This window comes from Sus scrofa, chromosome 5, assembly GCF_054392235.1.
Source record: "Sus scrofa isolate SSC_HxYL_T2T_F1_AM1 chromosome 5, Sscrofa_HxYL_maternal_Yorkshire_Landrace_v2.0, whole genome shotgun sequence".
NCBI classification, from domain to species: Eukaryota; Metazoa; Chordata; class Mammalia; order Artiodactyla; family Suidae; genus Sus; species Sus scrofa.
The window spans coordinates 86,410,353-86,480,273 of record NC_139387.1 but is presented as its reverse complement, the minus strand read 5'-3'; the positions used below and the strand labels follow the sequence as shown (position 1 = coordinate 86,480,273).

Below are 69,921 nucleotides of genomic sequence, written 5' to 3'. Positions count from 1 at the left end.
CAACCAAATTAAAGGCAAGCAGCCTTGACTTGACAGGAATTGTAAGAAAGCCCTTGTGATTCCTGATATCCTGGCTCACCATCTTATTCTATCACAGGTACTTAGTCCACAGCCTAGGGAAGGAGACATTTTACCCCAGAATCCACTATTGGCAAGACTAATTCTTAGGATTAGCTTTTCTTATCTGTCCCTCTTACACATAGGTCAAGGTCATCTTCTCACTTCCAGCCATATTTTCAGCCCTACTTCTTATTGTGATGGAATTCCTATTCCTGTCCTTCATCTACTCCTACAATGCCTCTGGGTGAAATGGAAAAGAAATGCAGGGGCAGCACTTTTGCTATTTTTCTTTTTTCTTTTTTTTTTGCTGTGTTTCTGAACTTGTACCTCTTTGCTATCAGGACTTTCCGCTCATCTCTCTTGGCACATCAATATCCTCTACGCTCGTTTCACACATGGTACTTCATATACTGGTAGTCTGCATTACAGAAGATAGGATAAAATAGAGAGGAACTTACCATGATTCTGAAGAGTGGTAGGATATAGTAGTTTGGAATACCTTCAGTTTGGGAAGTCTTAAATTATTTTATTGGGATGGGTACCCACTGCAATAAAAGAAATCAGGTTTAGAGACTGGAGTAGAGAGAATGAGTCCTAGCATGAAGGCAACTAACAGCTGTTGGCACCATGGCAGGAAGTCTGATACCAGCAATTTGAAGGAATCATTCAGAACTATTATCCTCAACTCTACTTGATCAAGGAATCTGAATCTTAAAGCTCGATCCAAAATCTTGTTTCATAGGCTCTAGATATATGTTAATTCAAAATCAAAGTGCTCGAAGTCCAACCTTCTCAATGACTTGGGTTACTCTCTTGTTAACCTTCTGTGGCCAAACATGAGGCTGTCTACAAGTTTATATTTTTATGAACAAATCTGTTATGAGCTATTAGTTTTAGATTTACAATGTAGTATCTGGCTATTTATTTATTTATGGCCATACCTGCAGCATATGGAAGTTCCTAGGCCAGAGAGTGAATCTGAGGTACAGCTGCAACCTATTCCACAGCTGTGGCAATGCCAGATCCTTTAACTCACTGCACCTGGCCTGGGATCAAACCTGCTTCCTCCAAAGTGACCTTCAGCAGGTTTGATTTCTAACCCACTGTGCCACAGTAGAAACTCAATATCTGGCCATTTAGTGGTCGTGGTGGTTGGAGGTGAGTAGCCTGATAATAGCTTAGAGGGTAGCTCGATACCATCATGCACACTTTTCAAGTTTTCCATTTTCTCAGAAGATAGGTTGGGGCGTGGTTCCTGGAGAAAGAGAACCAAGAATGGCTTTCTTGACATAAGAGAACCCATTTTGGCCCAAGCCACTTGTGACATAAGCCTGGATGCAATGCTTGACCTTGAAGAGGTGTCAGTAATTAATGATCTTAAGGGAGGGACTGCAGAATCAAGGGGCTAGTCAAGAAACAATAGAGTAGCCTTGGGGAAGGGTCCTGGTTCCTCAAAGGCATATCTTTGAGTTCTGTAGGAACTAAGGCCCCCACCCAGGTGGAGGAAGGAATGATGATCTTGATCCTTCTGACTTCACTCAACTAAAACTTGAGCTCTGTTGGTCTTTGCCCCAATTCTACGCTGAATTCTCCTCTGCTTGAGCTCCCTTGTTGCTGGCTGCTGTCCATTGGTGCCGAATAGAAATGCTGGGACAGAGTTTTGGGTGAGGGAGAAAAAAATTATTTTTATTGCTTTGCCAAGCAAAAGAGGCCATGGAAAGCTAATGCCTTAAAGACTATGTCCTTCTTTGAGAGAGAATAGGAAGTGGTTTTATACTTTTGGGAGTGGAAAATAAGGCCACAGATAAGGATCATGGTATATACAACCTAGTATTCTTTTTCAAAGCTGGTTTTTAGTGGCCTTGTGACTGGTTCTGGTGGTCCTGGAATGAAAAATACTTCTTTATTTCTTTGGTTTTTTTATGGCTGCACCCATAGCATATGGAGGTTCCCAAGCTAGGGGTCAAATAGGAGCTACAGCTGCCAGCCTACACCACAGCCACAGCAACGCCAGATCTGAGATGCATCTGTGACCTAAACCGCAGGTCTCAGCAGCGCCGGATCCTTAACCCACTGAATGAGGCCAGGAATCAAACCCGTGACTTCATGGACACCAGTCAGATTCATTTCTGCTGAGCCACAATGGGAACTTCCATAACATCTTTCATTTGTTGGGGGTTTAGTTCTGCAAAAAAATTCAAAGATATTTTTATGTATATTCCTTGAGGAAAAACCAGGACCCTGACCCAAGGCTGCTGTTGTTGCTGGATGGCTCCTACCTTGTCTCTGCATCCCTTCCCTTCCCTGATTAGCAAATTTCTGAACCTGCCCTTTAGAACTTGGGGAAGGCCATGGAGGTTAATGAGGCCTATTTCCTGAAAACAGGAAATGGGGGACACAGAAAGGCATTTTTGTCCAGGAAAGCCACAGGCCCTGCTCAGTTTTACCCTCCTGAATATGCATACACTCTTGGCTTAAAATGCCCCCAATTTTGTTGTTTGGCGAGATACTGCTTTGGGAAAGATTCCCCTGCGTTCTTGTCACTTGCCTGAGTTGACTGGGCAAATGCTAGCTCTGATCCTGGGACGGTGACATGTGATGACATACACTCTTTTCCCATATTCTGTATGTTTCTAAGAAGGGGGAGTTGGCCATGGACTCTTTCTGTATTTTCAGATTGCTTCACTCCTGTTACCCCTGAGGCCCCATTTGTTCCTGAAGTAGGCTGGGGACATCCTGCTTCCTAGAACCAAGTTTACAAGAAACAAAGGTAGAAATAAAGCCAAATGGGAAACAAAATCATGTTTGTAACTCTCTCTGTACAGGTCACAATACCTGGTATGGGACTAGAGATTCCTGGAGGGAAAGGAAAAATGGTATGAAATTACGGAAGGAAGCTGGCAGGCTTAGTGTCTCTTTGTTGGCATGACCAGTCTCTCTTCATCCTCTTCCTGGAGGTAGGGCTTGATACCAGGGCCCCTGAGGCTTTCTATATGAATAAAAGGAGGTGAAGCTGTGTGGTGTCCCCATATCAGGATCTCGGGTGCAACCAAAATGATGTCCTTTGTCTCTCTCCTCGTGGTGGGGATTCTCTTTCCTGCCATCCAGGCCAAGCAATTTACAAAATGTGAGCTGTCCCAGGTGCTGAAAGACATGGATGGCTATGGAGACATCACTTTGCCTGAATGTGAGTTCCCAGCTATCTTGCTTTATCCCATATTTCATTTTCTTTCTTCCACCCTTCTTTTTGTCCTCTTTTCTTTAATTCAGTTATCTAATAATTTTATCTTCTCTGATTATCTGTTTACTCTTTCATGACATCTATTTGCCTATCTTTCTCCCATTGTTTGATCCTTTTTGGAACTCTTTATCTCATCAAGATACTCTTGTGGGGAGCTCCCTTGTGGCATAGCAAGGTAAGGATCTGGTTTTGTTATTGCAGTGGCCGGAGTCGCTGCTGCAGTGTGGGTTCATGCCACCTGCCACAGGCGTGGCAAAAAAAAAAAGAAAGAATATTCTGTGGTTTGCCATATTTAGGTATTGGCTACAGAGCCTTTTTCTGTCTAGGAATATAGATTCTCCTTTGTGCTATTCATGGACATCCCTTTGTTTTTCATCTTTCCTTCAGGGATCTGTACCATATTTCATATCAGTGGCTATGACACAAAAACCATTGTGCATGACAATGGCAGCACAGAATATGGACTCTTCCAGATCAATAATAAACTCTGGTGCAGAGACAACCAGATCCAGTCAAAGAACATCTGTGGCATCTCCTGTGACAGTGAGTAACCTCTTTTCTTGTGTTTTTCTGGAGCCTTCCCTGGGATAATCTCCTTTTTGATATCAGACACTCCTCTGGCGTCACTGCCTTGGACTCCACATCAACAATGGGACTTCAGTGGACAGTACTGAGTAAGAAGCTGTTAGAAATTTTCATTATCACCAAATTTCCAGACAGTGCCTTGAAGTGCATGGGTAGACGATCTAAGCTGTTTGGGGGTCTTGAAGCCTAATGCCCTGCATTTGCAGAGTAAGTCAGTTGATGAAGTTGATATTTCCTCCAGAGATACCCCAGAGAAGTGAAGGGAGTCCTTCCCTAGGGAAGGCATTACCATATTGGCCTTTTCATATAGAAAAGCAACAAGGGAGTTTCTCTTGTGCTTCAGAGGTAACAAACCTGACTACTATCCATGAGGACTTGGGTTCAATCCCTGGCCCTTTTCAGTAGATTAAGCTTTCCCATGAGCTCTGGTGTAGGTTCCAGATGCCACAAGTGTGGCCCTAAAAAAAAAAAAGAAAGAAAAAAGAAGGCAATAGACATAAGCCTCCAGTTCAGAGAAGGGTCAGACCTACTAGATATGGGGTAGAGGCAAACTTATTACCTTTCTGGATAATACTTAGCTCTCTCATTCCCTTTCCTGTAACTCCTGCCAGAATTCCTGGATGATGACCTTACTGATGACATGATGTGTGCCAAGAAGATCCTGGATAATGAAGGGATTGACTACTGGTGAATCCCCATTCTGTTTTCTACTTTACCCTTCCCCTCCTTCTTCTCACCCCTTTAGTCCCAGCACCACTCCCCTCTCTCTATATCTCCTGGTCATTTAATCTAGAATGTAGTCTTCAAAGCAAAACTCATCAAACAGACTCATGTTTCCAATTTTCAAGCCTCACACCACTCATTGTTAGCAATTTCCCTAACAAGGGTTCCCTAATAGAGGGCTGAGACCCAGGATTTCCTTTACCTGGTCTTGGACATCTAATTCTAATTCTACTAGTTTAGTTCTAAACCCTAAAGCAAACTGTTTGTACTACTGTCCTGCAATTTTCTTAGAGTTTTTTTTTTTTTTTTTAAATAGACCTAACTCCACTAGGTGGCTCAGTGTCTCTTCCCTTGCCACCTGACTGGGAAAGTCTTTCTGTAATTCTCACCCACACTCTTCCACTACAGTCCTCCTGGGGATAAAGCTAGATGGAAGTTTGAGCTAAAATCTGGTCAGTCAACTTGCCTTGTCTCCTTTTTCATTATCAGGTTGGCCCATAAAGCACTCTGTTCAGAAAAACTGGATCAGTGGCTCTGTGAGAAGATGTGAACACCCGCTGTCTTGCTGCTTCTGCCTTCTTTATGTTCCTGGAACTCCTCTTCCCTAAGGCTACCTCATTTTACTTCTTTGTATCCTCTTGAAGCTAATTTGTCTCTGAGCCCTGGGCCCTGTAGTGATGCCATCGGACACTATTCTCTAGAGATGCGTGACTGGTGCACTGGATTTTTAACCTTTGCTCAGTGCCCCTGATGGCTGTCACTACAACAGTGGATTCCACCTGTCCTGAATAAAGGGCCTGATCTTGAGTGGCTGGCTGTGTTCTCTTCCTGGAGGGGGAGGGAGGAAATATGGTGAGTGGGTGGACACTGATGCCATGGGACATGGCCACCCTTCATCTCAACTAAAGAGGAAATTGGCTGAACTTACAACACAAAGATGGTGGTTACTTTCTGTATCAATTCAATTCCACAAAGTTTTACTGACCACCTAGCATATTCAAGGAATTATGGTGGGGATCCAAATTTGGCTAAAAGCATCTCTTCCCTTAAAGACTAGTAGGAAAGATAAAACAAACACTAAAAAATTATGATATAAGAAATAGTATCATGAGAGAGGTTATAAATATGCCTTGACTATTCATAAGAGAAAAGGTAATTAATATTCAGTGGGTGGCATGGGAAAAGGGATCAAGGAAAGACTCATGAGAGGAGTGACATGTAAGCTCGTCTTGAAGTGTTGGTGGGATTTTGACAGGTAGAGATGTGGGATGGGATAAGTACAGCAAGGGCAGAGACTCCACGAATCTGAAATTGGTGATTTGAGGGGGTAGAGATGTTTCCTTACCCCTAAGAATATAACCTTCACGGAGTTCCCATTGTGGCTCAGTGGATTAAGAACTTGACTAATATCTGTAAGGATGTGGGTTTGATCCCTGGCCTCACTCAGTGGGTTAAGGATCCAACATTGCCACAAGCTGCAGCATAGGTCACAGATGCACCTTGGATCTGGTATTGCCATGGGTGTGACGTAGGTTGGCAGCTGCAGATCCAATTCCACCCCTAGCCAGGAGATTCCATATGCTGTGGGTATGGCCTTAAAAATAAAAAAAGAAAATCATCCTATTTTGTATTAGTTGAGTAATTTATTTTATTCTTATGTAAAATTCTTTGTTATAGTTGATATATATAATATTCTGTCAATTTCTTCTGTGTAGCAAAGCGACCCAGTTATACACACACATATATACATATATATTATTTTTCTCACATTATCCTCCATCGTGTTCCATCACAAGTGATTAGATATAGTTCCTTGCGCTATACACCAGGAATTCCCTTGTCTTTAAATGAAGGTTTTGGCCTAGCGATTTTTCTGAGATCTCTTCCTGCTTTGATAGTCTGGTATTCCAAGACTCCAATTTAAATCACCCCATTTTTGGAGTTCCCATTGTGGTTCAGTGGGTTAAGAACATGACATGGTGTCCATGAGGATGCAGGTTTGCTCCCTGGCCTTGCTCAGTGGGTTAAGGATCCACTGTTACTGAAAGCTGTGGTGTAGTCACAGATGCAGCTCAGTTCTGGTGTTGCTGTGGTGTGACATAGGCTGGCAGCCGTTGCAACTCCAATTCTACTCCTAGCCTGGGAACTTCCATATGCCGCAGGTGTGGTCCTAAACAGAAAAACAAAAAACAAAAAACAAAAAACCTTTTATATTAGCCTAGATATTTTCTAATTCTCTCCTCCTATGTTATATACCCGCTGTGGCTTTAGGCATTCACACCATATTTCTTGTTTCAGAGACAAGAAGCTGCCAGATGAAGTCCCAATGACCTACTTACGGATCTATAGGGCCAGGCAATGGGTGGTCAGGCCATCCTTCTCCTATACTTGATGAAAACAAACTCCCAGGAAATAGCTTGGTATTCATCATATGACTTTAGTCTGAATTTAAACACAATATGACACATCTCCCAGGGGCATTACATGCTATTTTCTTTCCAATTATGGGACAAAAAGCTTTCCCCCAAGTCTGCAGGGTTTTTCGAAGTAAACTCCATGTATGGGTGTGTGTGGGAAGGAAAGATTGAATGGCCATTGCTTCCACCATTATCACATATCTAGTTATTATTATTATTTTTTCTTTGAAGAGCCACACCTGTGGCATATGGAAGTTCCCAGGCTGGGGGATGAATTGGAGCTGAATTGGTTGGCCTCCACCACAGCCACAGCAACACCAGATCCAAGCTGCTTCTACGACCTATGTTGCAGCTTGTAACACTGGATCCTAAACCCACTGAGTGAAGCCAGGGATTGAACCTGCATCCTCACACATACCATGTCAGTTTCTTAACCCACTGAGCCACAGTGGAATTCCTCACACATCTACATCTTAGTTTGCGTCAGTTACACGCTCAGAAAGGCATATGCTCTGGAAAATATAAGGGACCATCTCCACAAAGTGGCCAGAGCAGAAATGCAACTAAAGCTGGGACTGTTTTGCTCAGCTCCATAGCCCTGGCCTTCATTTTACAGAGAAATAACCTGATCTTGGAAAGTTCACCAGTGAGTGTACCATATACAAGGCCATCATTTTCAGAGGGCTAGGCTGAAGGAAACTGAAAATTGCCAAGAAGATCTTCGCCTGAGAGTCAAAGGATCAAAAACAGATAGAAGCCAGGGAGTTGGCATGCAAGTAGTCTTGAGTGATGCAGACCTCTTGCCTATGGGTAGAAGCAGGGCAGGAAACTGCCATTGTTCTTTTCCTGACAACCCTTGGGAGATGAATGGGAGGTGGGATAGCCACTGAACATTTATTTTGCCCTCTCCAACTCCTCCTCCTTCCTCTAGGCCTGGGATAAGTCTTGAGCAAGCAGGGATCTGAAGTGGTCCAGGCTAAGGTGGGCGATTGGGAGATTCAGGGCAGGGCTGTCAGAGTGCACACATTTCACTGAGCTCTGTGTGAGGAAGACCTGGGATGGGGTCCCCAAATAGGGACTTTTTCTTTCTTTCTATACTGATTTTTCCTCCATGCTGCTTTCCTCTGACATCTAACTTGTTGTGAATACAGGAGTTTTATTGATAAAATTAAATATTCCTTTGCATATGTTCCTTCTCTCCCTCCTCCTTCTTTCTCGTTCATTCTCCGCCCCCCCAACAATTACTGAGAGCCTATTAGGTGAGAGGATTATACTAGATACTGGGAATACAGAAGCTGTTAGGATTTTTGCTCTCAAGACTTGTACCTTAGAGGGGATACGCCCTCCTGTTTCCTAGGATTATGTAAGAGAAAGGACTCTTCAGACAGATCCATCATTCATTCCTTCACTCACTCCTTAGCTGGTCAACAAATAGTTACTGAGGATTTACTATTTTCTATGTTCTACTTTAGGTGTTGCTTGTTAAGAATAAAGACAGGGAGTTCCCACTGTGGCTCAGTGGGTTAAGGACCTGACATTGTCTCCCTGAGAATGCAGGTTTGATCCCTGGCCCCTCTCAGGGGCATAGGTTGCAGATGGGGCTGTGGTGTAGGTCAGCAGCTGCAGCTCCAATTTGACCCTTATCCTGGGAACTTCCATATGCTGCAGGTGCTGTTATAAAACAAAAAACAAAGACAGGAGGAGACACACTTTCTTTATTTCATTTCTTTCTCAGTTAACTCTGGAGCTGTAGATCTTCCAGTGAATTTTGTGATGAGAAAGAAGAGGAGTTGGGTCTCAGTACTAAGATGAGACTCTCCCAGAATGAAGTGGAATATTTGCTAGTGGTCAGATAGGTTGATTTATACTTTGGGCATAGATGAAAGTAGGCAAGAGAGGGGGAGGCAGAAGGGGAGGGGTGGAAAGGACAAGATGAGAGGAAAAAGCGATAGCTGTAGAAATGGCTGGTGAAGCTGTAAGGATTTTCTTTACTCCCACCCCCACCCCAGTTTTTTGGAGAGATAGTTGACATACATTACTGTATAAGTTCAAAGCGTATGGTGTGATGGTTTAATGGTTTGATTTATACAAATAGTGAAATGAGTATTCCTAGGTTCAGCTCATACCATCATCTCATAAAGATACAATATAAAGAGAAGAAAAATGAAAAAAATGAAAAAATTTTCTCCTTGTGATGAGAACTTTTAGGATTTACTCTCTTAACAATGTTCCTGTACTCATACAATTTGTTACCTATAGTCATCATGTTGTTCGTTATGTCCCCAATATTTATGTATCTTACACTGGAAATTTGTAACTTTTTTATTTTTTTATTTTTAGGGCCACACCTGAGGCATATGGAAGTTCCCAGGATAGAAGTCAAGTTGGAGCTGTAGCTGCTGGCCTACACCAATGCGGATTCTAAGCTGTGTCTGTGACCTACCCCACAGCTCAGGGCAATGCCGGATCCTTAGCCCATTGAGCAGGGCGAGGGATTGAACCCACATCCTCATGGATACTAGTTGGGTTCCTTACCTACTGAGCCACAGTGGGAACTCTTTTTTTTTAAGTGTTTGGCCACACCCACGGCATGTGGAATTTCCAGAGCCAGGGATTGAACCAGAGCCACAGCAGAGACAACACCATGTAGTTATGCTGTATGCCACAAGGAAAGTCCAGAAATTTGTACTTTTGATCACCGTCCTCCAATACCCACGCCTTCCACCCTCCACCTCTGGTAACTGCATGTCTGATCTCTTTTTCTATGAGTTTTATTTTTTCCTAGGTTCTGCATATAAGTGAGATACTATCTGTCTTTCTTCATCTGACTTATGTCACTTAGCACAATGCTTTCAAGGTCAGGTTGTAACAAATGGTAGAATTTCCTTATTTTTATAGCTAAACAATATTCCATTGAGTGCGTGTGCACAAGCACACCCCCCCACCCCCACCGCTCACCTACCGCATAACTTCTTTATCCATTTATCCACTGACAGCACTTAGGTGGTTTTTTATTGTTGTTGTTGCTGTTGATTTCTGGCTATTGTAAACAATGCTGCTATGAACCTGGGGGTGCAGACATCTATTTGAGCTAGTATTTTTGTTTCTTTAAATATATTCCCAGAAGCGGAATTTCTGGATTGTATGGTGGTTCTATTTTTACTTTTTTGAGGACCCTCCATGATGTTTTTGAGAGGATTTTCTTGGATGGTGACTGGGCCCCCTGTGGATGGCAGTCTTCTCATCTCCCTTGACTTGGGGAGGGCACTGGGGTCAGAGGAACTAAGTCTTTGGTTTTGGAAAAGATTGCGTGCTGATAACAGCTCTTTTTGTCTCCTCTTCTTTCCCACAACATCCTCTCCTATTGTGAGGAGGCAGTGGAGCCTGGCTTAGGAGCTAAGTCTAGACTTCTTGGTCAGCATCCTCCTCAGAGCTGCTTTCACCTCCTGGTTCTTCAGGCTGTAGATGAGGGGGTTAAGCAGTGGCGTCACCACACTGTACTGCACAGACAGCACTTGCTCCAGGGCTGAGCCAGAAGCTGAAGTCACGTACCTTGAAGGGAATGGCACAAAGAGGTGAACTGAGCTCAGGGCAGTGGCGGGGGTGCTGTTGGTGGCCATGGCCCATCCCATCACAGGCACTCTGCAAAGAGGGTCATTGGTTCTGAGTCACTGTTATGGACGGCAGCACCCAGAAATGACTATATGATCAGTGAGAAGGCAGTCATTTCTGCCTTCAAATGCCTCCATATATGAGTGACGTTATGTGGCACATTGTAGAAATTGCCTTGCAGATGAAGGTCTGCAGCATATCAAGTGCTGCAGAGTAGAGTAGAGCTGAAAATAACTTCATGCAGTTTTGTAGCACTTCCTACCTTTCGAAGAATCTTTCCTTAATAGTTATGACGATGAGGATTTTTTTCTCTTCTTTTTACTATGTATGCAACTATATGTTTTCATCTCGTGATGACTGTTCCTCACAAAACTTCATGCTGTCATTGTTCCTAACATTTATGGCTCTTGGAATTACCCCAGAATCACAACACATTATTTTTTATAATCCTTAGTGTGTCCTTTAAAGAGTGTTTTTTCTTTAACTTAGAAAAGAAGCCCAACTTGGTAAACAAAGTGAAAGATAAAAATGTGTTTAGCACAAGATATGAGTCATAGATAAGATTAAAAATGTGGATGCATGTTGTTGAGTGTCACTGGGAATATTTCTCAAAGAATCGTTTAAAACATTTTTTTTTTGCAATGGTACCATCATTATTGGAATGTCCTCTGTGCATACTGATGCACTTGCTTAAAAAGGATATTTCATTTACTCTCATTTTTCCCCATTTAATTTATCCCTCCCAACATGTCTGTGAACTAGGTGAGAGAAATCTTCTACCCCCTTGTGGTAAATGAAGAAACTGAGAAGGTTGAGGAGATTTGTCCTCAGGCTCAGGTGAGCTCTCCTGGATCATTCTTTATCCTTTCCTGCCCCCGACCCCTTCCCAAGTAACAAGCAGGTGGGAAAACTGTAGCGCAATCTATGCAAAGCCATCTCTAGCTCACTGGTAGAAATCGCAGGCCCTTCGTTGTTCTTCCTCCTGGTAAGCAAGGACCCGTCAACTAGAGCGTGTATGTTTGAGAGAAACACGGTAGAAAAGAGCATGAGGTCTGAAGTCAGGCAGCCTAGGCATATGCTGTGGCTCCGTTACTAGCTTCTTCTGGGACCTTTGAAAAAGTCCCTGGCCACTCCTGAAACTCAGGTTTCTTACCTGAAAATGAGGTTAATATTTCTCTTGTCGTGTGCTACATACTAACATTGAGCTTGATTGTGTAAAGCAGCTATTGTGTGTAGAAGGTGCCTGATAAATCGTCGTAGGACAAATAAGCTCTGAGACCCATCTTCTAGACTTCCATTTCCAAGAGAAATGGCCTCTGTTTCAAGGATGATATGTTTATTTTAATTTTAATTTTTGCCTAGCACTGACAAAAGCGCTACCAAAAGCTCTCTGGTTTCCTTTTGAGAACTCTGAAGTCATAGTTAATGAAAGGCGGGAAGTCTTTGGTGTTTATGTGAGCTTATTTTCAGCGTTTGAAAACTGGGCCTTGGAAAGAAAATAGATTGTTTTGTGATCCACACATCTAGTCAACAGCAGAGCTAGAACTCTAACTTCCAGTGCAGTTCTTTTCCTGCTCCTTTGCAATGACATGTGCAAAAGACTGAGGCTCCTCTCGAGTGAGAAAGAGCCTGCAGTTATACTCAGGTGATATAGTATGGCATACCTGGACACTCCTGAAGCATAGAAGATGGTGACCACAAGGAAATGAGACGAGCAGGTAGAGAAGATCTTGCTCCGACCTGTGGCAGAGTTGATCCTTAAGGCTGTCATGATGATACAGGTGTAGGAACCCAGCAGGAGAACAAGGGTGACAATGCCGAGAACAGCTGTGCTTGTTAGGATGGAGGCAATGCTAACAGAGGGGTCAGAGCAGGCCAGCAGGAGCACTGGGGGAAGCTCACAGGCAAAGCTCCGGACAAGGTTGGGGCCACAGAAGTGATGCTGAGCCAGGAGGATGGTGTTAACTAAGCCCGTCCCCATTCCTATGGCCCAGGATGCTCCCACCAGGCCAGTGCACACCTTCCTGTTCATAGCCACCGCATACAACAGTGGGTGGCACACAGCCTGGAACCGGTCATAGGCCATGACTGAAAGGAGGCAAGTTTCAGTGGCTCCAGAAAATATGACCAAGGAGATCTGGGCGAAACACTCAAGGGGGGATATAGTCTTCCACTTGGAAAGAAGGTGCTCTAGCAGCTTAGGGACAATGATGGAGGAATAGAAGGCATCCAGGAAGGAGAGGTGGCTGAGGAAGAAGTACATGGGGCTGTGGAGGTGGGAATCAGTACTGATCACCAGCAGCATCAGCAGGTTCTCTGTGAGGATGAGGAGGTAAGCCACCAGGAATGTTACAAATAGTACTGCCTGGATGTGAGGGTTGTTAGATAGTCCTAGGAGAACAAATTCGGTGACCGTGGTTGTGTTGCCACCTTCCATGGAGCATTCAAGTTTCCTTTGCGAGGGACTAGAAGAGAAAAGAAGGCTCAAATGTGTTTCGAGTCTCAGAGTGTGGCTGGGGATGGGGCACTATGAATAAAGCTTCAGGAGTGACCCAGCACAGAACATGTCGTGGAAGCAAGCTTGCCATGCCAGACCTCATCAACCCTTCCCAGCTCAGGGCAATAACCTAATCTCAGCTCAGGTAGAGATGGTTGGAAGGAGGAGTGTAGAGAATCAAACCTGGAAGGAAAGACGAGGAGAACAGAGATGATCCAGACTGGAGAAGGAAAGGGAGTTGTCAAAAGACTCCAGGGCACTGGAGTGTGCTCTTCCGTACAGGAAGGCTCACTGGCGTAGTGAGTAAGCAATAAGCATTTTGGCCAACCATCTGGTTGACAGGCTGTGATGCAGGTTTGAATGACTGATAGAGGTATGGGGACACCTACTGATGGCACAAATCATTTCTCTGTCACTGTAGGTTCGTGAATAAGTCACTTGGGCTTCTCATTAAAGGGAATCGGGCAAAACTAGATGGTTTCTGTCGTCCATTCCAGGTTAGACATTCTACAGCTTGGGGGACAGTCTTCCTTGGGTATATCTGCTACTAAATGGAAACGCTCTCCCCTCCTGTGTCTCCCTAAGCATAGGTGGCCCATGAGTTGTCTGCTTTCGCGGAAGTTGGGCACAAGGAAGCCGTCAAATTGGAGGTGAGGGCTGTGCTCATCAGTTTCTCTAAGGGCTTCCCATTCCAGGATATATGTCCATTGTTTGCCCTGTAACCTTAGGGCTTAACATGAGAGTGCATGAAGTTTGTGATATTCTCTGAGTTGGTACTAGGGGATCTGGATAAAGCCCAGTCAAATTTGGACCACCTTCTATGCATCACAGGGAGGGAAAAAGGATAAAGAAAAAAGAAGAGGAGAAGTTAAAGAACACCAAGACTACTTAGGATAATGTGCAGTTAGAGGGTTTGGTCTAGACCGGAGGAAGGTGAAGTCACCCCTCCTCCTCGAAGGGAAACTCAGGATCATGAGCAATGAGGATCTGCTCTCTCCTCATGGCGTGTTCACTCACGAGTTCCCGCAGTGGATAGTTTTGGGAGAAGATGGAGTTGAATGAGAAGATCTGTCCTCGCCTGGGCTCCCTAGGCCAACCAGAGATGCTCTCAGCAGAGGATACCTGAATGGCATCTTTTCCAGCACTGGAGTAAAAGCCCCCGATATGGGTCGGTCTCTGTGGGTTTCCCTCAACTTTGTCCTTCCTTTAGAAGATGCAGGGGTGGTGGAGCTTCTAAGTAAGGAAACATCCCTGTAGTCTTTCTGTCCGTGGGGAAGTTTTCCTGATTCTGCCTCCACAATGACAATGGCCAGAGGGACTTGATCTCAGCCCTAGACCTTGGAGAGTGTTGGAGGTCCCCGGAGAGACCGTTAAGCAGGAGGCCTGGTCTGATCTGAATGAGTTCTCCAGGGCCACTAGCCCTTCCCTGTATCACTCTTGTTTCAGTGAGTTGCATCATGCAAGAGGTGCCCAAGGGTGGCCCATAATTGCTAAAGGTAAAATTAGAGACTTCGAAGGTGTCTTGATTCTAAAGCTTTGAATCCCTTCCCGTCTTCTCTGGTCGTCCCTGTGTGGCCCTTGGGTCCCTGCCACTGCCGCTGCAGAGACACCTCTGGATCCTTAAGCTGCTACACCAAAAGAGATCTTCTTTAGTTTTAACTAGTTTTACATGTCAAAGTCGTCTAGGAATAATTTGGAGTGAATTTGGTGTAAGTTGTGAAGTGGCGTCTACATCCATTTCATTCCACGAGGCGTGCAATTCTTGTTTCTTAACAATTTCTGGAGCAGTTATGGGCTATTTGGCTCCATCTCACTTTGGATGTCCAGTTTCCTGAGTTCAGCGGGTCAGCCAGCAGGGAGCAGGGTGTCCAGTGACCTGGGAGGCAGGCGTGGCCTGCATGTCCCACACTGACCACAAGGGAGCGCTGAGGGCGCTTTTCTAAACCCACAGCACCTGTGCCTTCCAGGTGGACTGGGCTCTGCCCAGCTGAGGGGAGTTCTATCTCCTTAGGCCGCTTCAGAGCTTTTGCTTTGAGACGTTGGGCGCCAGCGTCCCGGCAGAAGGAGTTCAGCCCCTTAGGACTCAAGGGGGTTTGGGCTTCAGGACAAGCTGGGGCTGCGTGCGTGCTGAGGGGACCTGAGGTTCCTGGAGATCCACCTGTGGAGGCACCGCCCTGAGGAAAGGGTGAGGAAAAAGTGAGGGGAAGCTTCCTGTGTATTGTCCTTCTCCCATGACCCAGGAAGGGCCTGATGTGGACAGCTGGGTTCTCAGTTTTGTGTGCGGTGTAGACAGGTGTGAGGTGTCCTTCTTTGGGGTGTGGTGTCCAGTGTTCCCAGCACTGTGTGTTGTGGAGGATGTCCTTTCCCCTTGGTGTGTTCTTGGCCCCCTTTTCCTAAATTACCTGAGCGCATCCATGTGGCTTTAATTCTGGGTGCTCTGTTCTGTTCCTGTGGTCCTGTGCCTGTTTTTGTGATGAATCTACACCGTTTCGGTCACTGTCGCTTCGTAATGTAGTTTGAGGTCTGAGAGTGAAATGCTTCCAGGCTGTTCTCCTTTCTGAGGATGGCTTTGGCTATTTGGGGTCCTTTGTGGTCCGCCCAAAATGTTGGGATGATATTCTCCATATCCGTGAAAAATACCGTTGGAATTTGGTAGGCACTGCATTTGCTGTGCACACTGCTTTTGGTAGAATGCACATTTTAACAATATCGGGTCTTCCATTTTGTGAGTGTGGGGTATCTTTCCATTTCTTTGTGTCTTCTTCAGTTTCTTCCTCAGTGTCTTAAAGTTTTCAGTGTGAGGGTCTTTCCAGGCTTTGGTGAGGAGTTCCTGTTGTGGCTCAGCAGGAACGAACCAGGCTAGTATCCATGAGGATATGGGTTTGATCCCTGGCCTTGCTCTGTGGGTTAGGATGCAGCGTTGTGAGCTCTGGTGTAGGTCACAGATGTTGTTTGGCTCTGGCATGGCTGTGGCTGGCAGCTGCAGCCCCGATTCGACCCCTAGCCTGGGACTTTCCATGTGCCACGTGTGTTGCCCTAAAAAGAAGAAGAAGAAGAAAAAAAAGACCTTGGTAAAATTTATTTCTAGGTATTTTGTTCTTTTTGAAGCAAGTGTAAAATGAATTGTTTTCTTTCTCTCTCTGATGGTTCATTACTGGTGTTAGAAATGCAATTGATTTTTGTGTATTGATTGTATAACTCTGTTGCTTTCGTTTACTGGTTCTAACAGTTCTCTGCATCAGAAAATTGGATGTACAAACATTGGCATTCAAAAGTCCCAGTGTTTCCATCATATCCAGGTCATCCACAGCACTGAAGACATAGTGACTCCTAACATAAGCTTCCCACAGTGCCTGTAAGTTATAGGTGGGCTCCTGCAAGGGTGATGCGGTTCCTGACTCTGTGTGAATTGGATCGTTGTAAGGCTTGGCCTCTCTAAGGAAGTGTGGTGTTTTCTCTACTTTTTCTGGCACGGTATTGGCATGGTGCTTGGGAACGTAATTTTGAACATGCAGAAAACGTGCAGGACACTACAAGGTACCATTTGTCTCCACACTCAGATTCCCCAGCCATCATTCCTTTACCACATTTGCCACTTCACACAAACTACCCCAGTGTGTTTTACCCAAGAACATAACCTCCAAATGAGGAAATTCTTATGGTTTCCACATTCTGACTCAATCCTCAGGCCCACTTCGACTTTCACCATCTGCCGCAACTCTAGAGACATATCTTTTCCCACTCTGATCCAGTTTTCTTCCTTCTGGAACCATGACGATACTTTCTCAGTGTCACAACCTTGATGGGTTTAAAGCCCAGAAGATGAGTGTGATCTGGGTGGCCTTTTCTGTATGGCTTCTTTCACTTAGGATATCTTCAGTGTTCATTGTGTTGTAACACGTATCAGTCCTTGATTCATTGTTTCTGCTGTGCTTAAATATACATAACATTTACCATTCAAACCATTTGAACTATGCCGTTCTGGGGCCTTAAGCACATTCGAATGGTTGTACAAATATCCTCACCATGCATTTTCAGAACTTTTCAGGTTTCACTGGGGAAACCCTTCAGTGGTGAAGCACTCATTCCCCTTGGCCCCTTGCACCCGCATTTTACTTTCTATCTTTGAGTTTGACTTCTCTTGTTACTTTATGTAGATCAAATCAAACGGTTTTTGGCGTTTTGTGACAGGGTTCTTTCACTTACCATGATGACTTCAAAGTTCTTATATGTTGTAGCCTGTGTCTGTTTTTCGTTTTTTTTTTTTTGTTTGTTTGTTTGTTTGTTTTTGTTGTTGTTGTTGTTATATGAAGGAAAGGAACTGTTTTATTTCATTTTATTATATTTTATTATTTTTTCATTATTTTATTACTCAATGAATTTATTGCATTTCTAGTTGTACAATGATCATCACAATCCAGTTTTATAGGATTCCCATCCCACACCCCCAGCACATTCTCCCAGCCCCCAACCTGGCTTCTTTGGAAACCATAAGTTTTTCAACGTCTGTGAGTCAGTATCTGTTCTGCAAAGAAGTTCATTGTGTCCTTTTTTCAGATTCCACATGTCAGTGAGAGCATTTGATGTTGGTGTCTCATTGTCTGACCGACTTCACTTAGCATGATAATATCGAGGTCCATCCATGTTGCTAAAAATGCTGGTATTTTGTTCCTTTTAATAGCCGAGTACTATTCTATTGTGCATATGTACCACATCTTCTTATCCACTCCTCTGTTGATGGACATTTAGATTGTTTCCATGTCTTGGCTATTGCAAATAGTGCTGCAATGAACATTGGAGTACATGTGTCTTTTTGATAGATGCCCAGCAGTGGGATTGCTGGATCAAATGGTAATTCTATTTTTAGTTTCCCGAGGCATCTCCATACTGCTTTCCACAGTGGTTGCACCAATATACAGCCCCACCAACAGTGTAAGAGGGTTCCTTTTTCTCCACACCCTCTCCAGCACTTATTGTTTGTAGACGTTTTGATGACGGCCATTCTGGCTGGTGTAAGGTGGTACCTCATAGTGGTTTTGATTTTCACTTCTCTAACAGTGAGTGATGTTGAACATCTTTTCATGTGTGTTTTGGCCATCTGTGTGTCTTTTTTGGAGAACTGTCTGTTTGGATCTTCTGCCCATTTTTTGGATGGGGTTGTTTGTTTTTTTGGTGTATTTCCTTGGTTTTTAAGACTGAATTTCATGTCTTTGTGTGTTTACCACAGTAGTTTATCCATTCATTCATTGGTTGATGGACACTTGGGTGGCTTCTAACTTTTCCTGTTGTGATTAACGGTGCTGTGAACAAGGGTGTATCCATTTCTGTTCCACCTCCTGGTTTCAGTCTTTTGGGTGTGGATTAGATACCTTAATTCTACGTTTAAGTTTTTGAGGAACTGCCATACTGTTTTCCACAGAGGCCGCACCATTTTACTTTATTCCTTTCATGGCAGAAGAACATGGTGGTTTATTGATCTCCCCGATTTTATTTTTAAGTTTACCCATTGATGGCCATAGGCAGTCGTTCTATTTTTTTTTGCTGTTTGGAACAGTGCTGCTGTCAATATCTGTGTAGACCTGTTTTCAGTTCTTTGGGGTATATTTCTAGGAGTGGAGTTGTTGAACCCTTGTTAATTGTATATTTGTGTTGTAAACACAGGTTGCCCCCTTTTCTGTTTCTACGACTAATGTTTAAAGCTTCCAATGTTTCTGCATTGTTGCCAATAGTTGTTGTTTTTCGTTTTCTTGATGATAAACCTTTGAGAACATGGGAAGGATTTGTTGCCTTGCAGTTTTAATTTGCACTTCCATCATGACTCATGGTATTTGACACATTCTTCTTGTTGAGCATTTGTATGTCTTAGGTGGAGAAGGGTCTATTGAAGTCACTTACCCATTTAAAAAGGTGGGTTGTTTGTCCTTCCGTTGATGAGGTTGTAGAAGTTCTTGAAATACACTGAATAACAATTCATCAGATATATACTGTGCAAGCATTTTCTTCCATTCTGTTGGCTATGTCTTCAGTTTCTGAATTGTGTCTTTTGATGCTTTTAATCTTGAAGAAATCCAATTTATCTATTCTTTTTTTGTTGTCGTTTGAGCTTTGCTGTCAGATCGAAGAAACCATGGCTACATTCAAGGGTGTGCAGATTTATCCTCATGTTTTATTGGACAGTTTATACAGTTGTCCCACAGTATCTGTGGAGGATTGGTTCAGGGACGTGCCGGACATAGCAAAATCTGCCGATGCTCAAGCCTGTTACATAAAATGGCATTGTATTTGCATGTAACCTGGGTAGATTTTCTGTGTACTTTATTCTTATTTATTTATATTTGCTTTGTTCTTTTTTGGCATTTCTTGGGCCGCTCCTGCGGCATATGGAGGTTCCCAGGCTAGGGGTCCAGTCGGAGCTGTCGCCACCGGCCTACGCCAGAGCCACAGCAACGCGAGATCCGAGCCGCGTCTGTGACCTGATTTTCTGTGTACTTTAAATCATCTCTAGATTACTTATCGTAACTAATATAATATAAATGTTTGAAGTGCAATGTAAATACTATGTAAGTAGATTTGCTGGCACCTAGTAAATTCAACTTATTTCTTTTAAAACTTTTCATAATTTCTTTTTTTGTAATATTTTCAGTCTGGAATTGGTTGAGTCCACGGATGTGGAACTTGTGGATACAGGGTGTTGACTGTAATTTTACCTGTTACGTTTAAGCGTTTATTTATTTTGAGTTGCTTGTTGTAGGTACTATGAGGTAAGGGCCCAGTTTCATTCCCTTGCACGTGGATTGCCTAGGCACCGTTTGTTGAAAACTCCATTTCCATAGTTCCCTTTGTGGCTCAGCGGGAAGGAATCTGACTGGTATCCATGAGAATGCAGGTTCGATCCCTGGCCTCGCTCAGTGGGCTAAGGAGCTGGCATTGCTGTGAGCTGTGGTGTAGTGTGCAGACTCGGCTTGGATCCTGTATTGCTATGGCTGTGGTGTAGGCTGGTGGCTACAGGTCTGATTCAAACCCTAGCCTGGGAACCTCCATATGCTGCCCGTGTGGCCCTAAAAGGAAAAAAAAACACCCCTCCATTTCCTCCCAGATTAGTATTGTTGATTATTGTTGACTATTGTTTAAGATCACTTCATCCTAGATGGGTGGGTTTATTTGGGGGCTCTCCATTCAATTTCTTTTTATCTATGGGTATGTTTTTTAATGCCAGTATCATTGTGTTTTATTTGCTTTGTACTGTCATAGGAAAATGGGAAGTGTAAGCTTCCAAGTTTGATTTTCTTTTTTAAGTTTGTTTTGGCTTCTTAGGGGTCCCTTGAGATTCCATATGAATGTTGGGATCAGCTTGTGTATTTCTTCCCAATGGCCTTTCTGGGTTTCCAGAGGAATCCTATGGAGTGTGTAGATTGCCTTATGTACTATTGCTATCTTAACAGCACTCTTTCCATTACCATTAGATGTCTTCACATCGATTTAATTTTTCTTTTATTTTTTTATCCATGTTTTATAACTTTCAGCGTCTTAGTCTTATGTATTTACTTATTTATTTATTTATTGAATTTTTTTTTGGTCTTTTTGGTCTTTTTTTTAGGGCCGCCCCCATGGCATATGGAGTTTCCCCGGCTAGGGGTTGAATCGGAGCTGTGGCTGCCCGCTTACCCCACAGCCGCAGCAATGCATGTTCCGAGCCGCATCTGCAACCTATACCACAGCTCACGGCAATGCCAGATCCTTAACCCACTGAGCGAGGCTAGGGATTGGACCGGCCTTCTTAGGGACAGACACTATGTCAGGTTCTTAACCCACTGAGCCTTGACAGGAACTCACAGTACTGAGCGAGATACTCCCTTCTACTTCCAAGAGTCATGCAAGAAAAGGACTCTTCAGACAGACCCCTCATTCATTCCTTCATTCACTTCTTAATTGGTCAACAAATAGTTACTGAGGATTTACTGCTGCCCATGCTGTACTTTAGGTGTTGCTTGTTAAGAACAAAGACAGGAGGAGACACATTTTATGTCATTTCTTCCTAAGTTACTATGGAGCTGTAGATCTTGCCAGTGATTTTTTGAGAAGGGAGCAAAGTGGGCATTAGGTCTCAGATCTCAAATGGGACTTCCCGAGAATGAAGTGGGATGTTAGCTATTGGTCAGATAGGTTGATTTATAATTGATGCATAGACAAAAGTATGAGAGAGAGGGGGGAGCAGAAGTGAAGGGGTAGAAAGGGCAAAAATGAGAGAAGAAAGCAAGGCAAGAGCTGTAGAAATGGCTGGTGAGGCCATGAGGATTTTCTTTACTTTTCCCCTCCAGTTTTATGGAGAGATAATTGACATACATCACCATATAAGTTGAAAGCATATGGCATGATGGTTTGATTTATATATATTATGTATGTGTTATATGTATAATATATACACACACACACACAATGTAAATAACCAAATGAAGGAAAAGAAAAGGAAAAAATTCTCCTTGTGATGAGAACTCTCAGGACTTAGTCTCTTAACAACATCCCTATGTTCACACAGCTTGTTACCTGTAGTCATCATGTTGGACATTACATCCCTAGCATTTATTTATCTTACATTGGAAATTTGTACCTTTTTAAAAAATGTGTTTGGCTGTACTCATGGCATGTGGCAGTTCCAGGGCCCGGGATCGAACCAGAGCTGCGGCGAATAATGCCGTGTAGTTATCCTGTAGGCCACAAGAGAAATCCAGAAATTTGTACCTCTTAATCACCTTCCTCCAATCCCCCCCCATCCCTCCCTCCATCTCTGGTAACCGCACATCTGCTCTCTTTTTCTATGAGTTTTCTTTGTCCTGATGATAGCTCTTTCTGTCTCCTCTTCTTTCCCACAACTTTCCCTCCTATTGTGAGGAGGCAGTGGAGCCTGGCTTAGGAGCTAAGCCTGGGCTTCTTGGTCAGCATCCTCCTCAGAGCTGCCTTCACCTCCTGGTTCTTCAGGCTGTAGATGAGGGGGTTAAGCAGTGGCGTCACCACACTGTACTGCACAGACAGCACTTGCTCCAAGACTGAGCCGGAAGCTGGAGTCATGTACCTTGAAGGGAATGGCACAAAGAGGTGAACTGAGCTCAGGGCAGTGGCGGGGGTGCTGTTGGTGGCCATGGCCCATCCCATTCTAGGGGCACTGCAAAGAGGGTCCTTAGTGCTGAGTCACTGTTGCTGATAGCAGCATCTAGAAATAACTCAATGGTCATTGAAAGTCAGTCATTTCTGCCTTCAAACACATCCGCATACGAGTGATGTTATACAGAATTGTATAGAAATTGCCCTGCAGAAAAAGGAAGTTCTGCCGCATATCAAGTGCTGCATGCTGGAATAGAGCTAAAAACAACATGATGCAGTTCTGTAGCACTTCATACTTTTCAAAGCATCTATCCTTAATAATTATGATGAGGAGGATTTTTTCTCTTCTTTTTTTTTTTTTTTTTTTTTTACCATTATGCAGCTGTGTGTTTTCATTTTGTGATGACTGTTCCTCACAAAACTACATGCTAATCCATAATGCTGTCGTTGTTCCTAATGTTTATGGTTCTGGGATTTACCCCAGAATCACAGCACATTGGTTTTTATAATGCTTAGTGGAACAGACCTTTTTCCTTTTGGGTACATTTGTCTTTTCTTTTTTCTCTGTTTTTAGGTCTGTACCTGTGGTATATGGATGTTACCAGCTAGGGGTTGAATCACAGCCGGACTTGCTGGTGTTCGCCCCCGCCACAGCAAGGCAGGACTGAGCTGCATCTGTGACCTATGTCAAATCCTTAAGCCACTGAGCAAGGCCAGGCATCGAAGCTGCATCCTCCTGGGTACTAGTTGGGTTCTTAACTCGCTTGGCCACATTGGGAACTCCGAGGTACATTTTCCTTTAACTCAGAAAAGAAGCCTAGCTTGGTAAATAAAGTGAAAGATAAAAATCTTTATGTCTGAAGATTTAGCACAAATAGGAACTCAAGTTAATAAGATTCAATTTGTGGAAGCATCTTGTTAAGTGTCACTGGGAATATTTCTCAAAGAATCGTTTAAAACTTTTTTTTAAACTTCAATGTTGCCCCTTCAAATTTTTTTGTTTTTGAAATTGGAATGTTCTTTGTGGGTTCTGATGCACGTGGTTAAAAAAATTTCATTTACTCTCATTTTTTTCCTTGAATTTATTCCTTATAACATTGCTGTGAAGTATGTGGGAGAAATCTTCTACCCCCTTGTGGTAAATGAGGAAACTGAGAAGGTTGAAGAGATTTGTCCTCAGGCTCAGGTGAGCTCCCCTGGATCATTCTTTATCCTTTCCTGCCCCCGACCCCTTCCCAAGTAACAAGCAGGTGGGAAAACTGTAGCGCAATCTATGCAAAGCCCTCTCTAGCTCACTGGTAGAAATCACAGGCCCTTCGTTGTTCTTCCTCCTGGTAAGCAAGGTCCCATCAACTAGAGCGTGTATGTTTGAGAGAAACACGGTAGAAAAGAGCATGAGGTCTGAAGTCAGGCAGCCTAGGCATATGCTGTGGCTCCGTTACTAGCTTCTTCTGGGACCTTTGAAAAAGTCCCTGGCCACTCCTGAAACTCAGGTTTCTTACCTGAAAATGAGGTTAATATTTCTCTTGTCGTGTGCTACATACTAACATTGAGCTTGATTGTGTAAAGCAGCTATTGTGTGTAGAAGGTGCCTGATAAATCGTCGTAGGACAAATAAGCTCTGAGACCCATCTTCTAGACTTCCATTTCCAAGAGAAATGGCCTCTGTTTCAAGGATGATATGTTTATTTTAATTTTAATTTTTGCCTAGCACCGACAAAAGCGCTACCAAAAGCTCTCTGGTTTCCTTTTGAGAACTCTGAAGTCATAGTTAATGAAAGGCGGGAAGTCTTTGGTGTTTATGTGAGCTTATTTTCAGCGTTTGAAAACTGGGCCTTGGAAAGAAAATAGATTGTTTTGTGATCCACACATCTAGTCAACAGCAGAGTCTAACTTCCAGTGCAGTTCTTTTCCTGCTCCTTTGCAATGACATGTGCAAAAGACTGAGGCTCCTCTCGAGTGAGAAAGAGCCTGCAGTTATACTCAGGTGATATAGTATGGCATACCTGGAAAGTCCTGAAGCATAGAAGATGGTGACCACAAGGAAATGAGATGAGCAGGTAGAGAAGATCTTGCTCCGACCTGTGGCAGAGTTGATCCTTAAGGCTGTCATGATGATACGGGTGTAGGAACCCAGCAGGAGAACAAGGGTGCCAAGTCCCAGGATTACCATGGTCGTCAGGATGGAGGCAATGCTAACGGAGGGGTCAGAGCAGGCCAGCAGGAGCACTGGGGGAAGCTCACAGGCAAAGCTCCGGACAAGGTTGGGGCCACAGAAGTGATGCTGAGCCAGGAGGATGGTGTTAACTAAGCCCGTCCCCATTCCTATGGCCCAGGATGCTCCCACCAGGCCAGTGCACACCTTCCTGTTCATAGCCACCGCATACAACAGTGGGTGGCACACAGCCTGGAACCGGTCATAGGCCATGACTGAAAGGAGGCAAGTTTCAGTGGCTGCAGAAAATATGACCAAGGAGATCTGGGTGAAACACTCAAGGAGGGATACAGTCTTCCACTTGGAAAGAAGGTGCTCTAGCAGCTTAGGGACAATGATGGAGGAATAGAAGGCATCCAGGAAGGAGAGGTGGCTGAGGAAGAAGTACATGGGGCTGTGGAGGTGGGAATCAGTACTGATCACCAGCAGCATCAGCAGGTTCTCTGTGAGGATGAGGAGGTAAGCCACCAGGAATGTTACAAATAGTACTGCCTGGATGTGAGGGTTGTTAGATAGTCCTAGGAGAACAAATTCGGTGACCGTGGTTGTGTTGCCACCTTCCATGGAGCATTCAAGTTTCCTTTGCGAGGGACTAGAAGAGAAAAGAAGGCTGAAATGTGTTTCGAGTCTGAGTGTGGCTGGGCTGGGGCAGTATGAATAAAGCTTCAGGAGTGACCCAGCACAGAACATGTCGTGGAAGCAAGCTTGCCATGCCAGACCTCATCAACCCTTCCCAGCTCAGGGCAATAAGCTAATCTCAGCTCAGGTAGAGATGGTTGGAAGGAGGAGTGTAGAGAATCAAACCTGGAAGGAAAGACGAGGAGAACAGAGATGATCCAGACTGGAGAAGGAAAGGGAGTTGTCAATAGACTCCAGGGCACTGGAGTGTGCTCTTCCGTACAGGAAGGCTCACTGGCGTAGTGAGTAAGCAATAAGCATTTTGGCCAACCATCTGGTTGACAGGCTGTGATGCAGGTTTGAATGACTGATAGAGGTATGGGGACACCTACTGATGGCACAAATCATTTCTCTGTCACTGTAGGTTCGTGAATAAGTCACTTGGGCTTCTCATTAAAGGGAATCGGGCAAAACTAGATGGTTTCTGTCATCCATTCCAGGTTAGACATTCTACAGCTTGGGGGACAGTCTTCCTTGGGTATATCTGGATAATAAATGGAAACGTTCTCCCCTCCTGTCTCCCTAAGCCTAGGTGGCCCATGAGTTGTCTGCTTTCTCGGAAGTTGGGCACAAGGAAGCCGTCAAATTGGAGGTGAGGGCTGTGCTCATCAGTTTCTCTAAGGGCTTCCCATTCCAGGATGTATGTCCATTGTTTGCCCTGTAACCTTAGGGCTTAACATGAGAGTGCATGAAGTTTGTGATATTCTCTGAGTTGGTACTAGGGGATCTGGATAAAGCCCAGTCAAATTTGGACCACCTTCTATGCACCACAGGGAGGGAAAAAGGATAAAGAAAAAAAAAGAGGAGAAGTTAAAGAACACCAAGACTACTTAGGATAATGTGCAGTTAGAGGGTTTGGTCTAGACCGGAGGAAGGTGAAGTCACTCCTCCTCCTCGAAGGGAAACTCAGGATCATGAGCAATGAGGATCTGCTCTCTCCTCATGGCGTGTTCACTCACGAGTTCCCGCAGTGGATAGTTTTGGGAGAAGATGGAGTTGAATGAGAAGATCTGTCTTCGCCTGGGCTCCCTAGGCCAACCAGAGATGCTCTCAGCAGAGGATACCTGAATGGCATCTTTTCCAGCACTGGAGTAAAAGCCCCCGATATGGGTCGGTCTCTGTGGGTTTCCCTCAACTTTGTCCTTCCTTTAGAAGATGCAGGGGTGGTGGAGCTTCTAAGTAAGGAAACATCCCTGTAGTCTTTCTGTCCATGGGGAAGTTTTCCTGATTCTGCCTCCACAATGACAATGGCCAGAGGGACTTGATCTCAGCCCTAGACCTTGGAGAGTGTTGGAGGTCCCCGGAGAGACCGTTAAGCAGGAGGCCTGGTCTGATCTGAATGAGTTCTCCAGGGCCACTAGCCCTTCCCTGTATCACTCTTGTTTCAGTGAGTTGCATCATGCAAGAGGTGCCCAAGGGTGGCCCATAATTGCTAAAGGTAAAATTAGAGACTTCGAAGGTGTCTTGATTCTAAAGCTTTGAATCCCTTCCCGTCTTCTCTGGTCGTCCCTGTGTGGCCCTTGGGTCCCTGCCACTGCCGCTGCAGAGACACCTCTGGATCCTTAAGCTGCTACACCAAAAGAGATCTTCTTTAGTTTTAACTAGTTGTACATGTCAAAGTCGTCTAGGAATAATTTGGAGTGAATTTGGTGTAAGTTGTGAAGTGGCATCTACCTCCATTTCATTCCACGAGGCGTGCAATTCTTGTTTCTTAACAATTTCTGGAGCAGTTATGGGCTATTTGGCTCCATCTCACTTTGGATGTCCAGTTTCCTGAGTTCAGCGGGTCAGCCAGCAGGGAGCAGGGTGTCCAGTGACCTGGGAGGCAGGCGTGGCCTGCATGTCCCACACTGACCACAAGGGAGCGCTGAGGGCGCTTTTCTAAACCCACAGCACCTGTGCCTTCCAGGTGGACTGGGCTCTGCCCAGCTGAGGGGAGTTCTATCTCCTTAGGCCGCTTCAGAGCTTTTGCTTTGAGACGTTGGGCGCCAGCGTCCCGGCAGAAGGAGTTCAGCCCCTTAGGACTCAAGGGGGTTTGGGCTTCAGGACAAGCTGGGGCTGCGTGCGTGCTGAGGGGACCTGAGGTTCCTGGAGATCCACCTGTGGAGGCACCGCCCTGAGGAAAGGGTGAGGAAAAAGTGAGGGGAAGCTTCCTGTGTATTGTCCTTCTCCCATGACCCAGGAAGGGCCTGATGTGGACAACTGGGTTCTCAGTTTTGTGTGCGGTGTAGACAGGTGTGAGGTGTCCTTCTTTGGGGTGTGGTGTCCAGTGTTCCCAGCACTGTGTGTTGTGGAGGATGTCCTTTCCCCTTGGTGTGTTCTTGGCCCCCTTTTCCTAAATTACCTGAGCGCATCCATGTGGCTTTAATTCTGGGTGCTCTGTTCTGTTCCTGTGGTCCTGTGCCTGTTTTTGTGATGAATCTACACCGTTTCGGTCACTGTCGCTTCGTAACGTAGTTTGAGGTCTGAGAGTGAAATGCTTCCAGGCTGTTCTCCTTTCTGAGGATGGCTTTGGCTATTTGGGGTCCTTTGTGGTCCGCCCAAAATGTTGGGATGATATTGTCTATATCCGTGAAAAATACCGTTGGAATTTGGTAGGCATTGCATTCGCTGTGCACACTGCTTTTGGTAGAATGCACATTTTAACAATATCGGGTCTTCCATTTTGTGAGTGTGGGGTATCTTTCCATTTCTTTGTGTCTTCTTCAGTTTCTTCCTCAGTGTCTTAAAGTTTTCAGTGTGAGGGTCTTTCCAGGCTTTGGTGAGGAGTTCCTGTTGTGGCTCAGCAGGAACGAACCAGGCTAGTATCCATGAGGATATGGGTTTGATCCCTGGCCTTGCTCTGTGGGTTGGGATGCAGCGTTGTGAGCTCTGGTGTAGGTCACAGATGTTGTTTGGCTCTGGCATGGCTGTGGCTGGCAGCTGCAGCCCCGATTCGACCCCTAGCCTGGGACTTTCCATATGCCACATGTGTTGCCCTAAAAAGAAGAAGAAGAAGAAAAAAAAGACCTTGGTAAAATTTATTTCTAGGTATTTTGTTCTTTTTGAAGCAAGTGTAAAATGAATTGTTTTCTTTCTCTCTCTGATGGTTCATTACTGGTGTTAGAAATGCAATTGATTTTTGTGTATTGATTGTATAACTTTGTTGCTTTCGTTTACTGGTTCTAACAGTTCTCTGCATCAGAAAATTGGATGTACAAACATTGGCATTCAAAAATCCCAGTGTTTCCATCATATCCAGGTCATCCACAGCACTGAAGACATAGTGACTCCTAACATAAGCTTCCCACAGTGCCTGTAAGTTATAGGTGGGCTCCTGCAAGGGTGATGAGGTTCCTGACTTTGTGTGAATTGGATCGTTGTAAGGCTTGGCCTCTCTAAGGAAGTGTGGTGTTTTCTCTATTTTTTCTGGCACGGTATTGGCATGGTGCTTGGGAACGTAATTTTGAACATGCAGAAAACGTGCAGGACACTACAAGGTACCATTTGTCTCCACACTCAGATTCCCCAGCCATCATTCCTTTACCACATTTGCCACTTCACACAAACTACCCCAGTGTGTTTTACCCAAGAACATAACCTCCAAATGAGGAAATTATTATGGTTTACACATTCTGACTCAATCCTCAGGCCCACTTCGACTTTCACCGACTTTCACCATCTGCCGCAACTCTAGAGACATATCTTTTCCCACTCTGATCCAGTTTTCTTCCTTCTGGAACCATGACGATGCTTTCTCAGTGTCACACCCTTGATGGATTTAAAGCCCAGAAGATGAGTGTGATCTGGGTGGCCTTTTCTGTATGGCTTCTTTCACTTAGGATATCTTCAGTGTTCATTGTGTTGTAACACGTATCAGTCCTTGATTCATTGTTTCTGCTGTGCTTAAATATACATAACATTTACCATTCAAACCATTTGAACTATGCCGTTCTGGGGCCTTAAGCACATTCGAATGGTTGTACAAATATCCTCACCATGCATTTTCAGAACTTTTCAGATTTCACTGGGGAAACCCTTCAGTGGTGAAGCACTCATTCCCCTTGGCCCCTTGCACCCGCATTTTACTTTCTATCTTTGAGTTTGACTTCTCTTGTTACTTTATGTAGATCAAATCAAACGGTTTTTGGCGTTTTGTGACAGGGTTCTTTCACTTACCATGATGACTTCAAAGTTCTTATATGTTGTAGCCTGTGTCTGTTTTTCGTTTTTTTTGTTGTTGTTGTTGTTATATGAAGGAAAGGAACTGTTTTATTTTATTTTATTATATTTTATTATTTTTTCATTATTTTATTACTCAATGAATTTATTGCATTTCTAGTTGTACAATGATCATCACAATCCAGTTTTATAGGATTCCCATCCCACACCCCCAGCACATTCTCCCAGCCCCCAACCTGGCTTCTTTGGAAACCATAAGTTTTTCAACGTCTGTGAGTCAGTATCTGTTCTGCAAAGAAGTTCATTGTGTCCTTTTTTCAGATTCCACATGTCAGTGAGAGCATTTGATGTTGGTGTCTCATTGTCTGACCGACTTCACTTAGCATGATAATATCGAGGTCCATCCATGTTGCTAAAAATGCTGGTATTTTGTTCCTTTTAATAGCCGAGTACTATTCTATTGTGCATATGTACCACATCTTCTTATCCACTCCTCTGTTGATGGACATTTAGATTGTTTCCATGTCTTGGCTATTGCAAATAGTGCTGCAATGAACATTGGAGTACATGTGTCTTTTTGATAGATGCCCAGCAGTGGGATTGCTGGATCAAATGGTAATTCTATTTTTAGTTTCCCGAGGCATCTCCATACTGCTTTCCACAGTGGTTGCACCAATATACAGCCCCACCAACAGTGTAAGAGGGTTCCTTTTTCTCCACACCCTCTCCAGCACTTATTGTTTGTAGACGTTTTGATGACGGCCATTCTGGCTGGTGTAAGGTGGTACCTCATAGTGGTTTTGATTTTCACTTCTCTAACAGTGAGTGATGTTGAACATCTTTTCATGTGTGTTTTGGCCATCTGTGTGTCTTTTTTGGAGAACTGTCTGTTTGGATCTTCTGCCCATTTTTTGGATGGGGTTGTTTGTTTTTTTGGTGTATTTCCTTGGTTTTTAAGACTGAATTTCATGTCTTTGTGTGTTTACCACAGTAGTTTATCCATTCATTCATTGGTTGATGGACACTTGGGTGGCTTCTAACTTTTCCTGTTGTGATTAACGGTGCTGTGAACAAGGGTGTATCCATTTCTGTTCCACCTCCTGGTTTCAGTCTTTTGGGTGTGGATTAGATACCTTAATTCTACGTTTAAGTTTTTGAGGAACTGCCATACTGTTTTCCACAGAGGCCGCACCATTTTACTTTATTCCTTTCATGGCAGAAGAACATGGTGGTTTATTGATCTCCCCGATTTTATTTTTAAGTTTACCCATTGATGGCCATAGGCAGTCGTTCTATTTTTTTTTGCTGTTTGGAACAGTGCTGCTGTCAATATCTGTGTAGACCTGTTTTCAGTTCTTTGGGGTATATTTCTAGGAGTGGAGTTGTTGAACCCTTGTTAATTGTATATTTGTGTTGTAAACACAGGTTGCCCCCTTTTCTGTTTCTACGACTAATGTTTAAAGCTTCCAATGTTTCTGCATTGTTGCCAATAGTTGTTGTTTTTCGTTTTCTTGATGATAAACCTTTGAGAACATGGGAAGGATTTGTTGCCTTGCAGTTTTAATTTGCACTTCCATCATGACTCATGGTATTTGACACATTCTTCTTGTTGAGCATTTGTATGTCTTAGGTGGAGAAGGGTCTATTGAAGTCACTTACCCATTTAAAAAGGTGGGTTGTTTGTCCTTCCGTTGATGAGGTTGTAGAAGTTCTTGAAATACACTGAATAACAATTCATCAGATATATACTGTGCAAGCATTTTCTTCCATTCTGTTGGCTATGTCTTCAGTTTCTGAATTGTGTCTTTTGATGCTTTTAATCTTGAAGAAATCCAATTTATCTATTCTTTTTTTGTTGTCGTTTGAGCTTTGCTGTCAGATCGAAGAAACCATGGCTACATTCAAGGGTGTGCAGATTTATCCTCATGTTTTATTGGACAGTTTATACAGTTGTCCCACAGTATCTGTGGAGGATTGGTTCAGGGACGTGCCGGACATAGCAAAATCTGCCGATGCTCAAGCCTGTTACATAAAATGGCATTGTATTTGCATGTAACCTGGGTAGATTTTCTGTGTACTTTATTCTTTATCTATCTATCTATCTATCTATCTATCTATCTATTTATTTATGTATGTTTTGGTCTTTTTTGGCATTTCTTGGGCCGCTCCTGCGGCATATGGAGGTTCCCAGGCTAGGGGTCCAGTCGGAGCTGTCGCCACCGGCCTACGCCAGAGCCACAGCAACGCGAGATCCGAGCCGCGTCTGTGACCTGATTTTCTGTGTACTTTAAATCATCTCTAGGTTACTTATCGTAACTAATATAATATAAATGTTTGAAGTGCCGTGTAAATACTATGTAAGTAGATTTGCTGGCACCTAGTAAATTCAACTTATTTCTTTTGAAACTTTTCATAATTTCTTCTTTTGTAATATTTTCAGTCTGGAATTGGTTGAGTCCACGGATGTGGAACTTGTGGATACAGGGTGTTGACTGTAATTTTACCTGTTACGTTTAAGCGTTTATTTATTTTGAGTTGCTTGTTGTAGGTACTATGAGGTAAGGGCCCAGTTTCATTCCCTTGCACGTGGATTGCCTAGGCACTGTTTGTTGAAAACTCCATTTCCATAGTTCCCTTTGTGGCTCAGCGGGAAGGAATCTGACTGGTATCCATGAGAATGCAGGTTCGATCCCTGGCCTCGCTCAGTGGGCTAAGGAGCTGGCATTGCTGTGAGCTGTGGTGTAGTGTGCAGACTCGGCTTGGATCCTGTATTGCTATGGCTGTGGTGTAGGCTGGTGGCTACAGGTCTGATTCAAACCCTAGCCTGGGAACCTCCATATGCTGCCCGTGTGGCCCTAAAAGGAAAAAAAAACACCCCTCCATTTCCTCCCAGATTAGTATTGTTGATTATTGTTGACTATTGTTTAAGATCACTTCATCCTAGATGGGTGGGTTTATTTGGGGGCTCTCCATTCAATTTCTTTTTATCTATGGGTATGTTTTTTAATGCCAGTATCATTGTGTTTTATTTGCTTTGTACTGTCATAGGAAAATGGGAAGTGTAAGCTTCCAAGTTTGATTTTCTTTTTTAAGTTTGTTTTGGCTTCTTAGGGGTCCCTTGAGATTCCATATGAATGTTGGGATCAGCTTGTGTATTTCTTCCCAATGGCCTTTCTGGGTTTCCAGAGGAATCCTATGGAGTGTGTAGATTGCCTTATGTACTATTGCTATCTTAACAGCACTCTTTCCATTACCATTAGATGTCTTCACATCGATTTAATTTTTCTTTTATTTTTTTATCCATGTTTTATAACTTTCAGCGTCTTAGTCTTATGTATTTACTTATTTATTTATTTATTGAATTTTTTTTTGGTCTTTTTGGTCTTTTTTTTAGGGCCGCCCCCATGGCATATGGAGTTTCCCCGGCTAGGGGTTGAATCGGAGCTGTGGCTGCCCGCTTACCCCACAGCCGCAGCAATGCATGTTCCGAGCCGCATCTGCAACCTATACCACAGCTCACGGCAATGCCAGATCCTTAACCCACTGAGCGAGGCTAGGGATTGGACCGGCCTTCTTAGGGACAGACACTATGTCAGGTTCTTAACCCACTGAGCCTTGACAGGAACTCACAGTACTGAGCGAGATACTCCCTTCTACTTCCAAGAGTCATGCAAGAAAAGGACTCTTCAGACAGACCCCTCATTCATTCCTTCATTCACTTCTTAATTGGTCAACAAATAGTTACTGAGGATTTACTGCTGCCCATGCTGTACTTTAGGTGTTGCTTGTTAAGAACAAAGACAGGAGGAGACACATTTTATGTCATTTCTTCCTAAGTTACTATGGAGCTGTAGATCTTGCCAGTGATTTTTTGAGAAGGGAGCAAAGTGGGCATTAGGTCTCAGATCTCAAATGGGACTTCCCGAGAATGAAGTGGGATGTTAGCTATTGGTCAGATAGGTTGATTTATAATTGATGCATAGACAAAAGTATGAGAGAGAGGGGGGAGCAGAAGTGAAGGGGTAGAAAGGGCAAAAATGAGAGAAGAAAGCAAGGCAAGAGCTGTAGAAATGGCTGGTGAGGCCATGAGGATTTTCTTTACTTTTCCCCTCCAGTTTTATGGAGAGATAATTGACATACATCACCATATAAGTTGAAAGCATATGGCATGATGGTTTGATTTATATATATTATGTATGTGTTATATGTATAATATATACACACACACACACAATGTAAATAACCAAATGAAGGAAAAGAAAAGGAAAAAATTCTCCTTGTGATGAGAACTCTCAGGACTTAGTCTCTTAACAACATCCCTATGTTCACACAGCTTGTTACCTGTAGTCATCATGTTGGACATTACATCCCTAGCATTTATTTATCTTACATTGGAAATTTGTACCTTTTTAAAAAATGTGTTTGGCTGTACTCATGGCATGTGGCAGTTCCAGGGCCCGGGATCGAACCAGAGCTGCGGCGAAAAATGCCATGTAGTTATGCTGTAGGCCACAAGAGAAGTCCAGAAATTTGTACCTCTTGATCACCTTCCTCCAATCCCCCCCCATCCCTCCCTCCATCTCTGGTAACCGCACATCTGCTCTCTTTTTCTACGAGTTTTCTTTGTCCTGATGATAGCTCTTTCTGTCTCCTCTTCTTTCCCACAACTTTCCCTCCTATTGTGAGGAGGCAGTGGAGCCTGGCTTAGGAGCTAAGCCTGGGCTTCTTGGTCAGCATCCTCCTCAGAGCTGCCTTCACCTCCTGGTTCTTCAGGCTGTAGATGAGGGGGTTAAGCAGTGGCGTCACCACACTGTACTGCACAGACAGCACTTGCTCCAAGACTGAGCCGGAAGCTGGAGTCATGTACCTTGAAGGGAATGGCACAAAGAGGTGAACTGAGCTCAGGGCAGTGGCGGGGGTGCTGTTGGTGGCCATGGCCCATCCCATTCTAGGGGCACTGCAAAGAGGGTCCTTAGTGCTGAGTCACTGTTGCTGATAGCAGCATCTAGAAATAACTCAATGGTCATTGAAAGTCAGTCATTTCTGCCTTCAAACACATCCGCATACGAGTGATGTTATACAGAATTGTATAGAAATTGCCCTGCAGAAAAAGGAAGTTCTGCCGCATATCAAGTGCTGCATGCTGGAATAGAGCTAAAAACAACATGATGCAGTTCTGTAGCACTTCATACTTTTCAAAGCATCTATCCTTAATAATTATGATGAGGAGGATTTTTTCTCTTCTTCTTTTTTTTTTTTTTTTTTTTTACCATTATGCAGCTGTGTGTTTTCATTTTGTGATGACTGTTCCTCACAAAACTACATGCTAATCCATAATGCTGTCGTTGTTCCTAATGTTTATGGTTCTGGGATTTACCCCAGAATCACAGCACATTGGTTTTTATAATGCTTAGTGGAACAGACCTTTTTCCTTTTGGGTACATTTGTCTTTTCTTTTTTCTCTGTTTTTAGGTCTGTACCTGTGGTATATGGATGTTACCAGCTAGGGGTTGAATCACAGCCGGACTTGCTGGTGTTCGCCCCCGCCACAGCAAGGCAGGACTGAGCTGCATCTGTGACCTATGTCAAATCCTTAAGCCACTGAGCAAGGCCAGGCATCGAAGCTGCATCCTCCTGGGTACTAGTTGGGTTCTTAACTCGCTTGGCCACATTGGGAACTCCGAGGTACATTTTCCTTTAACTCAGAAAAGAAGCCTAGCTTGGTAAATAAAGTGAAAGATAAAAATCTTTATGTCTGAAGATTTAGCACAAATAGGAACTCAAGTTAATAAGATTCAATTTGTGGAAGCATCTTGTTAAGTGTCACTGGGAATATTTCTCAAAGAATCGTTTAAAACTTTTTTTTAAACTTCAATGTTGCCCCTTCAAATTTTTTTGTTTTTTGAAATTGGAATGTTCTTTGTGGGTTCTGATGCATGTGGTTAAAACAATTTCATTTACTCTCATTTCTTTCCTTGAATTTATTCCTTATAACATTGCTGTGAAGTATGTGGGAGAAATCTTCTACCCCCTTGTGGTAAATGAGGAAACTGAGAAGGTTGAAGAGATTTGTCCTCAGGCTCAGGTGAGCTCCCCTGGATCATTCTTTATCCTTTCCTGCCCCCGACCCCTTCCCAAGTAACAAGCAGGTGGGAAAACTGTAGCGCAGTCTATGCAAAGCCCTCTCTAGCTCACTGGTAGAAATCACAGGCCCTTCGTTGTTCTTCCTCCTGGTAAGCAAGGACCCGTCAACTAGAGCGTGTATGTTTGAGAGAAACACGGTAGAAAAGAGCATGAGGTCTGAAGTCAGGCAGCCTAGGCATATGCTGTGGCTCCGTTACTAGCTTCTTCTGGGACCTTTGAAAAAGTCCCTGGCCACTCCTGAAACTCAGGTTTCTTACCTGAAAATGAGGTTAATATTTCTCTTGTCGTGTGCTACATACTAACATTGAGCTTGATTGTGTAAAGCAGCTATTGTGTGTAGAAGGTGCCTGATAAATCGTCGTAGGACAAATAAGCTCTGAGACCCATCTTCTAGACTTCCATTTCCAAGAGAAATGGCCTCTGTTTCAAGGATGATATGTTTATTTTAATTTTAATTTTTGCCTAGCACTGACAAAAGCGCTACCAAAAGCTCTCTGGTTTCCTTTTGAGAACTCTGACATCATAGTTAATGAAAGGCGGGAAGTCTTTGGTGTTTATGTGAGCTTATTTTCAGCGTTTGAAAACTGGGCCTTGGAAAGAAAATAGATTGTTTTGTGATCCACACATCTAGTCAACAGCAGAGCTAGAACTCTAACTTCCAGTGCAGTTCTTTTCCTGCTCCTTTGCAATGACATGTGCAAAAGACTGAGGCTCCTCTCGAGTGAGAAAGAGCCTGCAGTTATACTCAGGTGATATAGTATGGCATACCTGGACACTCCTGAAGCATAGAAGATGGTGACCACAAGGAAATGAGATGAGCAGGTAGAGAAGATCTTGCTCCGACCTGTGGCAGAGTTGATCCTTAAGGCTGTCATGATGATACAGGTGTAGGAACCCAGCAGGAGAACAAGGGTGACAAAGCCGAGAATAGCTGTGCTTGTCAGGATGAAGGCAATGCTAACGGAGGGGTCAGAGCAGGCCAGCAGGAGCACTGGGGGAAGCTCACAGGCAAAGCTCCGGACAAGGTTGGGGCCACAGAAGTGATGCTGAGCCAGGAGGATGGTGTTAACTAAGCCCGTCCCCATTCCTATGGCCCAGGATGCTCCCACCAGGCCAGTGCACACCTTCCTGTTCATAGCCACCGCATACAACAGTGGGTGGCACACAGCCTGGAACCGGTCATAGGCCATGACTGAAAGGAGGCAAGCTTCAGTGGCTGCAGAAAATATGACCAAGGAGATCTGGGCGAAACACTCAAGGAGGGATACAGTCTTCCAGTTGGAAAGAAGGTGCTCTAGCAGCTTAGGGACAATGATGGAGGAATAGAAGGCATCCAGGAAGGAGAGGTGGCTGAGGAAGAAGTACATGGGGCTGTGGAGGTGGGAATCAGTACTGATCACCAGCAGCATCAGCAGGTTCCCTGTGAAGGTCAGGAGGTAAGCCACCAGGAATGTTACAAATAGTACTGCCTGGATGTGAGGGTTGTTAGATAGTCCTAGGAGAACAAATTCGGTGACCGTGGTTGTGTTGCCACCTTCCATGGAGCATTCAAGTTTCCTTTGCGAGGGACTAGAAGAGAAAAGAAGGCTCAAGTGTGTTTCGAGTCTCAGAGTGTGGCTGGGGATGGGGCAGTATGAATAAAGCTTCAGGAGTGACCCAGCACAGAACATGTCGTGGAAGCAAGCTTGCCATGCCAGACCTCATCAACCCTTCCCAGCTCAGGGCAATAAGCTAATCTCAGCTCAGGTAGAGATGGTTGGAAGGAGGAGTGTAGAGAATCAAACCTGGAAGGAAAGACGAGGAGAACAGAGATGATCCAGACTGGAGAAGGAAAGGGAGTTGTCAATAGACTCCAGGGCACTGGAGTGTGCTCTTCCGTACAGGAAGGCTCACTGGCGTAGTGAATAAGCAATAAGCATTTTGGCCAACCATCTGGTTGACAGGCTGTGATGCAGGTTTGAATGACTGATAGAGGTATGGGGACACCTACTGATGGCACAAATCATTTCTCTGTCACTGTAGGTTCGTGAATAAGTCACTTGGGCTTCTCATTAAAGGGAATCGGGCAAAACTAGATGGTTTCTGTCGTCCATTCCAGGTTAGACGTTCTACAGCTTGGGGGACAGTCTTCCTTGGGTATATCTGCTACTAAATGGAAATGCTCTCCCCTCCTGTGTCTCCCTAAGCCTAGGTGGCCCATGAGTTGTCTTCTTTCGCGGAAGTTGGGCACAAGGAAGCCGTCAAATTGGAGGTGAGGGCTGTGCTCATCAGTTTCTCTAAGGGCTTCCCATTCCAGGATGTATGTGAGCCTATAATGTCCATTGTTTGCCCTGTAACCTTAGGGCTTAACATGAGAGTGCATGAAGTTTGTGATATTCTCTGAGTTGGTACTAGGGGATCTGGATAAAGCCCAGTCAAATTTGGACCACCTTCTATGCATCACAGGGAGGGAAAAAGGATAAAGAAAAAAGAAGAGGAGAAGTTAAAGAACACCAAGACTACTTAGGATAATGTGCAGTTAGAGGGTTTGGTCTAGACCGGAGGAAGGTGAAGTCACCCCTCCTCCTCGAAGGGAAACTCAGGATCATGAGCAATGAGGATCTGCTCTCTCTTCATGGCGTGTTCACTCACGAGTTCCCGCAGTGGATAGTTTTGGGAGAAGATGGAGTTGAATGAGAAGATCTGTCCTCGCCTGGGCTCCCTAGGCCAACCAGAGATGCTCTCAGCAGAGGATACCTGAATGGCATCTTTTCCAGCACTGGAGTAAAAGCCCCCGATATGGGTCGGTCTCTGTGGGTTTCTCTCAACTTTGTCCTTCCTTTAGAAGATGCAGGGGTGGTGGAGCTTCTAAGTAAGGAAACATCCCTGTAGTCTTTCTGTCCGTGGGGAAGTTTTCCTGATTCTGCCTCCACAATGACAATGGCCAGAGGGACTTGATCTCAGCCCTAGACCTTGGAGAGTGTTGGAGGTCCCCGGAGAGACCGTTAAGCAGGAGGCCTGGTCTGATCTGAATGAGTTCTCCAGGGCCACTAGCCCTTCCCTGTATCACTCTTGTTTCAGTGAGTTGCATCATGCAAGAGGTGCCCAAGGGTGGCCCATAATTGCTAAAGGTAAAATTAGAGACTTCGAAGGTGTCTTGATTCTAAAGCTTTGAATCCCTTCCCGTCTTCTCTGGTCGTCCCTGTGTGGCCCTTGGGTCCCTGCCACTGCCGCTGCAGAGACACCTCTGGATCCTTAAGCTGCTACACCAAAAGAGATCTTCTTTAGTTTTAACTAGTTGTACATGTCAAAGTCGTCTAGGAATAATTTGGAGTGAATTTGGTGTAAGTTGTGAAGTGGCGTCTACATCCATTTCATTCCACGAGGCGTGCAATTCTTGTTTCTTAACAATTTCTGGAGCAGTTATGGGCTATTTGGCTCCATCTCACTCTGGATGTCCTGTTTCCTGAGTTCAGCAGGTCAGCCAGCAGGGAGCAGGGTGTCCAGTGAACTGTGAGGCAGGCGTGGCCTGCATGTCCCACACTGACCTCAAGGGCGCGCTGAGGGTGCTTTTCTAAACCCACAGCACCTGTGCCTTCCAGGTGGACTGGGCTCTGCCCGGCTGAGGGGAGTTCTATCTCCTTAGGCCGCTTCAGAGCTTTTGCTTTGAGACGTTGGGCGCCAGCGTCCCGGCAGAAGGAGTTCAGCCCCTTAGGACTCAAGGGGGTTTGGGCTTCAGGACAAGCTGGGGCTGCGTGCGTGCTGAGGGGACCTGAGGTTCCTGGAGATCCACCTGTGGAGGCACCGCCCTGAGGAAAGGGTGAGGAAAAAGTGAGGGGAAGCTTCCTGTGTATTGTCCTTCTCCCATGACCCAGGAAGGGCCTGATGTGGACAACTGGGTTCTCAGTTTTGTGTGCGGTGTAGACAGGTGTGAGGTGTCCTTCTTTGGGGTGTGGTGTCCAGTGTTCCCAGCACTGTGTGTTGTGGAGGATGTCCTTTCCCCTTGGTGTGTTCTTGGCCCCCTTTTCCTAAATTACCTGAGCGCATCCATGTGGCTTTAATTCTGGGTGCTCTGTTCTGTTCCTGTGGTCCTGTGCCTGTTTTTGTGATGAATCTACACCGTTTCGGTCACTGTCGCTTCGTAACGTAGTTTGAGGTCTGAGAGTGAAATGCTTCCAGGCTGTTCTCCTTTCTGAGGATGGCTTTGGCTATTTGGGGTCCTTTGTGGTCCGCCCAAAATGTTGGGATGATATTGTCTATATCCGTGAAAAATACCGTTGGAATTTGGTAGGCATTGCATTCGCTGTGCACACTGCTTTTGGTAGAATGCACATTTTAACAATATCGGGTCTTCCATTTTGTGAGTGTGGGGTATTTTTCCATTTCTTTGTGTCTTCTTCAGTTTCTTCCTCAGTGTCTTAAAGTTTTCAGTGTGAGGGTCTTTCCAGGCTTTGGTGAGGAGTTCCTGTTGTGGCTCAGCAGGAACGAACCAGGCTAGTATCCATGAGGATATGGGTTTGATCCCTGGCCTTGCTCTGTGGGTTGGGATGCAGCGTTGTGAGCTCTGGTGTAGGTCACAGATGTTGTTTGGCTCTGGCATGGCTGTGGCTGGCAGCTGCAGCCCCGATTCGACCCCTAGCCTGGGACTTTCCATATGCCACATGTGTTGCCCTAAAAAGAAGAAGAAGAAGAAAAAAAAGACCTTGGTAAAATTTATTTCTAGGTATTTTGTTCTTTTTGAAGCAAGTGTAAAATGAATTGTTTTCTTTCTCTCTCTGATGGTTCATTACTGGTGTTAGAAATGCAATTGATTTTTGTGTATTGATTGTATAACTTTGTTGCTTTCGTTTACTGGTTCTAACAGTTCTCTGCATCAGAAAATTGGATGTACAAACATTGGCATTCAAAAATCCCAGTGTTTCCATCATATCCAGGTCATCCACAGCACTGAAGACATAGTGACTCCTAACATAAGCTTCCCACAGTGCCTGTAAGTTATAGGTGGGCTCCTGCAAGGGTGATGAGGTTCCTGACTTTGTGTGAATTGGATCGTTGTAAGGCTTGGCCTCTCTAAGGAAGTGTGGTGTTTTCTCTATTTTTTCTGGCACGGTATTGGCATGGTGCTTGGGAACGTAATTTTGAACATGCAGAAAACGTGCAGGACACTACAAGGTACCATTTGTCTCCACACTCAGATTCCCCAGCCATCATTCCTTTACCACATTTGCCACTTCACACAAACTACCCCAGTGTGTTTTACCCAAGAACATAACCTCCAAATGAGGAAATTATTATGGTTTACACATTCTGACTCAATCCTCAGGCCCACTTCGACTTTCACCGACTTTCACCATCTGCCGCAACTCTAGAGACATATCTTTTCCCACTCTGATCCAGTTTTCTTCCTTCTGGAACCATGACGATGCTTTCTCAGTGTCACACCCTTGATGGATTTAAAGCCCAGAAGATGAGTGTGATCTGGGTGGCCTTTTCTGTATGGCTTCTTTCACTTAGGATATCTTCAGTGTTCATTGTGTTGTAACACGTATCAGTCCTTGATTCATTGTTTCTGCTGTGCTTAAATATACATAACATTTACCATTCAAACCATTTGAACTATGCCGTTCTGGGGCCTTAAGCACATTCGAATGGTTGTACAAATATCCTCACCATGCATTTTCAGAACTTTTCAGATTTCACTGGGGAAACCCTTCAGTGGTGAAGCACTCATTCCCCTTGGCCCCTTGCACCCGCATTTTACTTTCTATCTTTGAGTTTGACTTCTCTTGTTACTTTATGTAGATCAAATCAAACGGTTTTTGGCGTTTTGTGACAGGGTTCTTTCACTTACCATGATGACTTCAAAGTTCTTATATGTTGTAGCCTGTGTCTGTTTTTCGTTTTTTTTGTTGTTGTTGTTGTTATATGAAGGAAAGGAACTGTTTTATTTTATTTTATTATATTTTATTATTTTTTCATTATTTTATTACTCAATGAATTTATTGCATTTCTAGTTGTACAATGATCATCACAATCCAGTTTTATAGGATTCCCATCCCACACCCCCAGCACATTCTCCCAGCCCCCAACCTGGCTTCTTTGGAAACCATAAGTTTTTCAACGTCTGTGAGTCAGTATCTGTTCTGCAAAGAAGTTCATTGTGTCCTTTTTTCAGATTCCACATGTCAGTGAGAGCATTTGATGTTAGTGTCTCATTGTCTGACCGACTTCACTTAGCATGATAATATCGAGGTCCATCCATGTTGCTAAAAATGCTGGTATTTTGTTCCTTTTAATAGCCGAGTACTATTCTATTGTGCATATGTACCACATCTTCTTATCCACTCCTCTGTTGATGGACATTTAGATTGTTTCCATGTCTTGGCTATTGCAAATAGTGCTGCAATGAACATTGGAGTACATGTGTCTTTTTGATAGATGCCCAGCAGTGGGATTGCTGGATCAAATGGTAATTCTATTTTTAGTTTCCCGAGGCATCTCCATACTGCTTTCCACAGTGGTTGCACCAATATACAGCCCCACCAACAGTGTAAGAGGGTTCCTTTTTCTCCACACCCTCTCCAGCACTTATTGTTTGTAGACGTTTTGATGACGGCCATTCTGGCTGGTGTAAGGTGGTACCTCATAGTGGTTTTGATTTTCACTTCTCTAACAGTGAGTGATGTTGAACATCTTTTCATGTGTGTTTTGGCCATCTGTGTGTCTTTTTTGGAGAACTGTCTGTTTGGATCTTCTGCCCATTTTTTGGATGGGGTTGTTTGTTTTTTTGGTGTATTTCCTTGGTTTTTAAGACTGAATTTCATGTCTTTGTGTGTTTACCACAGTAGTTTATCCATTCATTCATTGGTTGATGGACACTTGGGTGGCTTCTAACTTTTCCTGTTGTGATTAACGGTGCTGTGAACAAGGGTGTATCCATTTCTGTTCCACCTCCTGGTTTCAGTCTTTTGGGTGTGGATTAGATACCTTTATTCTACGTTTAAGTTTTTGAGGAACTGCCATACTGTTTTCCACAGAGGCCGCACCATTTTACTTTATTCCTTTCATGGCAGAAGAACATGGTGGTTTATTGATCTCCCCGATTTTATTTTTAAGTTTACCCATTGATGGCCATAGGCAGTCGTTCTATTTTTTTTTGCTGTTTGGAACAGTGCTGCTGTCAATATCTGTGTAGACCTGTTTTCAGTTCTTTGGGGTATATTTCTAGGAGTGGAGTTGTTGAACCCTTGTTAATTGTATATTTGTGTTGTGAACACAGGTTGCCCCCTTTTCTGTTTCTACGACTAATGTTTAAAGCTTCCAATGTTTCTGCATTGTTGCCAATAGTTGTTGTTTTTCGTTTTCTTGATGATAAACCTTTGAGAACATGGGAAGGATTTGTTGCCTTGCAGTTTTAATTTGCACTTCCATCATGACTCATGGTATTTGACACATTCTTCTTGTTGAGCATTTGTATGTCTTAGGTGGAGAAGGGTCTATTGAAGTCACTTACCCATTTAAAAAGGTGGGTTGTTTGTCCTTCCGTTGATGAGGTTGTAGAAGTTCTTGAAATACACTGAATAACAATTCATCAGATATATACTGTGCAAGCATTTTCTTCCATTCTGTTGGCTATGTCTTCAGTTTCTGAATTGTGTCTTTTGATGCTTTTAATCTTGAAGAAATCCAATTTATCTATTCTTTTTTTGTTGTCGTTTGAGCTTTGCTGTCAGATCGAAGAAACCATGGCTACATTCAAGGGTGTGCAGATTTATCCTCATGTTTTATTGGACAGTTTATACAGTTGTCCCACAGTATCTGTGGAGGATTGGTTCAGGGACATGCCGGACATAGCAAAATCTGCCGATGCTCAAGCCTGTTACATAAAATGGCATTGTATTTGCATGTAACCTGGGTAGATTTTCTGTGTACTTTATTCTTTATCTATCTATCTATCTATCTATCTATCTATCTATTTATTTATGTATGTTTTGGTCTTTTTTGGCATTTCTTGGGCCGCTCCTGCGGCATATGGAGGTTCCCAGGCTAGGGGTCCAGTCGGAGCTGTCGCCACCGGCCTACGCCAGAGCCACAGCAACGCGAGATCCGAGCCGCGTCTGTGACCTGATTTTCTGTGTACTTTAAATCATCTCTAGGTTACTTATCGTAACTAATATAATATAAATGTTTGAAGTGCCGTGTAAATACTATGTAAGTAGATTTGCTGGCACCTAGTAAATTCAACTTATTTCTTTTGAAACTTTTCATAATTTCTTCTTTTGTAATATTTTCAGTCTGGAATTGGTTGAGTCCACGGATGTGGAACTTGTGGATACAGGGTGTTGACTGTAATTTTACCTGTTACGTTTAAGCGTTTATTTATTTTGAGTTGCTTGTTGTAGGTACTATGAGGTAAGGGCCCAGTTTCATTCCCTTGCACGTGGATTGCCTAGGCACTGTTTGTTGAAAACTCCATTTCCATAGTTCCCTTTGTGGCTCAGCGGGAAGGAATCTGACTGGTATCCATGAGAATGCAGGTTCGATCCCTGGCCTCGCTCAGTGGGCTAAGGAGCTGGCATTGCTGTGAGCTGTGGTGTAGTGTGCAGACTCGGCTTGGATCCTGTATTGCTATGGCTGTGGTGTAGGCTGGTGGCTACAGGTCTGATTCAAACCCTAGCCTGGGAACCTCCATATGCTGCCCGTGTGGCCCTAAAAGGAAAAAAAAACACCCCTCCATTTCCTCCCAGATTAGTATTGTTGATTATTGTTGACTATTGTTTAAGATCACTTCATCCTAGATGGGTGGGTTTATTTGGGGGCTCTCCATTCAATTTCTTTTTATCTATGGGTATGTTTTTTAATGCCAGTATCATTGTGTTTTATTTGCTTTGTACTGTCATAGGAAAATGGGAAGTGTAAGCTTCCAAGTTTGATTTTCTTTTTTAAGTTTGTTTTGGCTTCTTAGGGGTCCCTTGAGATTCCATATGAATGTTGGGATCAGCTTGTGTATTTCTTCCCAATGGCCTTTCTGGGTTTCCAGAGGAATCCTATGGAGTGTGTAGATTGCCTTATGTACTATTGCTATCTTAACAGCACTCTTTCCATTACCATTAGATGTCTTCACATCGATTTAATTTTTCTTTTATTTTTTTATCCATGTTTTATAACTTTCAGCGTCTTAGTCTTATGTATTTACTTATTTATTTATTTATTGAATTTTTTTTTGGTCTTTTTGGTCTTTTTTTTAGGGCCGCCCCCATGGCATATGGAGTTTCCCCGGCTAGGGGTTGAATCGGAGCTGTGGCTGCCCGCTTACCCCACAGCCGCAGCAATGCATGTTCCGAGCCGCATCTGCAACCTATACCACAGCTCACGGCAATGCCAGATCCTTAACCCACTGAGCGAGGCTAGGGATTGGACCGGCCTTCTTAGGGACAGACACTATGTCAGGTTCTTAACCCACTGAGCCTTGACAGGAACTCACAGTACTGAGCGAGATACTCCCTTCTACTTCCAAGAGTCATGCAAGAAAAGGACTCTTCAGACAGACCCCTCATTCATTCCTTCATTCACTTCTTAATTGGTCAACAAATAGTTACTGAGGATTTACTGCTGCCCATGCTGTACTTTAGGTGTTGCTTGTTAAGAACAAAGACAGGAGGAGACACATTTTATGTCATTTCTTCCTAAGTTACTATGGAGCTGTAGATCTTGCCAGTGATTTTTTGAGAAGGGAGCAAAGTGGGCATTAGGTCTCAGATCTCAAATGGGACTTCCCGAGAATGAAGTGGGATGTTAGCTATTGGTCAGATAGGTTGATTTATAATTGATGCATAGACAAAAGTATGAGAGAGAGGGGGGAGCAGAAGTGAAGGGGTAGAAAGGGCAAAAATGAGAGAAGAAAGCAAGGCAAGAGCTGTAGAAATGGCTGGTGAGGCCATGAGGATTTTCTTTACTTTTCCCCTCCAGTTTTATGGAGAGATAATTGACATACATCACCATATAAGTTGAAAGCATATGGCATGATGGTTTGATTTATATATATTATGTATGTGTTATATGTATAATATATACACACACACACACAATGTAAATAACCAAATGAAGGAAAAGAAAAGGAAAAAATTCTCCTTGTGATGAGAACTCTCAGGACTTAGTCTCTTAACAACATCCCTATGTTCACACAGCTTGTTACCTGTAGTCATCATGTTGGACATTACATCCCTAGCATTTATTTATCTTACATTGGAAATTTGTACCTTTTTAAAAAATGTGTTTGGCTGTACTCATGGCATGTGGCAGTTCCAGGGCCCGGGATCGAACCAGATCTGCGGCGAAAAATGCCATGTAGTTATGCTGTAGGCCACAAGAGAAGTCCAGAAATTTGTACCTCTTGATCACCTTCCTCCAATCCCCCCCCATCCCTCCCTCCATCTCTGGTAACCGCACATCTGCTCTCTTTTTCTACGAGTTTTCTTTGTCCTGATGATAGCTCTTTCTGTCTCCTCTTCTTTCCCACAACTTTCCCTCCTATTGTGAGGAGGCAGTGGAGCCTGGCTTAGGAGCTAAGCCTGGGCTTCTTGGTCAGCATCCTCCTCAGAGCTGCCTTCACCTCCTGGTTCTTCAGGCTGTAGATGAGGGGGTTAAGCAGTGGCGTCACCACACTGTACTGCACAGACAGCACTTGCTCCAAGACTGAGCCGGAAGCTGGAGTCATGTACCTTGAAGGGAATGGCACAAAGAGGTGAACTGAGCTCAGGGCAGTGGCGGGGGTGCTGTTGGTGGCCATGGCCCATCCCATTCTAGGGGCACTGCAAAGAGGGTCCTTAGTGCTGAGTCACTGTTGCTGATAGCAGCATCTAGAAATAACTCAATGGTCATTGAAAGTCAGTCATTTCTGCCTTCAAACACATCCGCATACGAGTGATGTTATACAGAATTGTATAGAAATTGCCCTGCAGAAAAAGGAAGTTCTGCCGCATATCAAGTGCTGCATGCTGGAATAGAGCTAAAAACAACATGATGCAGTTCTGTAGCACTTCATACTTTTCAAAGCATCTATCCTTAATAATTATGATGAGGAGGATTTTTTCTCTTCTTCTTTTTTTTTTTTTTTTTTTTTTACCATTATGCAGCTGTGTGTTTTCATTTTGTGATGACTGTTCCTCACAAAACTACATGCTAATCCATAATGCTGTCGTTGTTCCTAATGTTTATGGTTCTGGGATTTACCCCAGAATCACAGCACATTGGTTTTTATAATGCTTAGTGGAACAGACCTTTTTCCTTTTGGGTACATTTGTCTTTTCTTTTTTCTCTGTTTTTAGGTCTGTACCTGTGGTATATGGATGTTACCAGCTAGGGGTTGAATCACAGCCGGACTTGCTGGTGTTCGCCCCCGCCACAGCAAGGCAGGACTGAGCTGCATCTGTGACCTATGTCAAATCCTTAAGCCACTGAGCAAGGCCAGGCATCGAAGCTGCATCCTCCTGGGTACTAGTTGGGTTCTTAACTCGCTTGGCCACATTGGGAACTCCGAGGTACATTTTCCTTTAACTCAGAAAAGAAGCCTAGCTTGGTAAATAAAGTGAAAGATAAAAATCTTTATGTCTGAAGATTTAGCACAAATAGGAACTCAAGTTAATAAGATTCAATTTGTGGAAGCATCTTGTTAAGTGTCACTGGGAATATTTCTCAAAGAATCGTTTAAAACTTTTTTTTAAACTTCAATGTTGCCCCTTCAAATTTTTTTGTTTTTTGAAATTGGAATGTTCTTTGTGGGTTCTGATGCACGTGGTTAAAACAATTTCATTTACTCTCATTTCTTTCCTTGAATTTATTCCTTATAACATTGCTGTGAAGTATGTGGGAGAAATCTTCTACCCCCTTGTGGTAAATGAGGAAACTGAGAAGGTTGAAGAGATTTGTCCTCAGGCTCAGGTGAGCTCCCCTGGATCATTCTTTATCCTTTCCTGCCCCCGACCCCTTCCCAAGTAACAAGCAGGTGGGAAAACTGTAGCGCAGTCTATGCAAAGCCCTCTCTAGCTCACTGGTAGAAATCACAGGCCCTTCGTTGTTCTTCCTCCTGGTAAGCAAGGACCCGTCAACTAGAGCGTGTATGTTTGAGAGAAACACGGTAGAAAAGAGCATGAGGTCTGAAGTCAGGCAGCCTAGGCATATGCTGTGGCTCCGTTACTAGCTTCTTCTGGGACCTTTGAAAAAGTCCCTGGCCACTCCTGAAACTCAGGTTTCTTACCTGAAAATGAGGTTAATATTTCTCTTGTCGTGTGCTACATACTAACATTGAGCTTGATTGTGTAAAGCAGCTATTGTGTGTAGAAGGTGCCTGATAAATCGTCGTAGGACAAATAAGCTCTGAGACCCATCTTCTAGACTTCCATTTCCAAGAGAAATGGCCTCTGTTTCAAGGATGATATGTTTATTTTAATTTTAATTTTTGCCTAGCACTGACAAAAGCGCTACCAAAAGCTCTCTGGTTTCCTTTTGAGAACTCTGACATCATAGTTAATGAAAGGCGGGAAGTCTTTGGTGTTTATGTGAGCTTATTTTCAGCGTTTGAAAACTGGGCCTTGGAAAGAAAATAGATTGTTTTGTGATCCACACATCTAGTCAACAGCAGAGCTAGAACTCTAACTTCCAGTGCAGTTCTTTTCCTGCTCCTTTGCAATGACATGTGCAAAAGACTGAGGCTCCTCTCGAGTGAGAAAGAGCCTGCAGTTATACTCAGGTGATATAGTATGGCATACCTGGACACTCCTGAAGCATAGAAGATGGTGACCACAAGGAAATGAGATGAGCAGGTAGAGAAGATCTTGCTCCGACCTGTGGCAGAGTTGATCCTTAAGGCTGTCATGATGATACAGGTGTAGGAACCCAGCAGGAGAACAAGGGTGACAAAGCCGAGAATAGCTGTGCTTGTCAGGATGAAGGCAATGCTAACGGAGGGGTCAGAGCAGGCCAGCAGGAGCACTGGGGGAAGCTCACAGGCAAAGCTCCGGACAAGGTTGGGGCCACAGAAGTGATGCTGAGCCAGGAGGATGGTGTTAACTAAGCCCGTCCCCATTCCTATGGCCCAGGATGCTCCCACCAGGCCAGTGCACACCTTCCTGTTCATAGCCACCGCATACAACAGTGGGTGGCACACAGCCTGGAACCGGTCATAGGCCATGACTGAAAGGAGGCAAGCTTCAGTGGCTGCAGAAAATATGACCAAGGAGATCTGGGCGAAACACTCAAGGAGGGATACAGTCTTCCAGTTGGAAAGAAGGTGCTCTAGCAGCTTAGGGACAATGATGGAGGAATAGAAGGCATCCAGGAAGGAGAGGTGGCTGAGGAAGAAGTACATGGGGCTGTGGAGGTGGGAATCAGTACTGATCACCAGCAGCATCAGCAGGTTCCCTGTGAAGGTCAGGAGGTAAGCCACCAGGAATGTTACAAATAGTACTGCCTGGATGTGAGGGTTGTTAGATAGTCCTAGGAGAACAAATTCGGTGACCGTGGTTGTGTTGCCACCTTCCATGGAGCATTCAAGTTTCCTTTGCGAGGGACTAGAAGAGAAAAGAAGGCTCAAGTGTGTTTCGAGTCTCAGAGTGTGGCTGGGGATGGGGCAGTATGAATAAAGCTTCAGGAGTGACCCAGCACAGAACATGTCGTGGAAGCAAGCTTGCCATGCCAGACCTCATCAACCCTTCCCAGCTCAGGGCAATAAGCTAATCTCAGCTCAGGTAGAGATGGTTGGAAGGAGGAGTGTAGAGAATCAAACCTGGAAGGAAAGACGAGGAGAACAGAGATGATCCAGACTGGAGAAGGAAAGGGAGTTGTCAATAGACTCCAGGGCACTGGAGTGTGCTCTTCCGTACAGGAAGGCTCACTGGCGTAGTGAATAAGCAATAAGCATTTTGGCCAACCATCTGGTTGACAGGCTGTGATGCAGGTTTGAATGACTGATAGAGGTATGGGGACACCTACTGATGGCACAAATCATTTCTCTGTCACTGTAGGTTCGTGAATAAGTCACTTGGGCTTCTCATTAAAGGGAATCGGGCAAAACTAGATGGTTTCTGTCATCCATTCCAGGTTAGACATTCTACAGCTTGGGGGACAGTCTTCCTTGGGTATATCTGCTACTAAATGGAAATGCTCTCCCCTCCTGTGTCTCCCTAAGCCTAGGTGGCCCATGAGTTGTCTTCTTTCGCGGAAGTTGGGCACAAGGAAGCCGTCAAATTGGAGGTGAGGGCTGTGCTCATCAGTTTCTCTAAGGGCTTCCCATTCCAGGATGTATGTGAGCCTATAATGTCCATTGTTTGCCCTGTAACCTTAGGGCTTAACATGAGAGTGCATGAAGTTTGTGATATTCTCTGAGTTGGTACTAGGGGATCTGGATAAAGCCCAGTCAAATTTGGACCACCTTCTATGCATCACAGGGAGGGAAAAAGGATAAAGAAAAAAGAAGAGGAGAAGTTAAAGAACACCAAGACTACTTAGGATAATGTGCAGTTAGAGGGTTTGGTCTAGACCGGAGGAAGGTGAAGTCACCCCTCCTCCTCGAAGGGAAACTCAGGATCATGAGCAATGAGGATCTGCTCTCTCTTCATGGCGTGTTCACTCACGAGTTCCCGCAGTGGATAGTTTTGGGAGAAGATGGAGTTGAATGAGAAGATCTGTCCTCGCCTGGGCTCCCTAGGCCAACCAGAGATGCTCTCAGCAGAGGATACCTGAATGGCATCTTTTCCAGCACTGGAGTAAAAGCCCCCGATATGGGTCGGTCTCTGTGGGTTTCTCTCAACTTTGTCCTTCCTTTAGAAGATGCAGGGGTGGTGGAGCTTCTAAGTAAGGAAACATCCCTGTAGTCTTTCTGTCCGTGGGGAAGTTTTCCTGATTCTGCCTCCACAATGACAATGGCCAGAGGGACTTGATCTCAGCCCTAGACCTTGGAGAGTGTTGGAGGTCCCCGGAGAGACCGTTAAGCAGGAGGCCTGGTCTGATCTGAATGAGTTCTCCAGGGCCACTAGCCCTTCCCTGTATCACTCTTGTTTCAGTGAGTTGCATCATGCAAGAGGTGCCCAAGGGTGGCCCATAATTGCTAAAGGTAAAATTAGAGACTTCGAAGGTGTCTTGATTCTAAAGCTTTGAATCCCTTCCCGTCTTCTCTGGTCGTCCCTGTGTGGCCCTTGGGTCCCTGCCACTGCCGCTGCAGAGACACCTCTGGATCCTTAAGCTGCTACACCAAAAGAGATCTTCTTTAGTTTTAACTAGTTGTACATGTCAAAGTCGTCTAGGAATAATTTGGAGTGAATTTGGTGTAAGTTGTGAAGTGGCGTCTACATCCATTTCATTCCACGAGGCGTGCAATTCTTGTTTCTTAACAATTTCTGGAGCAGTTATGGGCTATTTGGCTCCATCTCACTCTGGATGTCCTGTTTCCTGAGTTCAGCAGGTCAGCCAGCAGGGAGCAGGGTGTCCAGTGAACTGTGAGGCAGGCGTGGCCTGCATGTCCCACACTGACCTCAAGGGCGCGCTGAGGGTGCTTTTCTAAACCCACAGCACCTGTGCCTTCCAGGTGGACTGGGCTCTGCCCGGCTGAGGGGAGTTCTATCTCCTTAGGCCGCTTCAGAGCTTTTGCTTTGAGACGTTGGGCGCCAGCGTCCCGGCAGAAGGAGTTCAGCCCCTTAGGACTCAAGGGGGTTTGGGCTTCAGGACAAGCTGGGGCTGCGTGCGTGCTGAGGGGACCTGAGGTTCCTGGAGATCCACCTGTGGAGGCACCGCCCTGAGGAAAGGGTGAGGAAAAAGTGAGGGGAAGCTTCCTGTGTATTGTCCTTCTCCCATGACCCAGGAAGGGCCTGATGTGGACAACTGGGTTCTCAGTTTTGTGTGCGGTGTAGACAGGTGTGAGGTGTCCTTCTTTGGGGTGTGGTGTCCAGTGTTCCCAGCACTGTGTGTTGTGGAGGATGTCCTTTCCCCTTGGTGTGTTCTTGGCCCCCTTTTCCTAAATTACCTGAGCGCATCCATGTGGCTTTAATTCTGGGTGCTCTGTTCTGTTCCTGTGGTCCTTGTGCCTGTTTTTGTGATGAATCTACACCGTTTCGGTCATTGTCGCTTCGTAATGTAGTTTGAGGTCTGAGAGTGAAATGCTTCCAGGCTGTTCTCCTTTCTGAGGATGGCTTTGGCTATTTGGGGTCCTTTGTGGTCCGCCCAAAATGTTGGGATGATATTGTCTATATCCGTGAAAAATACCGTTGGAATTTGGTAGGCACTGCATTCGCTGTGCACACTGCTTTTGGTAGAATGCACATTTTAACAATATCGGTTCTTCCATTTTGTGAGTGTGGGGTATCTTTCCATTGCTTTGTGTCTTCTTCAGTTTCTTCCTCAGTGTCTTAAAGTTTTCAGTGTGAGGGTCTTTCCAGGCTTTGGTGAGGAGTTCCTGTTGTGGCTCAGCAGGAACGAACCAGGCTAGTATCCATGAGGATATGGGTTTGATCCCTGGCCTTGCTCTGTGGGTTAGGATGCAGCGTTGTGAGCTCTGGTGTAGGTCACAGATGTTGTTTGGCTCTGGCATGGCTGTGGCTGGCAGCCGCAGCCCCGATTCGACCCCTAGCCTGGGACTTTCCATATGCCACGTGTGTTGCCCTAAAAAGAAGAAGAAGAAGAAAAAAAAGACCTTGGTAAAATTTATTTCTAGGTATTTTGTTCTTTTTGAAGCAAGTGTAAAATGAATTGTTTTCTTTCTCTCTCTGATGGTTCATTACTGGTGTTAGAAATGCAATTGATTTTTGTGTATTGATTGTATAACTTTGTTGCTTTCGTTTCCTGGTTCTAACAGTTCTCTGCATCAGAAAATTGGATGTACAAACATTGGCATTCAAAAGTCCCAGTGTTTCCATCATATCCAGGTCATCCACAGCACTGAAGACATAGTGACTCCTAACATAAGCTTCCCACAGTGCCTGTAAGTTATAGGTGGGCTCCTGCAAGGGTGATGAGGTTCCTGACTTTGTGTGAATTGGATCGTTGTAAGGCTTGGCCTCTCTAAGGAAGTGTGGTGTTTTCTCTATTTTTCTGGCACGGTATTGGCATGGTGCTTGGGAACGTAATTTTGAACATGCAGAAAACACCCAGGACACTACAACGTACCATTTGTCCCCACACTCAGATTCCCCAGCCATCATTCCTTTACCACATTTGCCACTTCACACAAACTACCCCAGTGTGTTTTACCCAAGAACATAACCTCCAAATGAGGAAATTCTTATGGTTTCCACATTCTGACTCAATCCTCAGGCCCACTTCGACTTTCACCATCTGCCGCAACTCTAGAGACATATCTTTTCCCACTCTGATCCAGTTTTCTTCCTTCTGGAACCATGACGATACTTTCTCAGTGTCACACCCTTGATGGGTTTAAAGCCCAGAAGATGAGTGTGATCTGGGTGGCCTTTTCTGTATGGCTTCTTTCACTTAGGATATCTTCAGTGTTCATTGTGTTGTAACACGTATCAGTCCTTGATTCATTGTTTCCGTTGTGCTTAAATATACATAACATTTACCATTCAAACCATTTGAACTATGCCGTTCTGGGGCCTTAAGCACATTCGAATGGTTGTACAAATATCCTCACCATGCATTTTCAGAACTTTTCAGGTTTCACTGGGGAAACCCTTCAGTGGTGAAGCACTCATTCCCCTTGGCCCCTTGCACCCGCATTTTACTTTCTACCTTTGAGTTTGACTTCTCTTGTTACTTTATGTAGATCAAATCAAACGGTTTTTGGCGTTTTGTGACAGGGTTCTTTCACTTACCATGATGACTTCAAAGTTCTTATATGTTGTAGCCTGTGTCTGTTTTTCGTTTTTTTTTTTTTTTTTTGTTTGTTTGTTTGTTTTTGTTGTTGTTGTTGTTATATGAAGGAAAGGAACTGTTTTATTTCATTTTATTATATTATATTTTATTATTTTTTCATTATTTTATTACTCAATGAATTTATTGCATTTCTAGTTGTACAATGATCATCACAATCCAGTTTTATAGGATTCCCATCCCACACCCCCAGCACATTCTCCCAGCCCCCAACCTGGCTTTTTTGGAAACCATAAGTTTTTCAACGTCTGTGAGTCAGTATCTGTTCTGCAAAGAAGTTCATTGTGTCCTTTTTTCAGATTCCACATGTCAGTGAGAGCATTTGATGTTGGTGTCTCATTGTCTGACCGACTTCACTTAGCATGATAATATCGAGGTCCATCCATGTTGCTAAAAATGCTGGTATTTTGTTCCTTTTAATAGCCGAGTACTATTCTATTGTGCATATGTACCACATCTTCTTGATCCACTCCTCTGTTGATGGACATTTAGATTGTTTCCATGTCTTGGCTATTGCAAATAGTGCCGCAATGAACATTGGAGTACACGTGTCTTTTTGATAGATGCCCAGCAGTGGGATTGCTGGATCAAATGGTAATTCTATTTTTAGTTTTCTGAGGCATCTCCATACTGCTTTCCATAGTGGTTGCACCAATATACAGTCCCACCAACAGTGTAAGAGGGTTCCTTTTTCTCCACACGCTCTCCAGCACTTATTGTTTGTAGACGTTTTGATGACGGCCATTCTGGCTGGTGTAAGGTGGTACGTCTTAGTGGTTTTGATTTTCACTTCTCTAACAGTGAGTGATGATGAACATCTTTTCATGTGTGTTTTGGCCATCTGTGTGTCTTCTTTGGAGAACTGTCTGTTTGGATCTTCTGCCCATTTTTTGGATGGGGTTGTTTGTTTTTTTGGTGTATTTCCTTGGTTTTTAAGACTGAATTTCACGTCTTTGTGTGTTTACCACAGTAGTTTATCCATTCATTCATTGGTTGATGGACACTTGGGTGGCTTCTAACTTTTCCTGTTGTGATTAACGGTGCTGTGAACAAGGGTGTATCCATTTCTGTTCCACCTCCTGGTTTCAGTCTTTTGGGTGTGGATTAGATACCTTAATTCTATGTTTAAGTTTTTGAGGAACTGCCATACTGTTTTCCACAGAGGCTGCACCATTTTACTTTATTCCTTTCATGGCAGAAGAACATGGTGGTTTATTGATCTACCCGATTTTATTTTTAAGTTTACCCATTGATGGCCATAGGCAGTCGTTCTATTTTTTTATTTTATTTTATTTTTATTTTATTTTTTTTTTGCTGTTTGGAACAGTGCTGCTATCAATATCTGTGTAGACCTGTTATCAGTTCTTTGGGGTATTCTAGGAGTGGAGTTGTTGAACCCTTGCTAATTGCATATTTGTGTTGTGAACACAGGTTGCCCCCTTTTCTGTTTCTACGACTAATGTTTAAAGCTTCCAATGTTTCTGCATTGTTGCCAATAGTTGTTGTTTTTCGTTTTCTTGATTATAAACCTTTGAGAACATGGGAAGGATTTGTTGCCTTGCAGTTTTAATTTGCACTTCCATCATGACTCATGGTATTTGACACATTCTTCTTGTTGAGCATTTGTATGTCTTAGGTGGAGAAGGGTCTATTGAAGTCACTTACCCATTTAAAAAGGTGGGTTGTTTGTCCTTCCATTGATGAGGTTGTAGAAGTTCTTGAAATACACTGAATAACAATTCATCAGATATATACTGTGCAAGCATTTTCTTCCATTCTGTTGGCTATGTCTTCAGTTTCTGAATTGTGTCTTTTGATGCTTTTAATCTTGAAGAAATCCAATTTATCTATTCTTTTTTTGTTGTCGTTTGAGCTTTGCTGTCAGATCGAAGAAACCATGGCTACATTCAAGGGTGTGCAGATTTATCCTCATGTTTTATTGGACAGTTTATACAGTTGTCCCACAGTATCTGTGGAGGATTGGTTCAGGGACGTGCCGGACATAGCAAAATCTGCCGATGCTCAAGCCTGTTACATAAAATGGCATTGTATTTGCATGTAACCTGGGTAGATTTTCTGTGTACTTTATTCTTATTTATTTATATTTGCTTTGGTCTTTTTTGGCATTTCTTGGGCCGCTCCTGCGGCATATGGAGGTTCCCAGGCTAGGGGTCCAGTCGGAGCTGTCGCCACCGGCCTACGCCAGAGCCACAGCAACGCGAGATCCGAGCCGCGTCTGCGACCTGATTTTCTGTGTACTTTAAATCATCTCTAGATTACTTATCGTAACTAATATAATATAAATGTTTGAAGTGCAATGTAAATACTATGTAAGTAGATTTGCTGGCACCTAGTAAATTCAACTTATTTCTTTTGAAACTTTTCATAATTTCTTCTTTTGTAATATTTTCAGTCTGGAATTGGTTGAGTCCACGGATGTGGAACTTGTGGATACAGGGTGTTGATTGTAATTTTACCTGTTACGTTTAAGCGTTTATTTATTTTGAGTTGCTTGTTGTAGGTACTATGAGGTAAGGGCCCAGTTTCATTCCCTTGCACGTGGATTGCCTAGGCACCGTTTGTTGAAAACTCCATTTCCATAGTTCCCTTTGTGGCTCAGCGGGAAGAAATCTGACTGGTATCCATGAGAATGCAGGTTCGATCCCTGGCCTCGCTCAGTGGGCTAAGGAGCTGGCATTGCTGTGAGCTGTCGTGTAGTTTGCAGGCTTGGCTTGGATCCTGTATTGCTATGGCTGTGGTGTAGGCTGGTGGCTACAGGTCTGATTCAAACCCTAGCCTGGGAACCTCCATATGCTGCCCGTGTGGCCCTAAAAGGAAAAAAAAACACCCCTCCATTTCCTCCCAGAGTAGTATTGTTGACTACTGTTTAAGATCACTTCATCCTAGATGGGTGGGTTTATTTGGGGGCTCTCCATTCAATTTCTTTTATCAATGGGTATGTTTTTTAATGCCAGTATCATTGTGTTGTATTTGCTTTGTACTGTCATAGGAAAATGGGAAGTGTAAGCTTCCAAGTTTGATTTTCTTTTTTAAATTTGTTTTGGCTTCTTAGGGGTCCCTTGAGATTCCATATGAATGTTGGGATCAGCTTGTGTATTTCTTCCCAATGGCCTTTCTGGGTTTTCAGAGGAATCCTATGGAGTGTGTAGATTGCCTTACCTACTATTGCTATCTTAACAGTACTCTTTCCATTACCATTAGATGTCTTCACATCGATTTAATTTTTCTTTTATTTTTTTATCCATGTTTTATGCTTTCAGTGTGACAGTCTATTTATTTATTTATTTATTGAATTTTTTTTTGGTCTTTTTGGTCTTTTTTTTTAGGGCCGCCCCCATGGCATATGGAGTTTCCCCGGCTAGGGATGGAATCGGAGCTGTGGCTGCCCGCCTACCCCACAGCCGCAGCAATGCAGGTTCCGAGCCGCATCTGCAACCTATACCACAGCTCACGGCAATGCCAGATCCTTAACCCACTGAGCGAGGCTAGGGATTGGACCGGCCTTCTTAGGGACAGACACTATGTCAGGTTCTTAACCCACTGAGCCATGACAGGAACTCACAGTACAGAGCGAGATACTCCCTTCTACTTCCAAGAGTCATGCAAGAAAAGGACTCTTCAGACAGACCCCTCATTCATTCCTTCATTCACTTCTTAATTGGTTCAACAAATAGTTACTGAGGATTTACTGTTGCCCATGCTCTACTTTAGGTGTTGCTTGTTAAGAACAAAGACAGGAAGAGACACATTTTATGTCATTTCTTCCTAAGTTACTATGGAGCTGTAGATCTTGCCAGTGATTTTTTGAGAAGGGAGCAAAGTGGGCATTAGGTCTCAGATCTCAAATGGGACTTCCCGAGAATGAAGTGGGATGTTAGCTCTTGGTCAGATAGGTTGATTTATAATTGATGCATAGACAAAAGTATGAGAGGGAGGGGGGAGCAGAAGTGAAGGGGTAGAAAGGGCAAAAATGAGAGAAGAAAGCAAGGCAAGAGCTGTAGAAATGGCTGGTGAGGCCATGAGGATTTTCTTTACTTTTCCCCTCCAGTTTTATGGAGAGATAATTGACATACATCACCATATAAGTTGAAAGCATATGGCATGATGGTTTGATTTATATATATTATGTATGTGTTATATGTATGATATATATATACACACACAGAATATAAATAACCGAAAGAAGGAAAAAAAGAAAGGAAAAAATTCTCCTTGTGATGAGAACTCTCAGGACTTACTCTCTTAACAACATCCCTATGTTCACACAGCTTGTTACCTGTAGTCATCATGTTGGACATTACATCCCTAGTATTTATTTATCTTACATTGGAAATTTGTACCTTTTTTAAAAATGTGTTTGGCTGTACTCATGGCATGTGGCAGTTCCAGGGCCCGGGATCGAACCAGAGCTGCGGCGAATAATGCCGTGTAGTTATCCTGTAGGCCACAAGAGAAATCCAGAAATTTGTACCTCTTAATCACCTTCCTCCAATCCCCCCCCATCCCTCCCTCCATCTCTGGTAACCGCACATCTGCTCTCTTTTTCTATGAGTTTTCTTTGTCCTGATGATAGCTCTTTCTGTCTCCTCTTCTTTCCCACAACTTTCCCTCCTATTGTGAGGAGGCAGTGGAGCCTGGCTTAGGAGCTAAGCCTGGGCTTCTTGGTCAGCATCCTCCTCAGAGCTGCCTTCACCTCCTGGTTCTTCAGGCTGTAGATGAGGGGGTTAAGCAGTGGCGTCACCACACTGTACTGCACAGACAGCACTTGCTCCAAGACTGAGCCGGAAGCTGGAGTCATGTACCTTGAAGGGAATGGCACAAAGAGGTGAACTGAGCTCAGGGCAGTGGCGGGGGTGCTGTTGGTGGCCATGGCCCATCCCATTCTAGGGGCACTGCAAAGAGGGTCCTTAGTGCTGAGTCACTGTTGCTGATAGCAGCATCTAGAAATAACTCAATGGTCATTGAAAGTCAGTCATTTCTGCCTTCAAACACATCCGCATACGAGTGATGTTATACAGAATTGTATAGAAATTGCCCTGCAGAAAAAGGAAGTTCTGCCGCATATCAAGTGCTGCATGCTGGAATAGAGCTAAAAACAACTTGATGCAGTTCTGTAGCACTTCATACTTTTCAAAGCATCTATCCTTAATAATTATGATGAGGAGGATTTTTTCTCTTCTTTTTTTTTTTTTTTTTTTTTTTTTTTTTTTTACCATTATGCAGCTGTGTGTTTTCATTTTGTGATGACTGTTCCTCACAAAACTACATGCTAATCCATAATGCTGTCGTTGTTCCTAATGTTTATGGTTCTGGGATTTACCCCAGAATCACAGCACATTGGTTTTTATAATGCTTAGTGGAACAGACCTTTTTCCTTTTGGGTACATTTGTCTTTTCTTTTTTCTCTGTTTTTAGGTCTGTACCTGTGGTATATGGATGTTACCAGCTAGGGGTTGAATCACAGCCGGACTTGCTGGTGTTCGCCCCCGCCACAGCAAGGCAGGCCTGAGCTGCATCTGTGACCTATGTCAAATCCTTAAGCCACTGAGCAAGGCCAGGCATCGAAGCTGCATCCTCCTGGGTACTAGTTGGGTTCTTAACTCGCTGGGCCACCTTGGGAACTCCTAGGTACATTTTCCTTTAACTCAGAAAAGAAGCCTAGCTTGGTAAATAAAGTGAAAGATAAAAATCTGTATGTCTGAAGATTTAGCACAAATAGGAACTCAAGTTAATAAGATTCAATTTGTGGAAGCATCTTGTTAAGTGTCACTGGGAATATTTCTCAAAGATTCGTTTAAAACTTTTTTTTAAACTTCAATGTTGCCCCTTCAAATTTTTTTGTTTTTGAAATTGGAATGTTCTTTGTGGGTTCTGATGCACGTGGTTAAAAAAATTTCATTTACTCTCATTTTTTCCCTTGAATTTATTCCTCATAACATTGCTGTGAAGTATGTGGGAGAAATCTTCTACCCCCTTGTGGTAAATGAGGAAACTGAGAAGGTTGAAGAGATTTGTCCTCAGGCTCAGGTGAGCTCCCCTGGATCATTCTTTATCCTTTCCTGCCCCTGACCCCTTCCCAAGTAACAAGCAGGTGGGAAAACTGTAGCGCAATCTATGCAAAGCCATCTCTAGCTCACTGGTGGAAATCGCAGGCCCTTCATTGTTCTTCCTCCTGGTAAGCAAGGACCCATCAACTAGAGCGTGTATGTTTGAGAGAAACACGGTAGAAAAGAGCATGAGGTCTGAAGTCAGGCAGCCTAGGCATATGCTGTGGCTCCGTTACTAGCTTCTTCTGGGACCTTTGAAAAAGTCCCTGGCCACTCCTGAAACTCAGGTTTCTTACCTGAAAATGAGGTTAATATTTCTCTTGTCGTGTGCTACATACTAACATTGAGCTTGATTGTGTAAAGCAGCTATTGTGTGTAGAAGGTGCCTGATAAATCGTCGTAGGACAAATAAGCTCTGAGACCCATCTTCTAGACTTCCATTTCCAAGAGAAATGGCCTCTGTTTCAAGGATGATATGTTTATTTTAATTTTAATTTTTGCCTAGCACTGACAAAAGCGCTACCAAAAGCTCTCTGGTTTCCTTTTGAGAACTCTGAAATCATAGTTAATGAAAGTCGGGAAGTCTTTGGTGTTTATGTGAGCTTATTTTCAGCGTTTGAAAACTGGGCCTTGGAAAGAAAATAGATTGTTTTGTGATCCACACATCTAGTCAACAGCAGAGCTAGAACTCTAACTTCCAGTGCAGTTCTTTTCTTGCTCCTTTGCAATGACTTGAGCAAAAGACTGAGGCTCCTCTCGAGTGAGAAAGAGCCTGCACAAGAGATATTTAAAATGCTCAAAGGAAAAAATATGCAACCTAGAATACTCTATTCAGCAAGAATATCATTTAAAATAGAAGGGGAAATAAAAATTTTTCCCAACAAACAAAAACTTAAAGAATACAGCAACACAAAACCCAGGTCAAAGGAAATATTGAAATGGCTTCTCTAAACCAAAAAGAAAGGAAGGAAAGGGAAGAAAAAAGAAAAGAAAAAAAAAAAAAGAAGAAGAAGAAGAGGAAGAACTAGGACTGAGGAAACTGCAATCAGAGAGCAGTCACTCAAATAAGCCAGCATACAGATTTAATCATGAACATGCTTCTAACAAAACAAAATTAAAAAGAAAAAAATAAAAAAGAGTCATCAAAACCATAAAATGTGGGCAAGGGATGTCAGGAGGTAAATAACCCTTTTTGTTTATATGTATGTCTCTCTTCTTAATTTTAATATAGTAATGAAGTGTTTGAACTTACAGGACCATCAGGCTAAAACACACATTTATGGGAAGGGGTTGGCATACTTAAAAAACAGGGCAACCACAAGCCAAAACCAAATATTGCATTTGCAAAAAATGAAAAAAAACACTCAAGCAGATAATAACACAAGACCATCCAACCAAAAAAAAAAAAAAAAAAAGGAGAACCATAGAATCAACTGGAACACGAGATTCAAATGGCAATAAATAATCATCTATCAATTATCACCTTAAATGTCAATGGACTGAATGCCCCAATCAAAAGACACAGAGTGGCTGAGTGGATAAAAAGGCAAAAACCTTCAATATGCTGCCTACAAGAAACTCACCTTAGGACAAAAGATACATATAGATTGAAAGTGAAAGGGTGGGGAAAAATATTTCACACCAATAGACATGACAGAAAAGCAGGAGTCGCAACGCTCATATCAGACAAAATAGACTTTAAAACAAAAGACATAAAGAAAGACAAAGTAGGACACTATTTAATGATTAAGGGATCCATCCAAGGAGAGGATGTTACTATTGTCAACATATATGCCCCAAATACAGGAGCACCCAGATACATACAACAAATATTAACAGACATAACGGGAGATATTGATGAGAATACAATCATAGTAGGAGACCTAAATACCCCCCTCACATCAATGGACAGATCCTCTAGACAGAAAACCAATAAAGCAACAGAGATCCTAAAGGAAACAATAGAAAAGTTAGACTTCATTGATATCTTCAGGACACTACATCCAAAAAAAGCAGAATACACATTCTTCTCAAATGCTCATGGAACATTCTCAAGAATCGACCACATATTGGGACACAAAGCTAACCTCAATAAATTTAGGAGCGTAGAAATTATCTCAAGTATCTTCTCTGACCACCATGCCATGAAATTAGAAATCAACCATGGGAAAAGGAAAGAGAAAAAACCTACTCCATGGAGACTAAACAACATGCTACTAAAAAACCAATGGATCAATGAGGAAATCAAGAAGGAAATTAAAAACTACCTTGAAACAAATGATAATGAAGACACAACCTCTCAAAATCTATGGGATGCTGCGAAAGCAGTGCTCAGAGGGAAATTTATAGCAATCCAGGCCTTTCTCAAAAAAGAAGAAAGATCCCAAATTGACAACTTAACCCTCCACCTAAACGAATTAGAAAAAGAAGAACAAAAAAGTCCTAAAGTCAGCAGAAGGAAGGAAATTATAAAGATCAAAGAAGAAATCAATAAAATAGAGACTCAAAAAACAATAGAGAAAATTAATAAAACCAAGAGCTGGTTCTTTGAAAAGGTGAACAAAATTGACAAACCCCTGGCCAGACTCACTAAAAAGAGGAGAGAAAGAACCCAAATCACCAAAATTATAAATGAAAAAGGAGAAATCACAACAGATACAGCAGAAATACAAAAAACCATAAGAGAATACTATGAACAACTGTATGGCAACAAGTTTGACAATCTGGAAGAAATGGACAATTTTCTAGAATCTTACAGCTTGCCAAAACTGAATCAAGCAGAAACAGACCAACTGAACAGACCGATCACTAGAAATGAAATTGAAGAGGTCATAAAATCACTCCCTACAAATAAAAGTCCAGGACCAGATGGCTTCACAGGTGAATTTTACCAAACATATAAAGAGGAATTGGTGCCCATCCTCCTTAAACTCTTCCAAAAGGTTGAAGAAGAAGGAATACCCCCAAAGACATTCTATGAGGCCACCATCACCCTCATTCCAAAACCAGACAGAGATACCACCAAAAAAGAAAACTATCGCCCAATATCATTGATGAATATAGATGCAAAAATTCTCAACAAAATCTTAGCCAACCGAATCCAACAACATACCAAAAAAATTATACACCATGACCAGGTTGGGTTCATCCCAGGTTCACAAGGATGGTTCAACATACGCAAATCAATCAGCATCATACACCACATTAACAAAAAAAAGGTCAAAAATCATATGATCATCTCAATAGACGCAGAAAAAGCATTTGACAAAGTTCAACATCCATTCATGATCAAGACCCTCGCCAAAGTGGGTATAGAGGGAACATTCCTGAATATAATCAAAGCCATTTATGATAAACCCACAGCAAATATAATCCTCAATGGGGAAAAACTGAAAGCCTTCTCACTCAAATCTGGAACAAGACAGGGATGCCCACTCTCACCACTGCTCTTCAACATCGTTTTGGAAGTCTTAGCCACAGCAATTAGACAAACAAAAGAAATAAAAGGCATCCGTATAGGAAGAGAAGAGATCAAACTGTCACTGTATGCAGATGACATGATTCTCTACCTAGAAAACCCTAAGGACTAAACCCCAAAACTCCTTGAAATGATTCATAAATTCAGCAAAGTGGCAGGATATAAGATTAACATTCAGAAGTCAGTTGCATTTCTGTATACCAGCAATGAAACATTAGAAAAGGAATACAAAAAAATGATACCTTTTAAAATTGTACCTCACAAAATCAAATACCTCGGAATACACCTGACCAAAGAGGTAAAGGACCTATATGCCGAGAACTATAAAACTTTAATCAAAGAAATCAAAGAAGATGTAAAGAAATGGAAAGATATTCCATGTTCCTGGATTGGAAAAATCAATATTGTGAAAATGGCCATACTACCCAAAGCAATCTACAGATTCAATGCAATCCCTATCAAATTACCCATGACATTGTTCACAGAACTAGAACAAACAATCCAAACATTTATATGGAACCACAAAAGACCCAGAATCGCCAAAGCAATCCTGAGAAACAAAAACCAAGCAGGAGGCATAACTCTCCCAGACTTCAAGAAATACTACAAAGCCACAGTCATCAAAACAGTGTGGTACTGGTATCAAAACAGACAGACAGACCAATGGAACAGAATGGAGAATCCGGAAATAAACCCTGACACCTATGGTCAATTAATCTTTGACAAGGGAGGCAAGAACATCAAATGGGAAAAGGAAAGTCTATTCAGCAAGCATTGCTGGGAAACCTGGACAGCTGCATGCAAAGCAATGAAGCTAGAACACACCCTCACACCATGCACAAAAATAAACTCCAAATGGCTGAAAGACTTAAATATACGACAGGACACCATCAAACTCCTAGAAGAAAACATAGGAAAAACACTCTCTGACATCAACATCATGAATATTTTCTCAGGTCAGTCTCCCAAAGCAATAGAAATTAGAGCAAAAATAAACCCATGGGACCTCATCAAACTGAAAAGCTTTTGCACAGCAAAGGAAACCAAAAAGAAAACAAAAAGACAACTTACAGAATGGGAGAAAATAGTTTCAAATGATGCAACTGACAAGGGCTTAATCTCTAGAATATACAAGCAACTTATACAACTCAACAGCAAAAAAGCCAATCAATCAATGGAAAAATGGGCAAAAGACCTGAATAGACATTTCTCCAAGGAAGATACACAGATGGCCAACAAACACATGAAAAAATGCTCAACATCGCTGATTATAAGAGAAATGCAAATCAAAACTACCATGAGATACCACCTCACACCAGTCAGAATGGCCATCATTAATAAATCCACAAATAACAAGTGCTGGAGGGGCTGTGGAGAAAAGGGAACCCTCCTGCACTGCTGGTGGGAATGTAAACTGGTACAGCCACTATGGAGAACAGTTTGGAGATACCTTAGAAATCTATACATAGAACTTCCATATGACCCTGCAATCCCACTCTTGGGCATCTATCCGGACAAAGCTCTACTTAAAAGAGACACATGCACCCGCATGTTCATTGCAGCCCTATTCACAATAGCCAGGACATGGAAACAATCCAAATGTCCATCGACAGATGATTGGATTCGGAAGAGGTGGTATATATACACAATGGAATACTACTCAGCCATAAAAAGGAATGACATAATGCCATTTGCAGCAACATGGATGGAACTAGAGAATCTCATCCTGAGTGAAATGAGCCAGAAAGACAAAGACAAATACCATATGATATCACTTATAACTGGAATCTAATATCCAGCACAAATGAACATCTCCTCAGAAAAGAAAATCATGGACTTGGAGAAGAGACTTGTGGTTGCCTGATGGGAGGGGGAGGGAGTGGGAGGGATCGGGAGCTTGGGCTTATCAGACACAACCTAGAATAGATTTATAAGGAGATCCTGCTGAATAGCATTGAGAACTATGTCTAGATACTCATGTCGCAACAGAAGAAAGGGTGGGGGAAAAACTGTAACTGCAATATATACATCTAAGGATGACCTGACCCCCTTGCTGTACAGTGGGAAAATAATAATAATAATAATAAAAAAAAGAAAGAGCCTGCAGTTATACTCAGGTGATATAGTATGGCATACCTGGAAACTCCTGAAGCATAGAAGATGGTGACCACAAGGAAATGAGACGAGCAGGTAGAGAAGATCTTGCTCCGACCTGTGGCAGAGTTGATCCTTAAGGCTGTCATGACGATACGGGTGTAGGAACCCAGCAGGAGAACAAGGGTGCCAAGTCCCAGGATTACCATGGTCGTCAGGATGGAGGCAATGCTAACGGAGGGGTCAGAGCAGACCAGCAGGAGCACTGGGGGAAGCTCACAGGCAAAGCTCCGGACAAGGTTGGGGCCACAGAAGTGATGCTGAGCCAGGAGGATGGTGTTAACTAAGCCCGTCCCCATTCCTATGGCCCAGGATGCTCCCACCAGGCCAGTGCACACCTTCCTGTTCATAGCCACCGCATACAACAGTGGGTGGCACACAGCCTGGAACCGGTCATAGGCCATGACTGAAAGGAGGCAAGCTTCAGTGGCTCCAGAAAATATGACCAAGGAGATCTGGGCGAAACACTCAAGGAGGGATATCGTCTTCCACTTGGAAAGAAGGTGCTCTAGCAGCTTAGGGACAATGATGGAGGAATAGAAGGCATCCAGGAAGGAGAGGTGGCTGAGGAAGAAGTACATGGGGCTGTGGAGGTGGGAATCAGTACTGATCACCAGCAGCATCAGCAGGTTCCCTGTGAAGGTCAGGAGGTAAACCACCAGGAATGTTACAAATAGTACTGCCTGGATGTGAGGGTTGTTAGATAGTCCTAGGAGAACAAATTCGGTGACCGTGGTTGTGTTGCCACCTTCCATGGAGCATTCAAGTTTCCTTTGCGAGGGACTAGAAGAGAAAAGAAGGCTCAAATGTGTTTCGAGTCTGAGTGTGGCTGGGGATGGGGCACAATGAATAAAGCTTCAGGAGTGACCCAGCACAGAACATGTCGTGGAAGCAAGCTTGCCATGCCAGACCTCATCAACCCTTCCCAGCTCAGGGCAATAACCTAATCTCAGCTCAGGTAGAGACGGTTGGAAGGAGGAGTGTAGAGAATCAAACCTGGAAGGAAAGACGAGGAGAAGAGAGATGATCCAGACTGGAGAAGGAAAGGGAGTTGTCAAAAGACTCCAGGGCACTGGAGTGTGCTCTTCCGTACAGGAAGGCTCACTGGCGTAGTGAGTAAGCAATAAGCATTTTGGCCAACCATCTGGTTGACAGGCTGTGATGCAGGTTTGAATGACTGATAGAGGTATGGGGACACCTACTGATGGCACAAATCATTTCTCTGTCACTGTAGGTTCGTGAATAAGTCACTTGGGCTCCTCATTAAAGGGAATCTGGCAAAACTAGATGGTTTCTGTCGTCCATTCCAGGTTAGACATTCTACAGCTTGGGGGACAGTCTTCCTTGGGTATGTCTGGATACTAAATGGAAACGTTCTCCCCTCCTGTGTCTCCCTAAGCCTAGGTGGCCCATGAGTTGTCTTCTTTCGCGGAAGTTGGGCACAAGGAAGCCGTCAAATTGGAGGTGAGGGCTGTGCTCATCAGTTTCTCTAAGGGCTTCCCATTCCAGGATGTATGTGAGCCTATAATGTCCATTGTTTGCCCTGTAACCTTAGGGCTTAACATGAGAGTGCATGAAGTTTGTGATGTTCTCTGAGTTGGTACTAGGGGATCTGGATAAAGCCCAGTCAAATTTGGACCACCTTCTATGCATCACAGGGAGGGAAAAAGGAAAAAAAAAAAAAGAGGAGAAGTTAAAGAACACCAAGACTACTTAGGATAATGTGCAGTTAGAGGGTTTGGTCTAGACCGGAGGAAGGTGAAGTCACCCCTCCTCCTCGAAGGGAAACTCAGGATCATGAGCAATGAGGATCTGCTCTCTCCTCATGGCGTGTTCACTCACGAGTTCCCGCAGTGGATAGTTTTGGGAGAAGATGGAGTTGAATGAGAAGATCTGTCCTCGCCTGGGCTCCCTAGGCCAACCAGAGATGCTCTCAGCAGAGGATACCTGAATGGCATCTTTTCCAGCACTGGAGTAAAAGCCCCCGATATGGGTCGGTCTCTGTGGGTTTCCCTCAACTTTGTCCTTCCTTTAGAAGATGCAGGGGTGGTGGAGCTTCTAAGTAAGGAAACATCCCTGTAGTCTTTCTGTCCGTGGGGAAGTTTTCCTGATTCTGCCTCCACAATGACAATGGCCAGAGGGACTTGATCTCAGCCCTAGACCTTGGAGAGTGTTGGAGGTCCCCGGAGAGACCGTTAAGCAGGAGGCCTGGTCTGATCTGAATGAGTTCTCCAGGGCCACTAGCCCTTCCCTGTATCACTCTTGTTTCAGTGAGTTGCATCATGCAAGAGGTGCCCAAGGGTGGCCCATAATTGCTAAAGGTAAAATTAGAGACTTCGAAGGTGTCTTGATTCTAAAGCTTTGAATCCCTTCCCGTCTTCTCTGGTCGTCCCTGTGTGGCCCTTGGGTCCCTGCCACTGCCGCTGCAGAGACACCTCTGGATCCTTAAGCTGCTACACCAAAAGAGATCTTCTTTAGTTTTAACTAGTTGTACATGTCAAAGTCGTCTAGGAATAATTTGGAGTGAATTTGGTGTAAGTTGTGAAGTGGCATCTACCTCCATTTCATTCCACGAGGCGTGCAATTCTTGTTTCTTAACAATTTCTGGAGCAGTTATGGGCTATTTGGCTCCATCTCACTTTGGATGTCCAGTTTCCTGAGTTCAGCGGGTCAGCCAGCAGGGAGCAGGGTGTCCAGTGACCTGGGAGGCAGGCGTGGCCTGCATGTCCCACACTGACCACAAGGGAGCGCTGAGGGCGCTTTTCTAAACCCACAGCACCTGTGCCTTCCAGGTGGACTGGGCTCTGCCCAGCTGAGGGGAGTTCTATCTCCTTAGGCCGCTTCAGAGCTTTTGCTTTGAGACGTTGGGCGCCAGCGTCCCGGCAGAAGGAGTTCAGCCCCTTAGGACTCAAGGGGGTTTGGGCTTCAGGACAAGCTGGGGCTGCATGCGTGCTGAGGGGACCTGAGGTTCCTGGAGATCCACCTGTGGAGGCACCGCCCTGAGGAAAGGGTGAGGAAAAAGTGAGGGGAAGCTTCCTGTGTATTGTCCTTCTCCCATGACCCAGGAAGGGCCTGATGTGGACAACTGGGTTCTCAGTTTTGTGTGCGGTGTAGACAGGTGTGAGGTGTCCTTCTTTGGGGTGTGGTGTCCAGTGTTCCCAGCACTGTGTGTTGTGGAGGATGTCCTTTCCCCTTGGTGTGTTCTTGGCCCCCTTTTCCTAAATTACCTGAGCGCATCCATGTGGCTTTAATTCTGGGTGCTCTGTTCTGTTCCTGTGGTCCTGTGCCTGTTTTTGTGATGAATCTACACCGTTTCGGTCACTGTCGCTTCGTAACGTAGTTTGAGGTCTGAGAGTGAAATGCTTCCAGGCTGTTCTCCTTTCTGAGGATGGCTTTGGCTATTTGGGGTCCTTTGTGGTCCGCCCAAAATGTTGGGATGATATTGTCTATATCCGTGAAAAATACCGTTGGAATTTGGTAGGCATTGCATTCGCTGTGCACACTGCTTTTGGTAGAATGCACATTTTAACAATATCGGGTCTTCCATTTTGTGAGTGTGGGGTATCTTTCCATTTCTTTGTGTCTTCTTCAGTTTCTTCCTCAGTGTCTTAAAGTTTTCAGTGTGAGGGTCTTTCCAGGCTTTGGTGAGGAGTTCCTGTTGTGGCTCAGCAGGAACGAACCAGGCTAGTATCCATGAGGATATGGGTTTGATCCCTGGCCTTGCTCTGTGGGTTGGGATGCAGCGTTGTGAGCTCTGGTGTAGGTCACAGATGTTGTTTGGCTCTGGCATGGCTGTGGCTGGCAGCTGCAGCCCCGATTCGACCCCTAGCCTGGGACTTTCCATATGCCACGTGTGTTGCCCTAAAAAGAAGAAGAAGAAGAAAAAAAAGACCTTGGTAAAATTTATTTCTAGGTATTTTGTTCTTTTTGAAGCAAGTGTAAAATGAATTGTTTTCTTTCTCTCTCTGATGGTTCATTACTGGTGTTAGAAATGCAATTGATTTTTGTGTATTGATTGTATAACTTTGTTGCTTTCGTTTACTGGTTCTAACAGTTCTCTGCATCAGAAAATTGGATGTACAAACATTGGCATTCAAAAATCCCAGTGTTTCCATCATATCCAGGTCATCCACAGCACTGAAGACATAGTGACTCCTAACATAAGCTTCCCACAGTGCCTGTAAGTTATAGGTGGGCTCCTGCAAGGGTGATGCGGTTCCTGACTCTGTGTGAATTGGATCGTTGTAAGGCTTGGCCTCTCTAAGGAAGTGTGGTGTTTTCTCTATTTTTTCTGGCACGGTATTGGCATGGTGCTTGGGAACGTAATTTTGAACATGCAGAAAACGTGCAGGACACTACAAGGTACCATTTGTCTCCACACTCAGATTCCCCAGCCATCATTCCTTTACCACATTTGCCACTTCACACAAACTACCCCAGTGTGTTTTACCCAAGAACATAACCTCCAAATGAGGAAATTATTATGGTTTACACATTCTGACTCAATCCTCAGGCCCACTTCGACTTTCACCGACTTTCACCATCTGCCGCAACTCTAGAGACATATCTTTTCCCACTCTGATCCAGTTTTCTTCCTTCTGGAACCATGACGATGCTTTCTCAGTGTCACACCCTTGATGGATTTAAAGCCCAGAAGATGAGTGTGATCTGGGTGGCCTTTTCTGTATGGCTTCTTTCACTTAGGATATCTTCAGTGTTCATTGTGTTGTAACACGTATCAGTCCTTGATTCATTGTTTCTGCTGTGCTTAAATATACATAACATTTACCATTCAAACCATTTGAACTATGCCGTTCTGGGGCCTTAAGCACATTCGAATGGTTGTACAAATATCCTCACCATGCATTTTCAGAACTTTTCAGATTTCACTGGGGAAACCCTTCAGTGGTGAAGCACTCATTCCCCTTGGCCC

The 69,921-nt window shown here is 43.8% G+C and overlaps 6 protein-coding genes across 6 annotated transcripts; 1 reads left to right on the top strand and 5 right to left on the bottom strand.

Annotated features, from left to right (window-relative positions):
• Positions 1 to 3,111: 3,111 nt before the first annotated feature.
• Positions 3,112 to 5,415, top strand: LALBA (lactalbumin alpha). The gene is given in 4 exon segments (NM_214360.1): positions 3,112 to 3,247; positions 3,689 to 3,844; positions 4,498 to 4,573; positions 5,099 to 5,415. Coding segments are annotated over 4 exon segments (426 nt in total). The 5' UTR covers positions 3,112 to 3,114; the 3' UTR covers positions 5,160 to 5,415.
• Positions 5,416 to 10,415: 5,000 nt separating this feature from the next.
• On the bottom strand, positions 10,416 to 13,075 carry LOC100622090 (olfactory receptor 5BS1-like). Its single transcript, XM_021091257.2, has 2 exons — positions 12,303 to 13,075; positions 10,416 to 10,578 (listed from the first exon to the last, which is right to left on the bottom strand). The coding sequence occupies exons 1-2, from the start codon at positions 13,073 to 13,075 to the stop codon at positions 10,416 to 10,418; spliced, it is 936 nt and encodes a 311-aa protein (XP_020946916.2).
• Positions 13,076 to 22,042: 8,967 nt separating this feature from the next.
• On the bottom strand, positions 22,043 to 25,013 carry LOC146403512 (olfactory receptor 5BS1-like). The gene is made up of 2 exons (XM_021091256.2): positions 24,241 to 25,013; positions 22,043 to 22,205 (listed from the first exon to the last, which is right to left on the bottom strand). Exons 1-2 carry the CDS (start codon positions 25,011 to 25,013, stop codon positions 22,043 to 22,045), a joined length of 936 nt encoding a protein of 311 aa, XP_020946915.2.
• Positions 25,014 to 33,992: 8,979 nt separating this feature from the next.
• LOC100622682 (olfactory receptor 5BS1-like) lies at positions 33,993 to 36,973 on the bottom strand. Its single transcript, XM_021091255.2, has 2 exons — positions 36,201 to 36,973; positions 33,993 to 34,155 (listed from the first exon to the last, which is right to left on the bottom strand). The coding sequence occupies exons 1-2, from the start codon at positions 36,971 to 36,973 to the stop codon at positions 33,993 to 33,995; spliced, it is 936 nt and encodes a 311-aa protein (XP_020946914.2).
• An 8,996-nt stretch (positions 36,974 to 45,969) lies between these two features.
• On the bottom strand, positions 45,970 to 48,951 carry LOC146403511 (olfactory receptor 5BS1-like). Its single transcript, XM_085024902.1, has 2 exons — positions 48,179 to 48,951; positions 45,970 to 46,132 (listed from the first exon to the last, which is right to left on the bottom strand). Exons 1-2 carry the CDS (start codon positions 48,949 to 48,951, stop codon positions 45,970 to 45,972), a joined length of 936 nt encoding a protein of 311 aa, XP_084881028.1.
• Positions 48,952 to 57,948: 8,997 nt separating this feature from the next.
• On the bottom strand, positions 57,949 to 65,743 carry LOC146403510 (olfactory receptor 5BS1-like). Its single transcript, XM_085024901.1, has 2 exons — positions 64,971 to 65,743; positions 57,949 to 58,111 (listed from the first exon to the last, which is right to left on the bottom strand). Exons 1-2 carry the CDS (start codon positions 65,741 to 65,743, stop codon positions 57,949 to 57,951), a joined length of 936 nt encoding a protein of 311 aa, XP_084881027.1.
• Between the last annotated feature and the right edge of the window lie 4,178 nt (positions 65,744 to 69,921).

Bases quoted from the DNA above. Each gene is read 5' to 3' on its own strand.
- LOC146403511 (XM_085024902.1), bottom strand. From the start codon at position 48,951: ATGGAAGGTGGCAACACAACCACGGTCACCGAATTTGTTCTCCTAGGA. The intron at 46,133-48,178 runs GTATGCCATACT...ATTCCCTTCAAG, and splicing joins TATGCTTCAGGAGTGTCCAG to GTACATGACTCCAGCTTCCG.
- LOC100622090 (XM_021091257.2), bottom strand. From the start codon at position 13,075: ATGGAAGGTGGCAACACAACCACGGTCACCGAATTTGTTCTCCTAGGA. The intron at 10,579-12,302 runs GTATGCCATACT...ATTCCCTTCAAG, and splicing joins TATGCTTCAGGAGTGTCCAG to GTACGTGACTTCAGCTTCTG.
- LOC146403512 (XM_021091256.2), bottom strand. From the start codon at position 25,013: ATGGAAGGTGGCAACACAACCACGGTCACCGAATTTGTTCTCCTAGGA. The intron at 22,206-24,240 runs GTATGCCATACT...ATTCCCTTCAAG, and splicing joins TATGCTTCAGGACTTTCCAG to GTACATGACTCCAGCTTCCG.
- LOC100622682 (XM_021091255.2), bottom strand. From the start codon at position 36,973: ATGGAAGGTGGCAACACAACCACGGTCACCGAATTTGTTCTCCTAGGA. The intron at 34,156-36,200 runs GTATGCCATACT...ATTCCCTTCAAG, and splicing joins TATGCTTCAGGAGTGTCCAG to GTACATGACTCCAGCTTCCG.
- LOC146403510 (XM_085024901.1), bottom strand. From the start codon at position 65,743: ATGGAAGGTGGCAACACAACCACGGTCACCGAATTTGTTCTCCTAGGA. The intron at 58,112-64,970 runs GTATGCCATACT...ATTCCCTTCAAG, and splicing joins TATGCTTCAGGAGTTTCCAG to GTACATGACTCCAGCTTCCG.